At 35.2% G+C, this 70975-nt stretch overlaps 7 protein-coding genes and 1 long non-coding RNA gene across 10 annotated transcripts in view; 2 read left to right on the top strand and 6 right to left on the bottom strand.

The window, feature by feature from the left end:
- LOC132055817 (DEAD-box ATP-dependent RNA helicase 51-like) overlaps nucleotides 1-4932 on the bottom strand; it is a 7323-nt gene extending 2391 nt beyond the window's left edge. Inside the window, exons 1-8 of one of the 2 annotated variants that reach the window (XM_059447815.1) lie at nucleotides 4808-4932; nucleotides 4036-4388; nucleotides 2831-3016; nucleotides 1385-1570; nucleotides 1116-1202; nucleotides 558-599; nucleotides 164-232; nucleotides 1-76 (exon numbers count right to left, since the gene is read on the bottom strand). The exon at nucleotides 1-76 is cut by the window's left edge and continues 224 nt beyond it. In XM_059447815.1, the coding sequence (XP_059303798.1) occupies nucleotides 1-76; nucleotides 164-232; nucleotides 558-599; nucleotides 1116-1202; nucleotides 1385-1570; nucleotides 2831-3016; nucleotides 4036-4356 (967 nt within the window). In that variant the 5' untranslated portion in view covers nucleotides 4357-4388; nucleotides 4808-4932. Of the gene's footprint in view, nucleotides 77-163; nucleotides 233-557; nucleotides 600-1115; nucleotides 1203-1384; nucleotides 1571-2830; nucleotides 3017-4035; nucleotides 4389-4798 lie in introns of both variants that reach the window. The other variant, XM_059447816.1, reaches the window with a different exon arrangement.
- Nucleotides 4933-13723: 8791 nt separating this feature from the next.
- On the top strand, nucleotides 13724-18752 carry LOC132055816 (kinesin-like protein KIN-8A). 2 transcript variants are annotated; one of them, XM_059447813.1, is made up of 7 exons: nucleotides 13724-14793; nucleotides 15432-15705; nucleotides 15919-15969; nucleotides 16061-16153; nucleotides 16491-16856; nucleotides 17372-18052; nucleotides 18496-18752. In XM_059447813.1, the coding sequence occupies exons 1-7, from the start codon at nucleotides 13988-13990 to the stop codon at nucleotides 18592-18594; spliced, it is 2370 nt and encodes a 789-aa protein (XP_059303796.1). In that variant the 5' UTR covers nucleotides 13724-13987; the 3' UTR covers nucleotides 18595-18752. The 2 variants fall into 2 exon arrangements, with proteins under 2 accessions (XP_059303796.1, XP_059303797.1); XM_059447814.1 differs by having other exon boundaries at nucleotides 13728-14793; nucleotides 18562-18752.
- Nucleotides 18753-25873: 7121 nt separating this feature from the next.
- LOC132055814 (protein MIZU-KUSSEI 1) lies at nucleotides 25874-27192 on the bottom strand. The gene has a single exon (XM_059447811.1). It carries the CDS (start codon nucleotides 26941-26943, stop codon nucleotides 26068-26070), a length of 876 nt encoding a protein of 291 aa, XP_059303794.1. The 5' UTR covers nucleotides 26944-27192; the 3' UTR covers nucleotides 25874-26067.
- A 1038-nt stretch (nucleotides 27193-28230) lies between these two features.
- LOC132055815 (protein Dr1 homolog) lies at nucleotides 28231-32102 on the bottom strand. Its single transcript, XM_059447812.1, has 6 exons — nucleotides 31724-32102; nucleotides 31249-31310; nucleotides 30408-30497; nucleotides 29514-29608; nucleotides 29014-29082; nucleotides 28231-28734 (listed from the first exon to the last, which is right to left on the bottom strand). Exons 2-6 carry the CDS (start codon nucleotides 31301-31303, stop codon nucleotides 28411-28413), a joined length of 633 nt encoding a protein of 210 aa, XP_059303795.1. The 5' UTR covers nucleotides 31304-31310; nucleotides 31724-32102; the 3' UTR covers nucleotides 28231-28410.
- A 16446-nt stretch (nucleotides 32103-48548) lies between these two features.
- Nucleotides 48549-63322, top strand: LOC132055812 (G patch domain-containing protein TGH). The gene is made up of 16 exons (XM_059447810.1): nucleotides 48549-48853; nucleotides 49933-50023; nucleotides 50140-50234; nucleotides 50908-51008; nucleotides 51653-51714; nucleotides 51795-51869; nucleotides 52586-52737; nucleotides 53820-53895; nucleotides 54019-54102; nucleotides 54303-54380; nucleotides 55545-55689; nucleotides 57345-57834; nucleotides 58134-58418; nucleotides 58499-58627; nucleotides 61049-61264; nucleotides 62058-63322. The coding sequence occupies exons 1-16, from the start codon at nucleotides 48719-48721 to the stop codon at nucleotides 62856-62858; spliced, it is 3015 nt and encodes a 1004-aa protein (XP_059303793.1). The 5' UTR covers nucleotides 48549-48718; the 3' UTR covers nucleotides 62859-63322.
- Nucleotides 53071-53582, bottom strand: LOC132055813 (uncharacterized). Its single transcript, XR_009414654.1, has 2 exons — nucleotides 53446-53582; nucleotides 53071-53141 (listed from the first exon to the last, which is right to left on the bottom strand). It is a non-coding gene; the product is annotated as an uncharacterized LOC132055813 (long non-coding RNA).
- A 1096-nt stretch (nucleotides 63323-64418) lies between the features above and the next one.
- On the bottom strand, nucleotides 64419-65566 carry LOC132058161 (probable calcium-binding protein CML15). The gene has a single exon (XM_059450713.1). It carries the CDS (start codon nucleotides 65350-65352, stop codon nucleotides 64843-64845), a length of 510 nt encoding a protein of 169 aa, XP_059306696.1. The 5' UTR covers nucleotides 65353-65566; the 3' UTR covers nucleotides 64419-64842.
- A 1616-nt stretch (nucleotides 65567-67182) lies between these two features.
- On the bottom strand, nucleotides 67183-67842 carry LOC132058160 (uncharacterized). Its single transcript, XM_059450711.1, has one exon. It carries the CDS (start codon nucleotides 67801-67803, stop codon nucleotides 67459-67461), a length of 345 nt encoding a protein of 114 aa, XP_059306694.1. The 5' UTR covers nucleotides 67804-67842; the 3' UTR covers nucleotides 67183-67458.
- Nucleotides 67843-70975: the final 3133 nt, after the last annotated feature.

Here is a 70975-nt window from a genome sequence, read left to right as displayed (position 1 = left end):
AGAATGAATAAAGGAGAATAAATCTCCTGGCACTTGGGACAACACAGTATCCTTGTTGTAGCCCTTCGTTCGTGACCTGAATTGACCATATATTCAAACAGACTTACAACATGATCTTAAAATTAAACATATACTGGGAGGAAAGAAATGAGTGAGTACATACCCTCCTCCTTCCATCGTCCACATCAATGTAGATAGGAGCTGTCAAAGATAAGCGTGCAAGGTCCTCAACCTGAAAACAATGAACAGATTGAGACACTCAGTCAACCTCATTTATTCTGTCTATCTTTTTCACTTTCATCGTCATAAATTTGTATTTCACCAAAAAAGACACAAGAAGTCTCTTAATTTAATGTAGCTTCACTCAGGAAGAAAGTTTTTCACATATATGACATGACATGTATTATTACTTTCAGAAGTCTCTTAATGAAGATCCCTATCTCTTTTCTGTTTCCAAAATTATGTTTAAAGTTCAAGACAAATGCAATTGAAAGCAGGAAGTTACTACTTGCTTTTCAGCTAGGAGGACCATGAAAAACTAGAGGCTTTTAGAATACCTTTTTTGTCTGTGTGGCCGAAAAGAGAGCAGTCTGCCTCCCCTGTACAGCAACTAGCATATTAGTTTAACTCAGAATAACAAATACACAATTAGTTGAACATAAATAACAGAGAAACAAGACATGCAATGAACTACCAGATATAGTGACAGCAAACACAAGTTCCGGAGTAACAACATCTAGAAATTACATTAGCCAACAAGTGATACATGAGCTTTTCACGCGTTCATGCCTGGTTTTGCACACATTGGTAGTCATTAGTCAAAGAGTTGAAAAAAATATCCGTTTTAACTCCAAGCATCCACGCGCATTTAAGAACATTAACATCAGCCATGAGTTTATATTAATGCAGAAAAAAATCACCACCGAGAACTTGCAAGGGCAAAACAAAATGCATATTTGTACTCTACTTAGTTCTAATTAAAATCATTAAGAAGACCCAACACAGGAAATCGTACTTATTTTAATCTTAAAATTGACTATCATTGTGGATAACAATTTCACAAAGCTATAGTTCTCATAAGACTAAGTAGGTAACACTACTGCTTTGGTGACTACCTCCTTTGGTAGAAGTTTAAGAATTTGCTGCATGTCTTCTTCAAAGTTCGCTTCCAAAATCCTGTCAGCTTCATCAATCACGAGACACTGCAAGTTTAGGCACTAATTTCAGAAACCACATTGATCCTTGGACACAGGCTAAAGTAAAGTTATGAATAACTTGTAAGGTAAAATCTAATAAATATCATGGGTGGGCATAGAGAATAATTGATATCGTATTAAGAAATGACATAAATAGAAATAACTAGCTGCTTGAAAGACGCAAGTACCTTAAGGTTCTTATAAATGAAGCCCTTGGTATTTCTAAGGTGATCAAGAAGTCGACCAGGGGTGCCTACTAAGAGATTAGCCCCTTTTGCTATACGGTCTGCCTCTGCTCTTCTTGCTGAACCACCAATAACCAACCCGAGAGTCTGCGAGTGATACTTGAGAAGGTCCTTTGCCACAGCATGCGTCTGAGTCATTAAAATTGTAGGTGAGCCTTGAAACACAAACTCTAAATGGGCAACCACTGTCCAACAATGTAGTACTTTCATAGTTTGTTAACAAATTTAATATAGTTGAACCACAAAAACTTGTGATAGTAACATATATGATCTTCAAGAATTGGAATTTTTTTTGCAACAGCCCTGTAAACAGTAAATTTTCTTTGTACCTAGATTCTATGGCCTATGAACAAGCTAATAAGGTGAACTGACATCAAGTGATTTACTACTTACCACATTTTGCACTGTTTGTTTTAGTCCCACAGGAAGTCAGCAAGAGAGATTTAAAACTGTTATAGGATCAATAAAGCTGAAGAATAACTCATTTATGATAAGAATTTAAGGCTATTCCAGTTCCTTTATGCATCTAGATGTAGATGACTCAAACATGCATCTTTATTCCCAGAACCAGACCTAATTTGACCTCAGCCATATGAAGAGTAAAAGGATAGATTATTATCTCAACTTTTGGTTAAAAAATATTTAATTAAATGTTTTGCTCTGTGAAAATGCCAATTGCTAGTAATTCATATGTCAAAGTCAAGTTCACAAATTCTAAAGCAACACCAGGTTAAATTAGTTTGAATTGTGGAACAATAATTTACATTTTTGGAACATGTTCCTAGCTATTTTTGGCCTCAGCTGGTCCATGCCTCTCACTGTCGGAGAAGCCTACGTCAGTTGGACCTCTAGAAAGTTGAAAATCCCATCAGAACTTGGACCATGGTCCCAGCTTGTAGTTTTTGGTGTGAAAGGAATAGGAGATGTTTTGATGGGGTTTCAACTCAAATATGTTCTCTTAAGGCTAGTGCTTGATGTTTGGTTAGTCTATTTAATTAGGCTAACCATTCCCGGATTTTCTCAGTTCTTTAGTTCTATTTCTATAAGCTCATTGTATTCTGGATTGACAAATCCTCTGTTGTTGTAACCTTTGCATCCCTGGATGCTTTTAATGACATTCACTTACTTCATCAGGAAAAAAAATACATTTAAGAGAAGTCAAGTTTGTTTAAAGACAGATCAAACAGGGAAAGAAGGTCAGTTTTGTTAGGACAGAAGAAGTATGCAGGCAAGGAGATCAGCCATATCAACTAACCGCATATACTCATCCATCCCGCTACCCTACCCCACCCCCCACCCCCCAAACCACCTTTCTTCAAAACAGAAAAGCAAGAAGACAAAAAAGAGAAAACAAGCAAAAAGGAAGGGCAGCAAAGACTAGGTATTTACCTGTATAGCCAGTTCTCTTGTTGGGCAAATAACAACAACTCCAGTTCCATTACGAGGTGTAAAGTGGACATGATATAATAACTCCACAGCTGGTATCAAAAATGCAAGTGTTTTACCAGAACCAGTTCTTGCAGCTCCGAGGACATCCTTGCCTTCCAGAAGAGGAGGAATTGCCCTGGCTTGGATCTTCAACATCAAAGATAAACAATTAAGGTAGGGTTGTTTTACGAGAACAATGATTGTTAGCTATTCAGTAAGCCAAAATAGAGACATAAATCAAGCACTTAGGATCCTCATGGACATTATCAACTTACCTATTCAAGTTCTGGAGAAAGAAAAAAAAATCACTTCAAGCAACTTGAGACAAGAGTACCGACATAACATAACTTGTTGACATCGGACAATGTATAGACTGAATCAATATAGCTAAAACATCATTCAATTTATTAGTAATTTCTACTTTCCCCAAATTAATATCTCATTGTAGTGTCACGTATTTCACTTTGCTGATATCTGCTTATAATAAATACAGTACTACTACAACAACAACAGCAGCATACCCAGTATATTCCCACTAGGGATGGCAATGGGGCAGGGCGGGGTGCAGGTTTTGTCTCAACCCACAAAACTTCAAGTATTTAATAAATTTGTATAAATAAAAAATTCTGCATTGTGATATTATCATCGTGAATCAATGCAAATGATACTTTTTAGCTAATTTGATGAATTTATTTTAGTCATAGAGCCTGTATTAATCTTATAGTTTTCCAATGGAAAAGTGTATTAAAGACTGAATAACTTGACCCATTTGAATATGAAATGTCCAAATAAAACTATGATGTTTGGTCTATTTGCCAAACATGTTTTTCTCTTTCTCTTATTTTCTCATTTTTCAAAATGATAAAAATCAAAGAAAATGTACTTCCACTGTTAACATGGATCTTTTTGTTTGCAAAGAGCATGGCAGAAACCCGCCCCGCACTGTTGCCATCCCTAACTCCCACCAAGCGGGGTCTGGGGAGGATGGAGTGTGCGCAAACCTTACCTTTACCTTGTAATGATAGAGAGGCTTATAATAAATACTAGAAAATGCAATCTGAAAATTACGTAATAAACAACTGACATAGCCATCAAAGATCCCATTTTTCATATTTTGAGGTAGAGTTATAGCAAGGCGATTAAAAAGATTAAAACTTGTAGTTTACCTGAGTCATGTACTCAAATCCCATATCTTTTATTGCCTTCATAGTGGGCTCGGAAATTTCAACAGAAGAAAACAACTCCGCACTCATAATACCTGACCCACTCTTCATCTCTTTCTTAATCTCCGCTTTCAATTCATCATCCACTTCTTGTTGTTCTTCATCATCATCTTCCCCCTCCTCTTCTTTGTCTTCGTTCTCTTTCTCCTTCTTCGTCTCTTTTTCTATAACCATTTTCTTCTTCTTGTCTCTATTTCGCTTTCTCTTCTTCTTAATCGACTCTTCTTCTACAACTATATTAGGGTTTTCTTCCACTTCCGCCATGGTTGATAATTTATAAGGCGGTGGCGGGTGCACTGCATAATCCCAAATAGGTTTTTCTAATTAGTCAATTAAGATATTCAGAAAATAGGTTCTTACTTAGTAAACGCAAAATTAGCATGCCGCCACAACCTTGAGCTTTATCAAACACAACATTAAACCACTATTTTACCACTAGAAAACCGTTGCACGAAAAAAAAAAAAACTAGGATTCTAACTTATTAAACGCAATTAGTATAGCAGCACAACATTAAAACATTATTTTACCACTAGGAAAAAAAAAACCTAGGGTTTGCTTAAAACACAACTTTGAGCTATATAAGCAAACTAGTAAAAACAAATGCATCATTAAATATGTATTTTACTGCTAAAACCATTGAGCAAATAAAAGAGCTAGGGATTTAGTCTAATTAAATAGCGGTAAGGAAAAGAAATAGGAACATACAGTTGATACCGTGGGAGAAAGAGAAAATGGGAAGTTTGCTGCAGAAAGTGATGCAAAAGGAACAAGTTAGAGGAGAGAGCAGGGTTTTGGCGAGAACTCTAAGCACAAAGCTTGTTATTTTATGGGCCACTTTCTTCTGCATCCGGCCCATTACATTAAATTTAGGTTTGGGCTAAGGTCCTTAATTTATCTACTAGGTAAGCAAACTAGTAAAAAATAAAAAAAAAATGCATTAATCATTAAATAAAAAAAAATTGTAATTTTACAATTGCTATTAAACCATTGAGCAAATAAACAACTAGGGATTTAGTCTAAAAAGTGAATCCCATATTAAAAAATAAGGAAAAAAAATAGGAACATACAGTTGAAAAAACAAACTTGGGAGAAAGAAAAAATGGGAAGTATTAAATAACTGCAGAAAGTGATGCAACATCCAAACAACTTAGAAAAGAGAGTGGATCCCATATTAACAAAAATCAAGTAAGCACAAAAAAGCTTTCCTATTTAAAATACCATCAAAGAAAAAAAGTACATTACATTAAATTTAGGTTTGGGCTAAGGTCCAAACTAAATGTTATATTAATCCTTTTAACATATATCCCATATTGACAAAATCCTATAAAAAATAAAAAAAGTTAGTCCCATATTAAAAAAACAAACAATGTCAAAAAAAAAAAAAAAGTGCAAACTTACACATTATAATAAAGGTTAATACAAGCACAAACTACAATGTTATATTAATCGTCGAATATACTATATATATATATATATATATATATATATATATATATATATATATATATTAAAAAATATACATTAATATATATACACATTAACACCAACCAATATAAAAAAAAAAAAAAAAAAAAAAAAAACTATATAAAGCTACATATTATTTTTGTCCTTAAAAAAAAAAGGGCATACTAAATAACACCGTAATTAAAAAAAAAAAAAAAGTGGATCCCATATTAACAAAAATCAATTTAATTTAAAAAACAAACACTTCCTGGGGCCCCATATTAAACTTAAAAAATTATGGGCTATTAAACAATATCGATTAAAAAAAGTATGATCCAATCATGAAAAAAATTTATTAACAAAAATCAAGCAATATTGAAAAAAAAAAAAAAAGTAATCCCATAAAAAAACAAACATTATTAAACTTAAAAAAAAATTGTCCAAACTCGAAAAAAATTTGATCCCATATTAACAAAATTGTTTGAAAAAAAAAGTAATCCCATATTTAAAAAAACAAACAACCGTTAAAAAAATGTGGGCCCCATATTAAACACGACGCGTATTCGTAGCAAACACTAATATAATAAAGTTTTAAATACGGAGATAAACTACAATGTTATATTAATCGTGTTTTGAACATAGTATCCCATATTGACAAAATTACTTTACTACTATATAGAAAAGGTTTTAAAAAAAAAAATTGTGGGTCCCATATTAAACACCAACCACACACAGATAAAAAAAAAAAAAAGAGAAGAAAAACAAGTGGAACCCACCACATCCAAACTCACAAGAAAAAAAAGTGATCCTATATTAACAAAAAAAAGGTGGGGTATCAAAAAAAAAAAAAAAAAGTGAATCCCATATTAAAAAAACACGAACATAGTTAAAATACAAAAATGCTTAGAAAATCAAACAATTAAATCAATAATGAAATTTATTGTCACATGTGTATCAACCCAAGTGAGAGAAATGAAATTATTGTACAACAACATACTTAAAATAATATATATATATATAAAATAGTGGAACCCACCATCTCCAAATAATGAAAAAAAATGTATTAACAAAATCAAGAATATTAAAAAAAAAAAAAAAAAAGTGAATCTCATATTAAAAATACAAACAATGTCAAACAAAAAAGGTGCGGACTTTTGTTAAAGTAGCAAACACTAATATAATAAAGTTTTACATACGAACAAACTACAACGTTATATTAATCGTGTTTTGAACATAACATCACATATTGACAAAATCAAGCAATATAAAAAATAAAAAAAAAAAAAAAGTCCCATATTAAAAAAACAAACAATGTCAAAAAAAAAAAAAAAAAACTTTATATTCGTAAAAACACTAATATAATAAAGGTTTAGATACGAAGACACAAACTACAATGTTATATTAATCGTGTTTTGAACATAATATATATGCATAAAAATAGTGCAAAAATATAAATGGTCAAGCCCCATACTAAATAACACCAAGCAATATAAAAAAAAAAATATATATATATATATATATAAAGCATGGGTTTAGACTATGGTCCGTTGTCCTTAAAAAAAAGGGGTGGGCCCCATACTAAATAACACCGAGCAATTAAAAAAAAAAAGGAAGAAAAAAAATTGGAACTCACCATCTCCAAACTCATGGAAAAAAATAAAGTGTATTAATAAAATCAAGCAATATTAGAAAAAAAAATTGAACCCATATTAAAAAAATATAATATTAAAAAAAAGAAGTGCGACTTTGTATTCGTAGCAAACACTAATATAATAAAGTTTTAGAAGGTATATGTTATTAATCGTGTTTTGAACATAGTATATGTATATATATTATATGCATAAAAATAGTGCAAACTAATAATGTCCAAAAAAAAAAAAAGTGCACCCCATAAGTCAATATGATGGATTCATTGTCACGTGCGTATCAATCCATTTTGTGAAATTGCTTTTTCTTCAAAAGGTTAGGTAGTCAAACCATACAATTTTCTTTCTTTTTTTATATTAGCCAGATCTAATCTAGCTATTAAACTCGTTGTTTTGCTATTCCGCCATGTCATTTATTTGTTATGTTTACTAAAATAGATATACTTAAAATATTTATATTTTAAAATAAGATAGAATTTAATTACTTCTTTATTTTTATTACTCCAATAAATGTGAAAAGAGATTAATGTCATAGAAAAATATATATCAAATGGAAATCAAATAATGAATAAGGTAAATTAGTCAAATTATAATTCTAATCGACGTTTTCTTAAAAAACCATGCAAAAAAGACAACATGAAAAATGAGCTAAACCTGAAAAAATAGTATTTCTTCGTTTAAATAGAAAATCAATTTCTACTTTGTTTTGTTTTAAACATGTAAAATTAATTTAATAATTTAAATTAGAATTATCCAAATCAAAATTTGATAAAAAATAATGAGTATTTTACACTTTTAAATTAATCGAATTAAAATTAAAAGTATCAATTGATGCTTAAATATTGCTATTGTTTTATCTCAAAGAAAGGAAAATAGTTCCTTTTTAAACAAGTCTTCTCTTTAAAAAATATTAATAAATTCGCCGATTTTGTATTCGTAGCAACCATTAATATAATAAAATTTTAGATACGAGCACAAACTACAATGTTATATTAATCGTGCTTTGAAATAATATATATATATATATATATATATATATATATAAATCACTATTCAAAGACAACTATATACACAGATGCACTATAATCTAAAGTTTGGGCTAAATTCACGGCATAGACCGCTAGTTAACATATATGACTCATTGACCAATCCTATATAAAAGGGTAAGTTACACATTTGGCCGGTTAATCAAAAGTAATACATAGCTAGTCGAATATACAAGAGATATACACTATTATGTATCAAAATGTATATTTTATTATACATTAATATATATACATTTTCTAGCTACATATTATTTTTGTGGGCATCTATGTATGTCAGTTTCTCAACTTAAAAGGGTCGCAAATTCTTTCTATTGATAAAATATGATCACATCATGAAATATTTATTAAGAGAAAAACACATTATGTCTTAAAGGATACATAAATTTGAGAAACAAAATTGTTGTATGATAGGCATATTTCTACTATATTAGAAGAGTGGGTTGGATCGTCGTCCACCCACTCTTCTAATATAGTTAAAATAAAAAAATAAAATTAAGGTGGGGCCCACTCTTCTACAATAGTAGAAATTAAAAAAAAAAAAAAAAGGACATTTAAATAATGATAATAAGTTCAGAAAATGGTAAAGGTACGCTTAGAGAAAATTTAAAGAAGAGAAATTCATGAAAAAAGAAATAACGATTTAAATTGAACACAAAAATGTTAAAGAAGTCGTAAAACCAAAAGATTTAAAACTTATACCTTTGGGTATAAGTTTAGACACATACGTCTCACACAAATAATGAGGAATAAATCAAGAAGACGAAATATAAACGGTCAAGAAATGTATACACATATTTTCTTAAAATGATGAAGTTGGTCTATACTTAAAAATTTAAGCCTTTATCACATGAAAGCATTTTTCGGTGTTGTTGATTTAGCATGAAACTCGGTAGGAGAAGGTATATTTCAAATCTTTCAATTGGAGAACCAAACTAGGAAAGTCATATATGGGAGAAGCGGACTAAGTAAAATAATTTATTGATATTTTCAATTAATTGAATTATAATACTATCTATAATAAAATTTCATAATTATATTACTAAAAGGCACTCTCTTTGTCCTAATTTATGTGACATAGTTTGACTAGGCACGAAGTTTAAAAAATAAAGGAAAGATCTTTGAAACTTAATTAAAACATCCCAATATTTGTGGATTTAAATCATTTCATTAAAGGTAAAAGAGGAAGTTTCAAGTTAAATGATTTATAAACATAAAAATATATCATTCTTTTTAAGACAGACTAAAAAAGAAAAGCGTGGTACTATTTTTTTGTGTTGGCCCGTGCTTTCATCATCTAGTATTTTTAAGAAGAAGAACCACCGGCCCGTCACCCCTCCAACACTACCTTGAATTTATTTATTTTTTAATCTTTTCCTAAGGAATATTGTCGCTTGTGATTGGATATTGAGAGATTGTTATTGTTTCAAATGAATTTTGTAAATTTATAAACTTTGATTTAATATATAAAGCAGTCACATATTGCAAGTTATAAAATTTACGGAAAAGGTATATTTCGAACTATTTTCCATAAATAGTTTGGCTTATTTATGCCATCGAACTAATGGTATTTATACCACTCATCAATAGTTTGACTCGTTTATGTCGTTAGCCTCATTGCCATTTTCATTAAGGTGTTTATAGTCTCTAAAATTAGAGGTCTATGTGTTTAATTAATGAATTTTAAATCCCAAATTAATAAAAAAATCCGAGAGACCATAATGTGTTTCTGTCAAAGGGAATGAAAAATGGCATGGATCATTTTGGTAAAGATTCTAAAGTGTTTTCAAAATTCAAAACCTACCAAAGTTGAAGATTTGTGAACCTGTTTTCATAATTCATACAAAGTGGTATTCATCAAAGCCATCGTTACCTTTAATTTCATTAAGGTTATCTCTAAATTTGTGTAAAATATTGTTAAAATATTTTCTGGAAAGAAGTAACCCAAGTACTTATGTTTACTAGGCAAAAGTTTGATTGCTTGAAGACAAAAATTAAAGATCACCCCATTTAAAGGATAAAAGTTAAAAACCAGCCCATTTGAAGGATAACTGTTGCAACTTCTTTAGTTGAACTTTTTGAAATATGTTTTTCTGTACTAGTGATGTGCCCAACTCTAAAATGTGATGTCCTCAAAATAGGACCAAGGAAAATTGAGGCCCTGAGTTAGACCTAACTTTTCCTTTTATTTATTTTTCCTGAACTTCCTGTATTTTCTTTTTGGGAAGAGGAAATCGGAGAAGGGGAAAGAGAAGAGAGCAAAAGGAATCTTGTGTGGTAAACTTGTATCATTGAGCCAAATGCACGTTGGCACCTTTTTTTTGTGTTTCTATCCTTTTATGCTTTTATTTTTGGCTCAAACGGGAAGTAAATTGTATTAGTAGTATTCAGCACATGAGTTGATTTTTTTTTTTTTAATGCAGAAGGTCATGGGTTCGAGCCATGGAAATAGTATTTTGCAGAAATGCGGGGTAAGGCTGCGTAAGATAGACCGTTGTGATCCAGTTCTTCCCCTGACCTTTCGCATAGCAAGAGCTTAGCAGTGGCGGAGCCAGAAATTTGTGTAAGGTTATTCAAATGTTAACGAGTATATAATTTTTTTCTGATGAATGAGTGCAACAGAATTTTTTTAACATCATCACTGCACACCCGCCTAAAAATTTATGATCCATGTGATTTCGCAAGTTATTCTTGATAAATTTCATTGCTATAAATGATTACATTATCAAATGACAACAACAACATACCCAGTGTATGTAATCCCACGAGTGGGGAAGAACAAGGGGCATTTCGAGAATGTTACAAAGTGAGAGATAACGACTAATTAATTTTCTTTGGGGAAAAAAAAAAAGGAAAGAGAACAAAGTTGGATAATTAAAATATTCACAAAAGCAATTAAAAAGAAAAGATAACAAAATAAGTGGTAGCTAACTTGCTATTAGATCTCGTTGTCTTCTTTTTAACAATACGTATTCTTCTTTTCTAGGAATTAGGAAGGAAAAGAAAAAAAGTAAAGGAGCTTCAACAAATGAGTCAACGTAACTCCAAACCAACATAGGAATAAACCAAATTCAAATCATAACTCAAATACAAATAAGTTTAGTCGGAACATGGAAGAAAATAAGTGCAAATACAAATCAACCAAGTAGCTTCAGACATTGTTTGTATGTTTTCTTTTAAAGAAAGAAGATGACCAGCGTTTGACGCAAGCTTTAAACCGTGACTATTAGGTAAAATTGAACACCCTTTATCTCTAGGCTATCTATTTCAATTATTTTAAGGGTGTTCAAAATTTAATTTATATCCAGTTAACTATAATATCTAGTCTATATACTAGTACCATTTTCCGGCCAAAACGTTCCGTGACCACCCTCGGCCATGAGTGGGCCTCCGCCACCGGGCTGCAGACACCCACGACTACCCTAGAGTTGATAATTTTTAAATATACAGAATCATTTCCAGAACCTTTTAGTACAAAGGAGGTGGAGAATTAAAACAGACAATACTATATCTACATGATTAATTACAACATCCATATTTTGCTAGCATGAACGTTATCGTGGTTAGAGACTTAGAGTGCGATAAATGGGTTGGAGGACAGCTATAAAATTGCAAAATAAATAGAGAGATCAAAATCATGATTTCAATATATCATGATCGAATATTAATGATCTTTCTTAATTGAGTTTTATAGGTGTAAATTATTAGATCTCTGAAAGAAAAACGGGAAGAAGAGGTCATGACTTATGAGTAGAAAATGTTAAGCATCCCAAAAGCATGTGCTGGCGCTCATAGTTTAATTGGCCTTCCTAGTTTAATTAAAGTCAGCAAAAGCGTCATAATGAGTTTGGATTATCACCAACAACTCTCTTGGCTTTAGTGAATTGAAAGTCTCAGACACATTTGAACTTGAACCCTTTTACAATGCTTGGAAGAGAACAAGGATATAGTTGACGCACTAATTTCCCTCGCAACTCCCTCCGGTCCATTTTACTTGTCATGTTTTTCATTTGCACGTCCCTTAAGAAAACAGTAACTAAAAGGTAATTACGCTAAATTATTCTTATTTATTCTTTGATCTCAATTTAATTGTACTATCTTTTTACATTAATCTTTCTCCATATTTATTGAGGTATAGATGGAAAAGATACTTAATTATATCTTGATTTTCTAAAAATACGACTATTTTTGGACCATTTGTGGGATCACATTGGGTTGTTGTTGTTGTTGTTGAACCATCTATTTTTAAGAAGGACGACAAGAAAAATAAACCGGAGGGAATATAAGAAAATGAAGAATTTAGCGCAACTTCTACATTAAATTTGCTCAGTTTGTATTTTGGAAAAATGTGTTTACACTGAAGTGTAAACAAAATGAATCATTTAAGGCAGTAATTCCTATACGTCAAATTTGAGCTGATTATAATCCAGAAACCTCTTTGATATGTGCTCTTGCTATTCATTTTATGGTTTTGAAAATTAAGTTGATACGAAGTTAGGAACAAGTATTACGGAGTATAATGCGCTCTTGAAACTTTTTAACTATTCAATTTTTCATACAAATATGCTACGTTCTAGAAACTCTATTACGTATCTTTTAACAATTCAAACTTTTATATCTAATTCTATTATTCAGTTTGCTCAATCTAATCCAATTAAGTGCAGCATGTGATTTTAGTTATCATAAGTGAATTTGATAAATGAGTGTTTGATACAATGAATAAATTCAGTAAAACATGTTTGCTATAGGTTGAGAATATTTTCTAATGTTCAATGGGTGAGTGAAAAATATTGTATTGGAAAATATTATATAAGAAATCAATTATAATATTAGAAAATTAGAGTCTTTTGATGAATTTGAGCATCAAAGATTAATGATAATGTCAAAGTACTAGTTGGAGCAATTAATATGATATTAAATACTAAGATTTTTGTAAGAAAAATATTTATGTTCGTAAGAGAAATAATGTTTCCCCTTAAATGATATTTTTTTTTGGTAACTAAACACTAGACTATGAATCTCAGGATATTTTTTATTTTTATTGTTTTGAAAATAACTTCAGTCATGCATGTCACACGTAAGACTCCATCACACTTGTAGAATGAAGAAAAAACACACGAAATGCCTTTGACTTGTGGAGTACACACACAATCATTAGCTGGTAGCAAGCACTTTAGTTTAAGTTAACACGAAGAATACAAAGAAAAATGTTTTTTAACTTTAACACATTGGTTCTCCTTTTAAGGTCAAAAGGTGAAAAGGTAAAACTAGTTTGTACTTTCATGAAATTTAAGTTAAATTATTCAACCACATAATGTAGTTATCCTCTGTCATTAATAGGAGTATATTAGGTATCCTAATAAATAAAGGTGAAGATTACCCGTGATGGACCCCAATATTCGTTTATAACGGACCTTTCACAATCTGACACTTATATGACCGTTACAAGTTACATAATTTTAAAATATTCAAAATTTGGCCCACATTATTATTTTTGCTTTGAGCAGATGCTCACTCCCTCGCTTTACTGTCAACCGTCGATCTCCCTTAAATCAACGGTTCATGTTTATATCCCCAAAATCATACAGTGTCTTGCTCTTTCCCTCTTTCCCAACTTCTCTTTTCTCCTGTTCACCCAATTTAGCTAATTAGCTTCCATTTCATCAATTTCCCATCAAGAATCTTGATTTTTCTTTGAAAGTTCTCAACTTTATTGTGATCCAAACAGTCTTCAAGAATCAGCAAGGGCATGTTTGGATAGAATGCCAGTTTTCACAAGATCTCAGATAATTGACTCTCAGGGAAAGAATGATCACAAAACTAGACCAAGAACAGATCAAGAAGATACCCAAATGGCTAAAAATATGAGAAATCCACACCATGGTTTGAAAGAGAAGATGAAAGCACTTACCCTTTTGTATGAACAGCAAAAACAAGGCTCTGCAGCTCTCAAGAATCAATCTTTTAAACCTGAAGATTCAAGATTTTCATCTCACCCTAGTGTAGACCTTTTAAGTTCAGGTACTAGAAGAGTTGAGAAAGAACAAAAACAATCAAAGCCAATTAGTCATGTTATGAGGGAAAATGTGACAAGAACTTATGTGCCACCACCACCTTCATTGGTGGAGGATGGGAAGGAAAACGTCGCGGTGGCGGCTGCAGGAGGTGATAGAATAGTAGGATTTTCGTACCCTAAAAGGGCGAATGCGTCAAGTACTGTGGCAAGAAAGCTTTCAATGGGAAGCACAGCAATGCTGCATACGGAGCCTAGGGGAGCTAGAAGGACAGTGAAAGAGAATGTACAACAAGAGTTGGATACCATTTCGGAGAAAGCAAATGATGGTGGTAGTAGAATTCTTGTTTTTGTAAGGTTAAGGCCAATGTCAAGAAAGGAAAGAGAAGGTGGAGCTAGGTGTTGTGTGAAAATTGTGGATGGAAGAGATGTTTATCTGACTGAATTGGCCACTGAGAACGACTACCTTAGGCTAAAGAGGCTCAGGGGACGCCATTTCACTTTCGATGCTTCATTTCCTGATACCGCTAATCAGCATGATGTTTATTCCACAACGTGAGTTGGGACAATCTTAACAAGTTTTTGTTGATTTCACTAGTTCATCCATGACTCATTAATCAATAGCAGAACAATTGTCAAATTTGTCCATGTTATGAGCCTTTGATGTTAGTGTAGTAGTAACTTGATAGTTTATGGCTGCAGTGTCATTTGCAGTACCTTTTTAGGTCTAAAAGCTTCAAGATTTGCATTTTAAGAGATTGTATTTGTTCGTTTAAGGCTTGTAACTCTTCTTGAGCAAAAACCAGTTTTTTTGGGCGCTAGGAGCACATTTCTGTCTAGCAGATATTTACCTAGTTGTAACTTTTGGTAGAGTAAGTGCTCTCAGTATGGCTTTTTACACTGAACTATTGAATAAAATGGACCTAAATAGAACCGATGAATATAGAGTATTCGTATGTCAGACGCCAAGTGATTTGGTAACGAGTCATAGGAGATTGATTTAACACAGTGAAAAACTATTTTCTGTATGACATCAACAAAATAGTAAAAGCTTGACAGAATTGTGAGATCTAATAGCTTGTTTGATGAGAGGGGAATTTCTTTTCTTTTATTTTCTTGAGGTCAAGCTATTGTCTACTCCTCGTTGATAAAATGTAGATAGAACTGAACATTTGGAATCTTGTATTTTCCAGAACAGCAGAGCTTGTGGAAGCAGTTCTGCAGGGAAGAAATGGTTCTGTGTTTTGCTATGGTGCCACTGGTGCTGGAAAGACATACACAATGCTCGGTACCATTGAGAACCCAGGGGTAATGGTATTAGCAATCAAGGATCTCTTTACCAAGATAAGGCAAAGGAGCTTTGATGGGAATCATGTGGTTCATCTTTCTTATCTAGAGGTCTATAATGAAACAGTGAGAGATTTGCTGTCCCCGGGAAGGCCTCTAGTCCTAAGAGAAGATAAACAGGTATGCGCTTCTTTCTAAAGAATGATCATCCCCAAAAACATTAGTTGCTGATAATGTCCATCCCCTTTGTTTCAGTAATGGATATACTGCATACTGCTCGATAGAATTTTCTTTGTTGCCCCATCTTTTATACTTGTCGAGTAGTAGTTATAGTAGTTCTCTACCAGATTTTTCCAGAAGGATGATCATATTTTCACACTGCTTATTATGCAGGGGATAGTGGCAGCAGGGCTTACTCAGTATAGAGCATATTCCACAGATGAAGTACGTATCCTAGTTTTCTTTTTGATTAGTCATAGTAAAGTATTAGTTGCTAAATCAAAGTTGTTGACCCATATTTCTTTTATGAGAACAGGTAATGGCATTGCTCCAACAAGGAAACCTAAACCGAACCACAGAGCCCACCCGCTGCAATGAAACTTCCTCACGCTCTCACGCTATTCTTCAGGTCATTGCAATTTTGGCATTTCCTTTAAGGATAATTACATTTTTAGACTGGATAAAAAGATAATAGCAGCAAATTTATAGGTTGTGTATATTAAATATAAATATGCATGTTATATACATACTACATATACACAATATACATAGTATATATACAAAATACACATATAATATATGTAGAATATACATAACCAGTGTATAGGTTTTGTGTATTTTGGGTAGCGCCCTTCGGCCTACGGGCCAAAAATGAAAAAAAAAAAAAAAAAAAAAAAACTTTTGTTAATTCACGCACCATCTCCCCAATTTCTTGACTTTTGTTGAAATTTTTATTCAACACGCAGGTTATGGTGGAATACCGTGTCAAGGATAGTTCAAATAACATTGTAAATCGAGTTGGAAAGCTATCACTAATTGACCTTGCTGGTTCAGAAAGAGCTCTAGCTACTGATCAGAGAACCCTGAGATCACTTGAAGGTGCTAACATAAATAAGTCACTTCTGGCACTGAGCAGCTGCATCAATGCCCTTGTTGAGGGCAAAAAGCACATTCCTTATCGGAATTCTAAGCTCACTCAACTACTCAAGGATTCACTGGGTGGAGCTTGTAACACTGTGATGATTGCCAATATTAGCCCAAGTAATCTTTCATTTGGTGAAACCCAAAATACACTGCACTGGGCTGACCGAGCGAAAGAGATACGAACAAAGGTTAGAAAATTCAAAACTACTAATCCACAACTTTGTTTTTAGGCCTGGTTGTCATCAAAAGTAAAATATTTTTAATGGCCATCATGATTTTTTGCATTCACTATGCAGCGACTAGTTTGGAATTATGGTAGAGTTGATTGATTTCTTGTTCAATGTTTACTGCTTCAAATGAATTTATAAATTTAGAAGTTACTAGATAATACTAAATTGCTGGCCCTTTACAGTTCTATTTACTTTCTGCAGCTTACTATGTAAAAAGTTGACTTCAAAAGAGGTGTACATTCATTTGCAGTGTGTGTATTGCTACTTATCTTCATTGAAATATCATGAGTTTGAAAAAAGAATGAATAATGTGTTTCTGCAAAATTATTTCCTACTCCATTGTTTTCATCTAATGCCAGAGAAGTCCATATCGACATGCAGTTGACAAATACGTTAGTTGTGAAGCATCTATAATTTTCAGTATTTTAGGGATCCATTATCATCCTAATATTATCTCCTTTCACCAAGTGCAGGCTTATGATGCACATGAGGAAATGCAAATGCCTGATTCAGAAACAGATCAGGCCAAGTTATTGCTTGAGCTGCAAAAAGAGAATCGCGAATTGAGAATGCGTTTGGCTTATCAGCAGCAAAAAATAATTACAATCCAGAAGGAAAATTTGGCTGCAAACGCTTCCCCTGCCCCATCTACAGTTTCCTCTATCTTATCACCAGCACCGTCTTCTGCTCATCCAAATGAAAAACGGAAAGCAAGACCCTCTTTCTTGGCTGGAAATTGTTTTACCCCAGAATCCAAGAGAAAAGGTGCAGATGACACAGTTAGAGATCTAAAAAAGGCGGTTAAGGGATTGGAGGCAGAAATTGAGAGACTGAAGAAGGATCATGCATTGCAGATAAAGCAGAAAGATGATACAATCCGTGAATTGTCACGAAAGAGTGCAAAACCAGCAGGAGGGGCACAAACGGGTGTAAAAAGGATCATTACAAGGGCAAGCTTGAGGCCCAAGGAAGCACATGATGTTGATTTGAAGAGTCCAAGTCATCGTTTTCATTCTCCAGCTCCCACGGCTAAAAAACGCAGCTTCTGGGATATAACAACAGCTAACAGCCCATCGGTTGTCACTTTAAATGGAAGAAAGACAAGAAGCCATATTAATACTGAAACAGCAGCAGCTCCATCCATGCTTCTCCAGGTACATTTTGATATCTTCTACGTCCATTTCACATGACATTCATTTCTTCAGGCATAATTTCATTTCTTCAACATTCATTTCATATGGCCTAATAATTAGTTCATCAACTCTTTAGTTGCTATATGTTAAATATGGACTTTTGTAAGTGAACAGTTGAACAATGGTCCTATTAGACTTAAAACTTTTTGGCATATAGAAAAGGTTTGATGTTTCTAGAAATATATAACTACCCCTCAATCTCAAGCATGTAAAGTTGTCTATATGAATCCTCACTGTCCATGTCACTCCATTTAAGTCCATCTCAGCGCAATAGTATAAAAACATTAGTCTCTCTGACACTGGAAGCTATCTACATTTTCTACTGGCACAAGAACCAACTTGATAATCATGCTTTAAAGTTTAAAGTGTACCTTTGGGTTTCTTTCTTCTGAAAACTGATGCAGCTTGCATATCCATGTTTCTGGTTTGTCTTCATGTTTGGGCCACATGTTGTAAATTACACCACTCAGCCAGGATTTGCTCGCCAGAATGTAAAGCACTAAAGAAGAGGCAGATCACTTGGGATTTCCAATCTAGCTCTGGTGGCATCAAGCAACATTTGTCATGCGGAGCAAGGCAACAGAGGAGCATTCATTCACTTGTATTAGACAAAAGACTAACTGTCTAACAGTGATTAAATCTATACAGTAGTTGTTTATGACTTTTTTTCTCTCTCTCTCTTCCAGATTACTTAGGCTTATTGAAGTCATGTTATTAATATTATTTCATTGTTTGTTCTGTTATGAAAAATTTGAAGCACATTTGCTTCAAGTTTCTGTAGATTTTGTGCTTTTCCAAGTTTAAAAAAGTTTCAGGGTTGCCATGTCTTGACTTTGATAAATGTCTTCTAAACTCGACCAGTGGCAACATCTATTTTCGAGTTTGAGTTCTAATTCCCAACATATTATGGACATTAATGGACTGCTTTCGAGTTTCTGTAGATTGTGTGCTTTTCCAAGTTTAAAAAAGTTTCAGGGTTGCCATGTCTTGACCTTGATAAATGTCTTCTAAACTCGACCAGTGGCAACATCTATTTTCGAGTTTGAGTTCTAATTCCCAACATATTATGGACATTAATGGACTGCTTTCGAATGATATCAGGAGATTAGTTTTAATGATTGGAACAACGTCATTCTTGATTGTGTTGTCTATTTGTTAATTACTTGCATTCTAGGTGAAACCAGGAAAAAACTGGTGAGGAAGGTGAATGTCGATCATGTTGTTGAATGAATAATTTTCTTTGAGGGTCCTGAGTATCAAACTTAACTGAAGTGAGTTGTAATTTGGCCACAATAAAACGAGAACAGCACTAGCCAGAGAAAGTTGAAATAGTCAAAAATAATAAAAGGAGCTTCACATGTAAATTTTAGCTGAAAAAATCCCTGATACTCTTTCAATTCAACTACATGTCAGTTCCAAATACTTGCTCAGAGTTTAAGCAGCCATTAGAATCTATATCTATATATAATATAAAGCTAGGCATAGATAAGGTGATGTGGACCTCTGCAGGTGGCGTTGCACGTTTATCTTTTTTCTCCTTTTTTTTGTCATTTTCTCCTTAAATCTATTTAACACAATGAAATGATAATAAAGATAAAAAACTGATCCGTTTGCTGCCTATGCCTAATAAAAGCCCAAATAACCAATAAATGCTGCTAACGTAAATAGGGAATCCGTTTCTTTAAAACAGAGCCCACGTACTCATCACATAGTATAGCTCCCATTTGGTACTCGGTTTAGTGTGTCTGTTATATAACCCAATAAAGTTACACTTAATACCCATTCAATTATCATTACTCAAATATACATTAGTTTTCATTTCATGTTATGTTATAATTCTATTGGATACTATAAATACTAAACAAATATTATCCGATGAATGCATAACACTCTTCATTTTCATTCCATTACTTTCTTCTCAATTCTTCGTTATTATTGTTTTGTTCCTTTTCAATTGAAACTCTTTCCACAAAGAAGTTTCTTCTTTTTTCTTCTCTTTTGTCTTTTTTCTCATTATTGGTGTTTTTGCCAAAATTATTGATTTCCTATATAATTCCGATGCATATTTTTTGTCTGTTAGAAAGTGACGGAGAATGGCATATGACTTTATTTGTGAGCAGAGGCGGATCTAGGATTTAAATTACAAAAAGGTTCAACATATTAAATTTTTAGCACTAAATCATTATATTTCTAAAGTTATGGATTCATATCTACTATTTATTGTAATTTTAGTAAATTTTTACACATAAATTTATACTCCGCATCAAAAGTTTGGGGTTCAATTGAACCCCAAGTTATAGTGCTCCATCCGCCTCTTTTTGTGAGAAGTATTCGTCAAATTCAAGCTTGAAGAATATGCTATCATTATAGATACATCATTATCGAATTCAAATGTAATAATTCTATCTTTTCTCTCGTAAAGGTCTTATTTTAAATTTTAGAAATAACTGTACTAATTACATATTGGAGTTTGGTTGTTTTTTCATTATTTATAAATCTATATATAATATAAAGCTAGGCAATAAAAGAATGATGTGGCACCTCTCTTTGGCCAAGAATTATATTTATCTTTTTTTCTTCTTTTTTTGACTTTTCTCTAATTTTTTATTATTCTCTCCTAATTTTTAATGTATCTTATTGTTACAACATTAAATAGCTCAATAATTAATACTCCACTCTCCCAATACCTTTTAGTAACAGAAGAACTTAAAAGCCTCAATTTACTAATCCAACTTTTTGTATTCCCGTGTTACTATTTCATTAACTACCAAGATTAATTTAAAATCTAGACAACATGACACAAAAGGTGGACATTTGAAGTTGAATATTAGAAAACCCAAAAAACTCTACAATTCACGGGTTCACAATTCGATTGCTCTACGATTCACGGGGTTACAATTCCCTATATCAAAACCCAAATATAAACAAACTTTCATATAAATCGATTTGGAGGTTGCTCTTTGGATTGTGACAAATACTATCGCTGCAAGTTTGCGGAAGTCTGAGGGTGATGGTCATCACTTGCGTGGTATTCTGCTTTAAATAAAATATTTGAAACCTGTCAAGTTATTTTCCTGCTATTTTGTTGGTGTTATTTTTGACATGTTGAGAGTATTTTATTTTACCCTTCAGTATATTTGTCTAGGTATGTTTGGTTGACTAAGTAACATGGGGACGTACTACTAGATATTATTGTGATACACGTTGTCAAATACGCGTAGTCATGAGATAAATACTGAGTTGCATTCTTGATGATCCAGGTGGTTTGAAGGTTGTATGACAAAGACTTGAGAATTTATTCCACTAAATCAAGTTAATTTCATAAGTTCTTACTCCAGGAAAATGTACTAATTTCAATGTTTAAACAGTTTTCTTTTTTCTATAGCTTCCTAACATACAAAAAATCAACAAATTATGTTGACTAGATAAATTTTATTAATTGGTTACGGTTAATATATAAGTACCTAATTTCTTCAATTTTTCTATATATTCAAGCCAGATGAGTGCTCTTTATATTATTTTTAAACTATCAAAAGTCCCTAATACATTTTATAATAAATATTATTTACATTAATTAATATTATTTATGAATAATATTTAAATAATAATTAAAGATGAAAGGAGCTACATATATAAGACCAAAGGTCTTCAATAAATACTATTTCTTTTAGTTTTACAATAATTAATATTATTGATGAATAATATTTAAATTACAATGAAAGGTGCGAGGAGTCACACAAGTGATAAGACCAAAGGTCTTAAATAAAAATTAGTAATATTATGATAATTAATGAAGTTTTTTTTTTTTTTTTTTTTAAATGGTAATATATAGTACATCTACGTATTATGAAGAGGACTGCACCTCGAATACTCTACAAGCTACAAATTTTGTGATGTTTTAATTCAGATCTGTTTCTCTATTTTAATTTTTCATATGTATTTGGGTATACAATTGTGCTTTAGATTGTCGTGGTATGCATATCTTGCATTACATATTTGTTTATTTTTTGTACTATGGATTTTTTTACATTAACCGCGATAAGTTAACTAGTCTTAAATAATGTCATTTTTCCTCTCTCTTTCTTTTTGAGAGTTCTTTTAAAGCCCAGACAGACCTAGATAAATATGGGCCAAACACAAGTTTGTTATTCCACAATAGAATAACCATACGAAAAAAGAGACACAACATCTCTCTGGCTTTGAAGTGAACCACGTAAACTATTGAGAAAAAGTTTTGTCTGAAAAATCCAACCATAAATGAAGTTGATGACTGACTTTTTGATCATATCATAATGGACATAGCATCAGTTTAATTTACTACTATAAGCTTATAATCAATAAAAGAGAAACCATTTCTAAACTTTTTGGCTATAATCTGACCAAAAATGGTAGCTGCCTACTAATACCATTCAACGGTTCAAAATGTATGGCCTGAAGACCTTTTTACTTCCTAGTAGATAATGCTGACCTTTGTTAAACACTCAGTCGTGTTCAGTGGTCACCAACCAATAAACTCCTTTCTTTTTCCCTCTTTTCCTCTTCTTTCGCTTATTTTCCTTTTCTTTTGCTTTAAATGTTACTTAGCGTGAAAATATGGCCTTACTAGATAAGGTCATTTTAGTAGATCACAACCCATTTTCTCTATTAATGTGGGACTTGACACTTCCTCGTATTCCAGAACTGGACTAACATAACACAGGGGTCATCAACATTGAGAAACACAACAAAGCAATTGATAGGTTTAACTCTTATACCATGTGAGGATATGATTCTTGGGTCTAACTCAATCCCAGAAGCTAGATTATGAGAAAATGATTGCTCAAAACCATTGAAGGAGGTCCTACTATTTGTCGCAAACTCAGTCCATGACATGTATCGTCCGCTTTGGCCCAACTCACAGATTGGTCTCTTGGGCTACGGAATCATTAAGCCCAAAAGGATGTACCGTTTGAACTTGTGTTACGTCTTATAGTAAAGCTTATCTCTTTTTTCTCTCATTAGGATGTGAGATTCGCTTAAAGTGTCATGTAAACCACCTTTTCATAAATTTGCCATCCAAAAAGCCTGTCAGTCCTACTCTAATACCATAACGAGTTAGGCTCAATGGTCATATCTTAACACTAAAGCAAATCTTAACCAGTTAAAGAAAGGATAAAGGGTTATTGTCAAAGACAGAACAATAGATTCAAAGGAATTACAACTTAGAAAGTAATCCAGCTACTATACCAGGTGTAAGAGTTGTTTAACCCATTGACATCATTATGAATAATCTTCCTGTTTTATCATTTTTTTATGAAAAAAATGGTATTCAGATTAGCTTAATACATTTTGATTATTTCACCGGGTACTTATTACTCCCTCTGTCCCAATTTATGTGGCACTTTTCGCTTCTCGAGATTCAAACTGCATGAACTTTGATCAATATTTTAAGATGTATTTTTTCACGAGAAAAGTTGCAACTTATAGTACTTTCCATGTAGTTTTCAAATATATAAATTTTAATGTTCAACTATTGAGTTAATCTAATCGAATTTAGCTTCAAATTTTAGTTAAATTGGCTCTCAAAAAAGCAAAAAGTGCCACATAAATTGGGATGGAGGAAGTACTTATCATTAACGCGATAACTCTGCCACTAAAAATTTATTAAGATGAGAAGAAATTACCGAGCACTTTTTTGTATCTGATGAAATTTGAATCCTAATCTCCCATGGTCCAGCGTTATCTCATCTTCTTTTACCTAAATGTCTTGAATGCTCTTTTAACAACGGTTATAATTCCCTGTTGGTCCTACAAAACGAGGCCTGAAGATGTGTAACTAGGCACACCTTTCTTTTTTTTTTGGCGTGGTAAGTAAAAAACAAGGAAATGTTTTAACAAGACGGTGTATAAGTATCAATAAAAGCAATATTTAACAAGTAATAACCCAGATATATGAAGGAAATGCAGTGTACTTTCCTAATGATTGAAGCATTAGTAGCAGACTGAAATAATCATAACAATACCCAAAATGATGTTTATACCCTACTTTAAACTGTGTCATATCTTGCTAGGACCTGTGAAATCCTTGAGATATTCATTTTTGTTAGTATTTTCCTCCTTTATATGTATCAAATTGCAATATTGAGTATACATGATTAGATGGGACATACTGCCAAAAAAAAAAAATACTCAGCGATGTTTGAGCTTATCCTCCTTAAAAAATTGATTTGATTAAGTAGAACAGCAACAACTGTTGAAACTTTGAATAATGATAACAACATGATCAAAAGAAAACCTCGGTTACTGTGAAATGTAATCTTAATTTTGATATTTTCATTTGATTGTTGTACTCCATTATACATCCACTAAGATGGCCCCTCAAACATCAACCTTCTCTTTTTCACTTTGCATAAAGGATACTGAAAATAAAACAAATGAATATAAAGCCTTGAAAATAGGAGATGTATCATTGCATACTGTAAACAAACTTTTGTTTGAACGAATACCTCTTTTCTCCTGATCATAATTAAGTTCTAATAGCATCATGTGTTACCTACCGCCTAGTATTATTTTATTTAATTGGCATTTAACACCTCTATCCAGCACTTCAATTAGGGACCAAACATATTATGTGACAAGCAAATGGACATATTTACCTATTTAATAAAAGTTTGATATTTAGTTATATGTTATTGACTTTCCCTATCAAATGAATCTTGCCGCAGCAATAAGAGTTGTCGTCACATGACCAAGAAGTAATTGATTCAAGCAGCGGAAACAGTTTCTTGTAGAAACGCAAAGTAATGATCCGTACATATATCCAATGTAATCTGGCCCTTCCCTAGATTCAATGCATAGCGGGAGTTCAGTGTATCATGCTATTCTTTTTAACCTTATCAATTGAATGAATCTTGGCGCAACAGTAAGTTGTCGTGGTATGACCAAGAGGTCATGAATTCAAGCCGTGGAAACAGTTTTTTTGAAGAAACTCAAAGTAATTATGCATACGTACACTCGCTAAGTAATTCTAGCCCTTCCCTAGATTCCGTACACAACAGGAGCTCAGTGCATCGTGCTAGATTGTATGCTCTTTTTTTTTTTTTTTCAAGATTGTGATCTAATTCTTATTTATTGGATATGTCTGTCAAATATAAGATGCAAAATTTGGAAATTTTGAAACTTCTAATGGTGTAAAGGGAAAGCTAAGTTCTAAAGCTGAGTAACATGTCAGTCTGTGAAGCTAAGCTTGGGTTGATTTTGCTTTTGAGGACTTCTATGATTTAGCTTTAGTAGTAGTTTAACTTCTTGGGATTCTCATGTTACTTTGATCAAGTTCAGACCAAAGATATGCACCAAAACCAATGATTGGAACATGCAATTTTATACCTTCAGATGCCCAAAATTTATCTAGTATTGTATCTAGCTAGTTGCCAGAAAAGGGAACTAGTAAATCTTTAAAGATTTGAAGGGGAAAAGCAGTCAAGAAAAGAAGGCAGAAAAAATAAAAAAACAAAGCCCCCTACTGCAGAATCTCATCTGCTGGAAACAACTTTTGTCATCACATTAAAAAAATCATGAATTCTAATTAGTAAAGGGGTGTTTGTGCTAAGAGATTCAAGAATTTCATCATAATCCAAAAACTTTCCCATGTCATAGAGCAATAAAAGAAAAAATGTACCAACAAAATGCCAACTTTGATGGATACAGGAACATATTTGAGCCAAAATGTCATGGTATCAACAGAGAATTAGAAGACAAAAAGAATAAATATTTGTCTTATCTGATCATGCAGTAATTCAATCATTTAGGTAATATAAGTAACATATATTTTCCATTCCACCCAAGAAAGAACAAAAATACAGTAAATCCAGTGTCCAAAATAAAAGACAAAAAGAAAATAAAAACATAGAACATTGCTAGATCTCCATTTCCATGGATCAAGAAAAGATTATATATTGAGTTAAACTTCATCTAAGATTCTAATAAGTGATTTGACCTTAAACTCTGAGCAAGTAAATGTTAAGTTCAGGAGCAGCATTGTTATCAGGATTCATCATGTAAAATGCCTCTGAATCTCTAGACCCAATAACTCTTTCAAACTTAACCCTCATATACATAATCTCCCCAGAATCAGCACTTTCTTCTTCTCCATTCCCAGGCAAAACACCAGCACCCATTGATATTGGCTCAACAGCTTTTAAAATCTGCATTTCTTTTGGCCCAATTTCCCTTCTTGTTGCAAAGCCACATTTTTTACCATTACAGTAAGTCCTCCATATAGGCTCATCTATAAGTCTAGCAACCTTTTTTTCTTCCTCCTTATCGCATTCCAATGCGATTCGGACTAACCCAGAGGCCATTTCTCGGACTAATCCACTTATAGGTGTGGCTAGCTCAACTAAGAAAGCTGGTTGTGTGCTGGAATCTTTTTGAAATGCAAAATGTACATGTCCACGCCTGTGACCAAAAAGAGTGCCAACAACTCTGGTTCCAAGGCCTTGTTGGTAATTTCCCCGGTTTCGCCCGAACGCCGTTAGCACAGATTTTAGCCTTGTCACTGCTATAGTTTGCAGCTTCCTCCTTGTTGCTGAAGCAGACTGATTGTCATCTGTCTTGTTTTCATGGATGGTGTTTAAAGTGGATGACTTGGTGGTTGAAACTTCAGGGTTCTTGAAAGATTGTGCCTTTATATTCTCTGTTGGTGTTTTCACTTCTTCATTTCTGTTTGAGGGGTGCTTTGGAGATGGATTCTCTGATGTTGCTTCTTCTTGTTCTTGTTCTTGTTGTTCTTCTTCATTGCTGACTTTAGCTGTCCAGTGGAACTGCCTCTTAGAGGACAAGTCTTGGAAACTCTTTGCCATCATTGTCTTCATCTAAGAAAAGAAAATAATCAGAGTAGGCTGCACCCTTTTAAAGTGTTGGTGGGTAGGAGAGTAAGGTTCAGAGAGATTCTAGTTGCTTCTTTATTGAAGGGAATTTCTTTATTCCTCTTTTTCTTTTTTTATTTGTTTAGCTGCAAGTACTTTGTTCAAGCAAATAAGAATCTGACAAAGAAAAACACAAGTGTCCCCACCAACTGTCATGGGAATTGGGAGTAAAACACAGGGAAAGGTGAAGGCTTGAGAGGTGGTGAGGGAGAGAGGTAAATGTTTTGAAATAAAGAAAGGAATCTCAGGGAGACATAAGATGTGTTATTTCACTTTCTTGTGGGGTATGGTGAGAAAGAAATAGCTTGACTGGCTCTTTTTGACCTGAACACAAACAGTGTGGTCACAAAAATCACAGTGAAAGAGAGAACCAAAGAACCATCACTATTTACAGTAGACATCCTCCCAACACAACGTTCTGCTTCATGTCTTGTTCGTATGATAAAACCTGCATACGCACTGCACCCCATATCCAAAAGGAACACAACAGTGATGATGTTTGCCTCAGCTCAGCAATCACTCAGATTCTCAAACCTTTCAAAAGACATGAAATATTATGTTACTACTCAAGACACAATAACCTGCGATACACACTGCATCAAAGCTGACACTCTGATCAGGGATTTACAGTTCTATCTTCCACTTCATTTTAAAAAAAATATCGCCAAGCCAACCCTCAAAGTGATGTGGTGGGCCTCAATTAAATGGAAAAACAGAAGCATTTTCTTTTCGACATTTCATTTTTTAGTTTCCCTCTCTTCAGAAAGGGAAAAGACTTGCACCAATACCGAGTAAGGTGGAGCACCAAAGGCACAACCTAGCAGTCAAATAAGTGAGTGAAAACTATAGAAAATCACGAGTCAAATGCTAGTGGAAACAAAGACAGTTAGGGGTAATGGTGGATCCAAATTAAACAGGGAACACCAAGTTGGGCAGCTTACACGGACCCTAGGTTGTTGCCATGAGCACTAAGTTGAGTTGTAAAGCCACTACAAAAATGACCAAATAAGTGTATAGCGACCATCATATTCATCATTCATCCCCTACTGGTTTTCAGTGCTGTGACAATTTTTTATAAGGTAAAAGTAATAAAGATGAAAGCAATCAATCACATTGGTCCTGGGTGGGGGCTGAGTAGGCCAATTAGTGTGAAGAGCCAACCGATGACAAAGAGCCCCAGCAATTCCCACTCTGACAAATAAAAATATACTGAAAGCACTTGTAGGCTGTAGAGACCATTCTGAAGAAAATTCACTAATAAAAGAACATACGGACATAATTAAAAGAGTACAAATTGAACTCAAGTCCACAAGAAGGCAAAGGTGCCTGGAGCTTTTTGTACATGATAGAAGAGAAACCACCTCTAAAACGACTAAAGAGAGTGCTTGCCTACATAAAAAACAAGGTCCTAAGTTAGCTATCCAATTTTTGCTCCGCTTCTGAGTCTTGCCGTTTGGGCGGAACTGGAACAACTCCATTCATCCTCGCTTCTGAATCTTGCTGTTTGGGTGGAACTGTAACAACTCCATTCATCCTCGCTTCTGAATCTTGCTGTTTGGGTGGAACTGTAACAACTCCATTCATACTCGCTTCTGAGTCTTGCTGTTTGGGTGGAACTGTAACAACTCCATTCATCCTCGCACGTGCTTCAGCAAACATCCTCTGTTGTGCAGCTAACGCTTCTTCTTCCGTCATTTCAGCTACATTATTGCTCCACTTCCCAGCTCTCACAGTGTCCTATGGGAGAAACGCAAAGCAAACGGGCAATCGTTAATGAAGATCTTTTCACCCATTAAATCATTTCACATGGTCGCAAAGATTATCAAATTCAAAATAATCTCAACTAGCACGTCGATTGGTTAAAACACTAGCCACCACATGCAGAGAGATACTTGGATCAGGAATGAGAAAAGAAGAGGAATAATTATAACACTTAATGTCTTCAAAACATCCTAATTTCTAGGCCATTCATAGATTCCAACTCATGTAACAAGACAGAAGCGAGCTCATGCGTACCACAGTCTCCAGCTTGTGTTGTTCATATGCGGCATAAACTTCTTCAATATATTCCCCAAAGCCAAGAACCTGAAAGACAAAAGCTGTTTATCATTCCCAAGGAAATGGAAGGATATAGAACAAATTTTCACAGGCTAAAAGTAACTATTTAATTAAAATTAAGGTTTCTTGTTATTCAACACTAATAATTATATAAGTATTCAGGTATCATTTAAAACTGGTTCCATGGGTTTCACGGGGAAAGGTTGTTTCTAGAGACCTAAAGAAACAAAAAAGTAGTGTCTGCAATTGATGTGGCCTAACATCACCTCGGGGGAAAAAACAAACTAACAACAAACCAAACATGAAAGTAATTAACAAGGTTTGCATTTCATCATCCTGATCGGTGTGGTGCAATTTTGTGAGATCTCGGATGGGAAGTAAACATCAGATACTTGCCAAAAAAAAAAAAAAAAAAAAGATGATTAACATAATAAGGAAACTACAGAATCAAGAAGTACCTCTAAAGCCTTGAGTACATGTTCTGGTGCTATTGTTCGTTTATCTTCTCTATTACAAACTTCATTTGATTCTGATGAGATAAGATTGATGAACTCTGCACGAGAACAATGAAAGGTGGAATACCATGCAGATTAGAAAAAGAACCGCAGTAAGAAGATTCTACAGATATGAAGAGTAAGAAGATTCTACAGATATGAAGTCAAGCTATAATTTAACTTTAAAGAATGTAAAGAGATGATATTATTTAATCTAGTAGAAGGAAAGAACATAGGAAATAGTTCAATCCTGTTGAAATAGCAAGCACAAGTCACCAGTCAAAACATTATCGGGAATGTAGTTATAAGAAAACATCAATGGAAATAAGTAAATAAAAGCAGTGTCACAAAACAAATTGTTATGCTTTGTTTCTATCAACCACATCGCAATAGACGGTTATGGAACAGGTTACCTTATCAAAAGAAAAATGATACAACGAATATGTTAGTATAACAGAGTAATGATCAAGTTCCATTATATCTCTCGCTTTTTGAGTTTAGTCCACTATAGAATACATCTCAAGATGAGTTAAACAGATCTTGAATGCCTTTAAGGTTACCTGTATTATCCAACTATGTCCAAAAAATTTCAATGCTTATCACTCGCATTCCCTGTCTTGTGTCTCACAACATTAAATCGGCAGAGTGATAACCAAGAGCTAACAAACAACTAAAGCAAAAGTTTCCTAGTCAACCATTGTCTTCCAATGTATATACATATTCTTACTTATTCCCTCTATTATACTAGAGAGGTCACAGTTGCTATTACATGCAAACGCTACTGACAACAACACAACACATCAAAAGAACTTTAAAGTAAACTCAAAATTTAAATCACACATACTAAAATCAACTCACCTACACAACATTCAATCAAAAGATCCTGAGTATCTCGGGCAACACGAACATCAGGGGGCAACATTTCTTTAATAATCTTTGTCATAGTTGCTGAGAAGAGAAAATAGTACTATCAGCACGGTCAGCAAATTAAGCAACAAAGAAAACCATCAGGCAAACTCAATCATCTATCCCAATTCCTAAATAACAAACTTGTGAGGAAAATAAAATGATTCAGTGCATAAGATGAAACTAGAAGCAACCAAAAAAACTTCAATATAGCCACTGTTCCGCTTGCTACTGGAATCATATCTCATCACTCTAATTAAATTATCAAATATCTTTGCAGAAGCAATTAGTATTACATAAGTCACTCACAAGTCAAGTTTTACCCTCTTCAGAAATATTTCACAAGTTAAAGGGAGGCAAAGGGGTTCAATTGAATCCCCTATGCCAGAAAATTGTACTCGGAAAAAGGGGCAAAAACTAAATTTGAGGGTTATATATAAATTATTGTATCCCTTTGACATAAGAGAAAATTCCAGTTCAGTGGGGTAAAGGGGATTCAAAAATTATTTAGGTCACAACTCACACTTTAAAATCCTAGGTATCGCACTAGTATTAACTTGAATCCTTATAAAATTCACTGGCTATCTCCCAGCCTTGTTAATATCCCTCTCTGCTCTGCTCAGAATCTCGTTAATTAGGTTTTAACGATAACCAAAGAGAAACAGGAGGATAATTCACCAAAAAATAATCATCAAAAAGCAGAATCACGAGAGCAACTGAGAAATATAAATTATTCTCTAATATACACCAGACATGTGCAGCTATAAAATAGAACATGGAGGAAAAGAAAAACCTTTAGGAAGCGAAGCATCCTCCTTCGTCTTGCCAACGATATCCATCGGTTCCATTTTAACCCTTCAAAACCAAATCAAATCCACAATTCAAAATTAAATTCACAAATTCTAAGAAGAACATTACCAATTTTCTGCATATCAAACAAAAATGAAAAAAGTAAGGGTCGTTTGGTAGCTGGTTATAGTTATGCAGGGTTTACTTGAATAAATTAGTTATTCCATCTTCTATCCTGCATAAAATAATACATAAATTTCCTCATAACACATGGAGTATTACTTATGTGGATTCCTTAATTGCAAATCAAACGCCGTATTAATTTTATCTATGTATAACTTACCTCCTAACCATCTGCCAAACGTGGTACGTAATACTTATGAAGGATTTAATTTAATTAATGAATAACTTACCTCCTAACTAGCTGCCAAACGACCTCTAACTGAATATGATAAAATAGATACAACAATTATTCTTACCTTAGAAAGAGCAGTTGCTAAACTGGCAGATCGGACGATTGGAAGAATTCGAAAGGAGGCGATCGGACGGTGGTGGTTCATGGTGGATATAGTAGAGAGAGAGGAGTACGTGTTTGCAGACGACTAGGGCAAAGAAAAGCGCATCCAACGACGGATTCTCCACGCGCGAATGGATACGTGTCGTGCATAAGCAGTGGGTCCCATCATCTTTGTGAATGCTAAATGGGGCGTGGTAACCACGCATGAGCGTAAGTACGTGGGATAACATGTGACGTGTGTTGCTTATATAGTTTTCAGTAAAATGATAAAAAGGGTTGGGTGGACGGAGTTAGTGGCGTCAATGAAAAGGAGAAGATACGAGAAAGTTTCCGACTTTGCTGGATCTGCCAATTATGCATGTCAACTCCATTTTGCTTAATTTGGGCCTTTGTAATTGGGATAAAAATTAGATTAGATTTGTCTATTATGTGATCATAAGCCCATTTCGTTCAATTTGAGCCTTCTGTAGTTGGGCTCGGGATCCATTTTCGAATCTTACTTTTGGGCTATCATATATTCCTTTCTATGGGAAAACTACGTATATATAACGTATTGGAGAAATATTTACGAAACGTAACGATAGTTTTAAACTTATTTACAAAACATAACGATATATTACAAAACATGTGACGGATTTTCATATATTTTTCGTTTTTTTATTTTTTTTCCAGAAAATATATATATTTTTTATAAAAAAAATATTTTTTTTTTTAAAAAATATTTTTATTTTTAAAAAAAATAATTTTTATATATATTTTTTAAATATTAATTTATTTTTTTTTTGCTCAATGGATTAAAAAATTACCTCATATTTCTATGTATGAAAGTTGTATGAAATGTGTATGTGTGAGCAAAATTTTTAATATAATTTTCATATACAAAATTTTGAGCGAAAACTTTAAGCCTTGAATATTGTATGAAAATTGTTCAATGTTGTTGTAGTTGTATTAATTTTAAAATCTAACATGAACTTTATACATGAAAATGTGGCGAAATTTTAAGACATGAGCAAGATACAAATTTCATATTGTTTTCATACACACAATTTTGAGCGGATTTTTTAAGCCTTGAACGAGATATACACATTTCATACATTTTTCATACACTAAATTTTGAGCAAACTTTTTAAGTCTTGAAAGCGAGATATACACATTTCATACAACTTTCATACATAAGTTTTTGAGCAAAAAAAAATATATTAATTTTTAAAAAAAATAAAAATAAATTTAAAAAAAAATATTTTTTTTAAAAAAATAAAAAATATTTTTAAAAAAAATGATTTTTAAAAAATAAAAAATAATTTAATTTTTTTTTTTTAAATATAAAGCATGTTTTGTATAGGATTTGTAATGTTATGTTTTGTAAATATAAAACTATCGTCACGTTTCGTAAATATTTCTCCTTAAGATGTATATATATGTCAAAGACCCTATTTCTATCTACTATTAAGAAGCATGGGTTGGGGCTCCCTTTTCGTCGTCCGTTGTGGGGCCCCTCCATGAAAAAAAAATATATATTTTGGCTCCATATTAAACAACCCATAATTAAAAAAAAAAAAATCAAAACAAAATTGTACCAAAAAAAAATTGCGGGCCTCATATATATTAAACAACAACTAATATTAAAAAAAATTGTGGGCCCCATATTAAACACCAACCAGTATTAAAAAAAAAAAAATTGGAACACACCACATCCAAACTCACGGAAAAAAAGTGAACCCCATATTAACAAAATTAAGCAATATTAAAAAAAAAGTGAATCTCATAATAAAAAAACAAACAATATTAAAAAAAATGTGGGCCCCATATTAAACACCATGCGTATTCATAGCAAACAACGATATAATAAAGTTTTAAATATGGAGCACAAACTACAATGTTATATTAATCGTGTTTTGAACATAGTTTCCCATATTGACAAAATCAAGCAATATATAAACAAAAAAAAAAAAAAAAAGTGAATCCCATATTAAAAAATTAAACAGTGTCAAAAAAAAAAAGTGCAAACTTTGTATTCTTAGCAAACACTAATATAATAAAGTTTTAGATACGGAACACAAATTACAATGTTATATCAATCATGTTTTGAATATAGTATATATATATATATGTTATATGCATAAAAATAGTGCAAATTAATAATGTCCAAAAGGGCGGGCTCCATACTAAACAACACTAGGGAATATAAAATAAAAAAATAAAAAAAAACTATATAAAGCATGGGTTTAGACCCATGCTTCATCGTCCGTTGTCCCTTAAAAAAAAGGGGGGGTGGGCCCCATACTAAATAACACCGAGCAATAAAAAAAAGGAAGAAAAAAAGTGAAACTCACCACATCCAAACTCACGGGAACAAAAAAGTGGACCCTATATTAACATAACCAAGCAATATTAGAACAAAAAAAGTGAATCCCATATTAATAAAACAAACAATGTTAATAAACAAATGCTTAGAAAATCAAACAATTAAATCAATAATGATAGACTCATTGCCACATGCGTATCGACCCATTAGTAGGAGCAAATGAAATTATTGTACAGCAACATACTTAAAATACTCATATATTAAAATAAGATAGAATTTAATTACTTTTTCATTTTTTCCTTACTCTAACAAATGTGAAAAAATTGTGGGCCCCATATTAAACACTATGCGTATTCGTAGCAAACACTAATATAATAAAATTTTAAATATGAAGCAGAAACTACAATGTTATATTAATCGTGTTTTGAACATAGTATCCCATATTGACAAAATCAAGCAATATATTAAAAAAAAAAAAAGTTAATCCCATATTTAAAAAAAATCAATGTAAAAAAAAAAAGTGCAGACTTTGTATTCTTAGCAAACACTAATATAATAAAGTTTTAGATACGGAGCACAAATTATAATGTTATATCAATCGTGTTTTGAACATAGTGTGTGTATATATATATATATTATATGCATAAAAATAGTGCAAACTAATAATGTCCAAAAGGTTCGGCCCCATACTAAACAACACCGAGCAATAAAAAAAAGAAAGAAAAAAAGTGGAACTCACCACATCCAAACTCACGGGAAAAAAAAAGTGGACCCCATATTAACAGAATCAAGCAATATTTTAAAAAAAAGTGAATCCCATATTAATGAAACAAATAATGTTAAAAAACAAATGCTTAGAAAATCAAACAATTAAATCAATAATGATGCCACATGCGTATCAACCCATTAGTGGGAGTAAATAAAATTATTGTACAGCAACATACTTAAAATACTCATGGAAAAAAAAATGGACCCATATTAAAAAAAAAAAGGCAACGTCAAAAAAAAAAAAAAACTGTGCACCCATATACTAAAAAAACAAACAATATTCATGTAATTCCCAAAGTATCCCATCAAGTCAATAATAGTAGATTCATTGCCACATGCATATTAACCCATTAGTGAGAGCAAATGAAATTATTGCACAACAAAAAATATGGACCTTATATTATTACTTTTCTTCAAAATATTTAATTGCTGTATTTGCTATTCCGCCATGTCATTTATTTATTATGTTTACTAAAATAAATATACTTAAAATATATATATTTAAAAAATAAGATACAATTTAATTACTTTTTTATTTTTATTCTTACTCTACTAAATGTGAAAAGAGATTAATATCAAATGAAGATCAAATAATGAATAAGATAAATTAGTCAAATTATAATTCTAATTCACGTTTCCTTAAAAAATCATGCAAAAGACAACATGACAAGTAAAATGAGCTAAACCGAAAATATTTACTAAAATGTAAAATTAATTTAATAATGTGAATTAAAATTATCCAAATAAAAATTTGATAAAAAATAATAAGTATTTTACACTTTTAAATTAATCGAATTAAAATTAAAAATATCAACGATGCTCAAATATTGCTATTATTTTATCTCAAAGAGAGGAAAATAATTTTCTTTTAAACAAGTCTTCTCTTTTAAAAAGTATTAATAAATTTTCGTAGCAAACACGAATAAAATAAAGTTTTAGATACGGAAGCACAAACTACGCCGTTATATTAATTGTATTTTGGACATAGTATATATATATATATATATATATATATATATATATATATATATTATTTAAACACAACTATATATACATAGATACACTATAATCCGAAGTGCGCACTGGCATAGGCCATCTAGTTTTTATTTAAAAGTTAGTAACTTCTCAATTGATGCTATAAATGTATAATTTGGAATAAAATACGTTATTTGAACTATAGATAAAGTAATTAAGGTGAACGACTTAAAATAGTTTTATTGCCATAAAATATCACAATCTATTTTTCGAATTGGCATATCATGATACAAAAAAGTTACATAACTAATGAAAAAACCAAATTATGCGTTGTTTGAGATAAGTGGGGAAAATGTATTTCTAAATTTGGAGTAAATCTTTCCTAAAGACAAAGTAAGAGGGGAAAATTAAACTTTACCCAATTAAAATATACCAAACGTATAAATTGTGGATTAACAATTTGGGTAGCCACTATAATTCCTATTTCTAAGATTAATTAGTAATTTACTAAGAGGTTGTTTGGTAGAGTGTATAAGAACAACACTGAATAAGTGTATTGATGTTCAACTAAAAGTCTATATTTCTAGTACATTATTGCCTTATATCTTGATCATATTTGTATGATTTACATTGTTTCTTGGTTGTTTCGAGCTCATTACATGTTTTATGTGCGTAGGAAGTGTGTTGGTGGAAAATGGATTGAAAAGGAATGATTTGGTGCAAGTCGAGACAAGAAAATAAAGAGTCGAAGAAGTAGAGCTCGTCCATGCTCGCCTAGCGAGCATCCTAGACGAGTCAGGAGAACCAACCATGTGCAAAACAGCGAAACGAAGGAATGACAAGGAAGTTGACGAGCCATGCCAAAAACATGCCTAAAGGCTCGTCAACCTCCTCGCCACGCGAGCCCATAGATGAGCCCGATCAGTTTTTCTATTTCAAATTTGGCTTGGCAAGGGAGCTCCTACACGCACTGGGTTATATTTAAACCCCTAAAAGACATTTTTTTAGGAGGAGGCGGTATTTTTGGAGACACGACCTAAAAAAGAGAGTAAGGAGCCGCCAATGAGCAATACGAAAGATTCGGCACCATTCCTTTCGTGGGAATACAATTCAACAACAACAACAACAACAACAACATACCCAGTGAAATCCCACAATGTGGGGTCTGGGGAGGGTAAAGTGTACGCAGACCTTACCCCCACCTTGAGAGGTAGGGAGGTTGTTTCCGAAAGACCCTCAGCTCAAGAGAAAACAAGACAAAAGAGTCAGATAGGGACAAGCATATCAGAATAATGAGAAAAATAAGAAATAACAAGAGCAAAGAGCCAACAAATAAGCAGAAATCAAAGGGCAATAAACGATAGAGCAAAACTATGACCACTAGTGCGAGAGAATAAATGAGACTACCTACTAGCCATACTAGCCTTCTATCTTAATTTGAGTCCTCCACAACCTTCTATCTAAGGTCATGTTCTCGGTAAGCTGAAACTGCGCCATGTCCTGTCTAATCACCTTTCCCCAATACTTCTTTGGCCTACCTCTACTTCTCTTGAGACCCTCCATAGCCAACCTCTCACACCTCCGCACTGGGGCATCTGTGTCTCTCCTCTTCACATGCCCAAACCATCTCAGTCTCGCTTCCCGCATCTTGTCCTCCACCGATGCCACTCCCACCTTGTCCCGGATGTCTTCATTCCTAATCCTATCTCTCCTAGTGTGCCCACACATCCACCGCAACATTTTCATTTCCGCGACTTTCATCTTCTGTACATGAGAGTTCTTGACTGGCCAACATTCTGCCCCATACAACAAAGTCTGTCTAACCACCACTTTGTAGAACTTGCCCTTAAGTTTTGGTGGTACTTTCTTATCACACAGCACTGCAGAAGCGAGCCTCCATTTCATCCGCCCTGCACCAATACGATGAGTGACATTATCGTTAATATCCCTATTTTCTTGTATAATAGACCCGAGATACTTGAAACTTTCTTTCTTTTGGATGACCTAGATACCAAGCCTCACTTTCACGTCAGCCTCATTTGGTACGCCACTGAACCTGCACTTCATGTACTCCGTCTTGGTCCTACTCAGCTTGAATCCTTTAGACTCCAACGTCAATCAAGACTATGTCATCCGCGAACAACATACACCATGGCACTTCACCTTGAATTTGTCGCGTCAATCCATCGATTACCAAGGCAAATAGAAACGGGCTAAGAGCTGATCCCCGATGCAAATAGAAACAGGCTAAGAGCTGATCCCCGATGCAAACCCATCAAAACTGGGAAGTGCTCCGATTCTCCTCATACTGTCCTTACCCTGGTCTTAGCTCCCTGATACATGCCCTTGATCGCTCTAATGTATGCCACAGGTCACCTTTAGCCTCCAAGCATCTCCATAAAACCTCTGTTGGCACTCTGTCGTAAGCCTTGTCTAGGTCGATGAATACCATGTGCAAGTCCCTCTTTCGCTCCCTATACTGCTGTCACGACCCGACTACGGGCCATGACGGGTACCCGGGGCTAACCACCGAGCACCGCTCATACCATTACCCATCGTACACATCAAGCATTCATTCATTAGTCTTATACTCAAATCATAGGAAAACCATTTTTCACTTGAAACATATTTACTTTAAATACATAAGCCCTACGGCTATCAAAATAATATATATGTATATATATATATATATACATATATATATATATATATATACACACACACATACGATGAAACGTGCAGACCATACTATCCACATATACGTATCTACGAGCCTCTGCTAGAGTGCTAGACATAGGGACGGGACGGACCCCCGTCATGCCCAAAACATATATATACACAAAAGAATAATCAATGGCACCTCGGAAAATGGAGTGCTCTCAAGTCGCCTAATAGCTCCTACGAGTCCGGATCACCTCCCCGTCTACTGCCGGGCATGAACACGGCGTCCAAAGAAAACGGACGTCGGTACGAACATCGTACTGAGTAAGTAAGGCATGAATGAAATGAACATAATATAGAAATCATAAGACATAGGATGAACATATAACCTGCGTGACCTTTAAGTGCGGATACATTTCATACATATATCATACATAAGTATATTACATGTATTACCATAGGCATGCATCATCGTACCATATATATATATATATATCATCATCCTTAACCCGTGTCCGGGTAACCATCGTAAGCTGCCCACTAGTGGTGATCATGTCCGGCCTTCTAGGCGCGATGGAATCATAAGCAGCCCGCCTTAGCGGTGACATATCCGGCCATTTGGGCACGGTGGAATCCTGACGCCCGCCTTCGCGGTGACATGTCCGGCCATTTAGGCGCGGTGGAATTATATCATCGTGCATATCATAGACTTATCATAACTTAGCATCATTATACATTTATCACCAAAACATACATTAGAACTTGAAGGCAACTATAGCTATGTCGGGGTAACATAAGGTCGTAAACCCCCGATTATATTATGGAGTGATCATACTCGTTATATCTCACCTTGGAGGGACTAACGTTTTAAGGTGAGTGCACATAAGGAAAACATCAATGGATCATAGTTAACATCATTATCTTTGTAGGAACATCATATCATAAACTCTAGAATCTTTAGACTTAAGCTCATCATCATCATTATCGTATTCGTAATGTATCTCTTATCTCATATGGCTATTCATGAACATAGACTCTTAGTTTTTCCGAATGTAGGAAATTCTTGAAGAAGGAGGAAAATCATGCCATAAGATTCATGCCTTAGAAAGAAAGGACTAGCCTCACATACCTTTTTCGTTTAACTATTCTATCGCTTGCTCGTTCTCCTTCAATGCCCACGTTTCTACCTTTAAGAGAATTCGCATTAACATTAGCTCATCGATTACATGAACGTGCTTACTAATGCTAGAGAAAATTGGGCAGCATATCCTTTGTTTATACGACTTTCCTCATATTACATATCAACTCCCAAACATCCATAGCAACATTCACAATATTATAAGCAACAATCATCATTCATCTACATTATCCATATCGCTTAATTTCACTTCAACTTCTCCATAATCATGGTCATAGTTCACTATTGCGTTTTCTCACCTATAATGCTTATCCCATGTTCTAAATGTCATTCATAACATACTTACAATCATAACATATCAATAATCATGATTCAATCCAAGCTATTTTCCAACAATGACACTATTCTTACATTCATGACCCATTTCATATTTCCTTCTACAATCCAAGTGTTTCAACTTTGCAACACCTCAGACAACATGGAAATACTATAAAACTCACCTTAGATAATGGAAGAATAAGCCTTGAGTGGAAATACTCTTCTTGCACCAAAGCCCTAGTTCACTTCCAATGGGATTTCTTGACTTGGATGAACTTTGACGTGTTTCATACACTTGGTTTTGTTGGTTTGATGAAGTTGATCATCAATTTCCCTTGGGTTCTTGTGGATGAAGAGTGGAGAGAGTTCTAGAGGGTTCTTGAGTTGTGGAGAAAAGAAATGAAATGAAATAAATGAGAGAGAGGGTCCTTATATCATTTTAGAATCTGACCCGACACGAACATACGGACCAACACGCGGTCCGTATATTTTATATCGACCGTATGTACGGACCGTATGTTTGGTCCGGTGAAGACCCTCACGTTACGGCGAACATACCGTTGGACATACGGTCCGTATGTTTTATACGGCCAGTATGTTTGGCCGTATAATGCCCAACTTTCCGAAGTTCGTTCTCGTCGACTTGTTTGACCTCCAATCCTTATGGAACCTTCTTAACACTTGTTTAACACCTCAATACCAATTTAAGGGTCGTTATAGCTCTTCTTGAAAACATCATTAAACTCTCATTAATTCGATGCTCATAAATCTTGCCCGACACACAACATATACCTCGTTTTCCTTAACAACTTTCTTCTCCTACCTCGAATGTCTTTGAAATCTCGATTAGGATCATCAAATGCTATTTCTTACTTATCAAAACATCGTATACGTCGTGCCCTTCGTCAGTCTATTCACTGTACATTAACGAAAAATTACCAAGGTGTAATAACTGCTCCACCAACCTCCTAACAATATGAATGGCCTCCGTAGTAGAGCGCCCTGGCATGAATCCGAACTGATTCTCTGAAATAGACACGCCTCGCCTCACCCTCATCTCTACCACCCTTTCCCACACTTTCATAGTGTGGCTTAGCAGCTTGATCCCTCTATAGTTGTTGCAGTTTTGAATGTCGCCCTTGTTCTTGTACAAAGGAATCATTGTACTCTACCTCCATTCTTCGAGCATATTCGCTGTCTTGAAAATGACATTAAATAACCGAGTCAGCTACTCCAAACCTGCCTTGCCTGCACACTTCCAAAATTCCTCAGAAATCTCGTCAGGTCCGGTCGCTCTTCCCCTGCTCATCCTACGAACAACACCCTTAACCTCATCCATCCTTATACTCCTACAATACCCAAAATAGCGATGCCTCTCAGAGTACTCCAGCTCTCCCAACACAATGTCGCTGTCCCCTTCTTCGTTCAATAGTTTATAGAAGTATGATTGCCATCTCCGTCTAATAAGAGCCTCCACCAGCACTTTGCCATCCTCGTCCTTGATGCACTTCACTTGATTCAGATCGCGTGCCTTCCTTTCTCTCGCCTTGGCCAGCCTGAACAACTTCTTATCCCCACCTCTGTTCTCTAGTTCTGCATAAAGGTGTTCAAAAGCTGCCGTTTTTACTGCCGAAACTGCCAACTTCGCTTTTTTTCTCGCCATCTTATACTTTTCCCTATTCGTCCGCTTCTCTTCATCATCCTTGCGTCCGCCAACCGCACTTCGCGTATACGCTCGCTTTGCTTCCACCTTCCCGGGATCGCTCCCACCACCAATCCTTCGGTGCCCGCGCGGCGACCTCTCGAGACCCCCAGAACCTCTCTAGCTACTTCTCTAATGCAACTGGTCGTCCTATCCCACATACTGGTCGCGTCTCCTCTACTTTCCCACGCCCCCAAAGCCATCAACTTCTCCCCTATCTCTTGGGTGCTAGACGGAGTCAAACTCTCCCACTTGATCCTCGATCAGTCATCCACGACCCTCTTCTTCTTCCTCTTTATTTCCAAGTTATGTTGGGTCATAAGATTCTCACTCTCTTGCAGTCTTTACAGAGGCTTTTATCATCTTTTCTAAGGAGCAAATAGTCTATCTGCATTGCAGCCAGCGAGCTACGGAAGGTGTCACGACCCAACCCTGTAGGCCGTGACTAGTGCCTTATCTGGGCACCCAAACACACTTATCCAACGCTATCTCAATTTATGTCAAACACACGTCCAAGTATATAACGAGCGACAAGGCTATGTTTCAAATTTATGTAATTTGCGAAAAAAAAATTTCGGCGAGAGTTTCCTTTGTTTTACGGGGCCTATCCAAAATAACCTGCGCACGAATACCAACAAAGGCCACACGGGGCCAACAAAACATCATATATACGTAAGCGGACCGGCCGCGCGCGCGAACGGGATCGCCCAAACACAATGATACAAACACAACCGTCGGAAGTAGGCACGACCCACAAACATGTCCCACGGACACTCTAAACGGACGGACGGGAACCATATGACGGTGTGGGCCCCGCGCCGTGCCCCCGAGCAAACAAATATATACACCGTGGACGAATATGTACCAAAGGTAGGCTCGAATAAGAAGCACTCCAAGACCGGCGATGAAAATCCTAGGCCGGCGGATCGCCAAAATGCTGTACTGCGGGCATGAAACGCGGCCCGACGAAAGGGGGTCGATGCGGAATATGTGCGAGTATGCAAAGTAGAAATATACAATATGTCAAATCGAGCCATAATCGAAAGCGGAAATACGGAAAGTAAGTACATATCCAAAATACCAAAGCGTTTACTTATTAATAATATTTTTCTCAAGAAAACGAACTATGCGTAGAGCTCGGTGTCACACCACATACCGCGGTCGAAATCCGGTATCACATCACATAACATACCGCGACCAAATACCCGGCACATATCGCGTAACATACGCGGCCAAATACCCGGCAATATCACGAGACATCTGCGGCCAAATACCCAAATAAGAATATCACGGACATAACATACATAACATAACATAACATACCGCGGCCGAATACCCGGCGAAATATCATATAACGACATACAAATCATTATTACAAACCCGATAGAATAACCAAAGCGTACTACTATTTCCAACCCGGAAATAGTCAATTCAAATTTTCTCCGAATGTCCTCGAAAGCATATCAATCCAAACTTCGAAATCATAATCCCGTATCAAAATCACATGCGTATGAGCAAATAAATAATTAAGCTACCTTTCAAAAATCCGGTGACCAAATATATTTACTAACATCGGAAAGTGCAGAAACAAGTTTCAGATTTATCGGAATTAGTACATCAAAGCTACAACCTTCTGAAATCGTCCTTATGTGTCAAACTGTATTATCAAACTCAATAAAGTAGTTAAAATAGTCATATTTGAAATCGGAATAATCATCACAACATTTTCTTCAAGAATTGTCTAAATTACATAAAAGGTATCGCGGGACCCACGGACGGTGTAGACCCGAGCGGGCCCGCCCATGAAAAAAACATACTCAATATATATCATACAAACTCCTACGAAAGTTTCAAAGCATTCGAGCTTTTCTGAAAAAGTTATGAGCGTTTGTAGTTTTTGAATCGCTAATGAATAAGTTCTTAAAAAAAAATCAGCTTTTAAGTAGCCTTTGCAAATTATTAATTCCAAGGGTATAAGGATCAACGTTATGGCATATTAGCACAAGGATACCAAGGAAACAAGTGCAAATCATATACAAGCTCGGATTGCGAGAATAGAGTTTCCTCGAGGCTTGAATCATAGCCTAATTTAACTAAGACATGCCAAAAAGGAAGGTTACTTTACATACCTCAAACGCTCTCCAAAATGATCCGAACTCAAGCTAATCCAAACTATGATTCGGGCTGCCCACGATCTAAAAATAAGCCATAAAATGCCAAACATTAGCTAATGACTTTTAGGCCTTAAATTCCAATTTAAGCCCTTAATTCTACAAAAATTTGGGCAGCATTTCCCCTGTAAATAGGCTACCCCGAGAATTTAACTCGCTCAAAATCAACAACAACAACCACAATAACCAACCTAGCAACATCGATAATCAATTCGAAAGGCAAAGTAATAATAGTAGCTCTCTTTTACATCATTCAACAATCTTTCATAAATTCAATTCGATGGCTTAACTTCAAGCTAACATCGACGCTTATACATTCGCATACTAACCCGAACCCATACCAACAACATTTAAGGACATTCTAAGCAATTCATACAACATTTCCAATAATCCCAATTTTTCTCCAAGCGGCAAAACAAATTGTCAACCGAGACAGCCCTTAATTTTTTTTTCTTCATTTCCAAATCATGATTTGTATCCACAATTTACATTCTAACAATGCTATCTCATCAATATACCAATTACATTAAATATACAATAACCTCCAAAAACAGCCCGCAACATTAACAACATCATTTTGAGTCAACAAACATTCATTTCCAACATAAGATTCATAGCGACGACGATTAAAACAATAAGCGATATTAATTCATCCTTTACCAAACATTTGAGGGCTATACACGGCCACATTGTACATGAACATATAGTGATGGTTTTTATTCTCCTCTCCACTCCACAACAAGCAAACACGATACAAGAATTAATTCATCAATTCCATTTTTCAACACCCATTTACACGGGTAGCTCCTCAAGCACACAACCCACTTCCAACACACTATATTTCAAGATATTCATCCATATTAACACACTACAATAGGCATAAAACATTTATAACCCATAAAACAAGAGAAATTCTTACCTTTCTTCTTTATTCCTCAATAGGCTAGGGTTTCCAAAAGATGAGAAATAGTGGATTGATCGCTCCAACGATGGTTCCACGCTACTTAGAGACCTCAAGATAATAGGTTTACATCAATGGAATAATTTTAGAAGGACAAGAAATGGGGGTGGATTTTCTTGAGCCTTGGCCAAGAGCCTCCTTCAATGGAGAGGTCTTCAATTTTTTTTTGTGCAAGTGTTGAAATGAGCTTAAGATGACTAGTAGTCATCTTTTAATCCCTTTATGAAGAAAGTACAAAAACTTGGCCCACTTTAATGTGTTGTTCCGCTCAAAAGTTGACACAAAAAAATTGTGTGGGGGCCTCAATCCACTCACATGGCCAACTATGGAAAATGGATGATTTTTGAACTTCCAATTTTATCACTTTTGGTCCCAAATTTTCCTAATTGTTCCATACCAATCAATTCATGCACAACTTATGTCTTAAAAAAAAAATCAAAGGTCAAAAATCCCGACTTTGTATCCCGAAATAGTTTTGTCCTTAACTTATCATAATTAATCCGGATTATTTCAATGCACAAAAATACGGGTTCTAACAGAAGGTTACCAAGTACTCCTCCTTCTTTGGGAACCTCGAGTTGGCTACCACCAAACCAAAAGCCTTTGCGAAATCTAAAAGTGAGACTCCTCCTCTGTTTCTGTCTCTGAAGCTAAAACCCCCATGCACATCATCATAACCCCTCGACACTGACCCAATGTGTCCATTGAAATCTCCTCCTATGAATACCTTCTCAGTAGGCGGTAAACCTCCCACCACTTCATCCAAATCCTCCCAAAAACGCCTTTTTTCCTCCTCGGCCAAGCCCGCTTGCGACGCGTAAGCACTAATAATGTTCAAGGTGAACCCTCCAATGACCAACTTAATTGCCATCATCCTGTCATTGACCTTCCTGACCTCTACCACCTGATCTCTCAACTCACTATCAACTAAGAGACCTACCCCATTCCTATACCCCGACTTACCCGAGAACCAAAGCTTATACCCGTCCACATCCTTAGCTTTAGGCCCTACCCATTTAGTCTCTTGGACGCAAGCAATATTAATCCTCCTCTTCTTAAGAATCTTAACTAGCTCTATGGACTTTTACTCTCAACCTAAAAGCTCCCTTAACCCACCTAGCCGCCGTCCCCGATCATGTTCTAGTCTACCGTCCCTAACTAAAGCCACTAAAGCAAATATACACTAGTCAAAGGTTTATCTAAGGCAAATAAAGATCAATACTAAAGCAACAGTTAGAGCTAAAGGCAAGAAATTGAAATAAATATTCAGTACAGTAGGGTAGGCAAAAATTATAAGTCTAAAAGACGGAATGGGTAAGGGCTGCCGGAGGTACCAACTCCAGGTAAATAGAACCTGTTCACTGCCGAAAATACTGTTCACCTGCTTGAAAATACTATTCACATACCGAAAAATACTGTTCACCGCTGTACTCTGCCGAGGACTTGGGTACCTGTGCAGGCCTGAACAAAAACCTACTGGAGAAAGGTTTCCAGTTGTAGGAAAAAAAAGGGAAGAAAAGAAAAGAAGAGAGAGAAGAGAGAAATAAATCTGGCCGGCGTCGTCGGCGGAGACAAGGGCCCCGGTCGTCGTCGTCTGTGACAGAGGAGTCGGTCGGAGTGGCTAGGTGTCCGGGGGGGGGGGGGAGTCACTAATCTTACCATTGGGGGGTGAGGGAGGAGAGAGGAGAGGATTCCAGTAAAATTTCAAGAAACTTATTTTCTTCTAAGAAATAGATTCAGAATTAAGGTAAGGAGTGAGAAATATGAAAATAAGAGCTTCCGTTCGTAAAATTTGTGAAAAATGTCGACTAATCCATAGGCGGGGACGAATTATATTAATTTGTTCCAACCTGAGACATAAACAAAGACAAGGATAATCAGACTTGCCAGAAGAGCCGATGTACAAATAAAGAATCTGTTTTGACATGAAATGGATATATCCGTATATCTCTGACTCATATTTACGAGATGATAAAATATGGCAAAAGCTATACCGAAAATTAGTTCCCGTAGGAGTGGACGTATTAGTTCACGTCAACGAGTTTTTCCTTTCTTCTTCTTATTTTCCATTGTTGGTTGTGAATCTCAGTATTGCGTTTTCACATACTTTTATGAGTAACTAATTTTCTATCTGAGGTTTTGATGGAACCTTTTGTAAGATGAATTCTAGTTACATTTTTATATAATTTAGCAGTTGGATTTTCTACTTGTTTAACTACGTGCTTTGTTTTAGTTGATTGAATGGCCATCGATTAGCTGTTCCTATTTATCACGTGTTGCTCTAGTGTGAATGCATATTTAGGTAGTTGTTGAACAACGCCACTCCCTAGGTATATGAGAGATCAATACAGTGGGTTTAAAAGCAGCATTAGAGATAACGAAGCTTTGACGTGGTCATAGTGAGCGGTGAGAGATTGCTAGCTAGAGTAGTTCGAGCGAATACGTCTAGTAAATTATTGTGATTGCTCGAGAGAGAATTACGGTAAGTTGAGTTCTCGTGATCCGTAGAGACTAAATCGGCAAGATTGTAGCTAACATAGCAAGAGGGATTCCGGCAATTGGGGAAGTTATAACCCTAGACCTCCTTAATCTTGTCTTCAATTCCATCCTCTTTAGTTGATAATTTTTACTGCTTTATTATTTATCAGATAAATAGTTTAAAATAGAAATCTTAATCTTTATAACTCAGAATATTGTTTGAACTTGTCTTCTTAGTAATATTGAAGAGTTATAGCTAAAGTTAGTTCTCTGTGGGATTTGACTCCGAACTTAAAAATCAATTATATTTGCAGCCCGCTTATCCTCTTTAGGACTAGAGTTGGGTGTGATCATGTATTAATAATGCCAGAATTAGTTATGCATTTTTTAATCTACCTTTTGGTTTGGTGTATTAAGGACAATTCTCTCTATAACCATGGTTATTCATGTATTAATAACCCTTGTATTGCTCATATCATAATTTACTATGTATAAAAATAGTATCGAATATATTATTTATACATAGATTGAAAAACACCACCAAATACAACAACAACAACTTCAGTGTAATTCTAGGGAAAGGATATAGTGTATTGAGTCTACACACGTTACTTCCATGCAGAGAGAAGCAAGCAAATAGAAGCTGAAAAACTACACCAAATAAGAGATTTAAGAGCCGTTTGGACATGATTTGAAGTTGAAGTTTTGTTTGGACATGCAGTTTGGATTTCTTAAATCGTATTTTTTCTCATAGACATAAGAACCTCACAAGTTGTGAAAATCATCAAAACGTTCTCAATTCTTATACAATCTTACCAAATGAGTAAATCATAGTTCATAACAAAATTAATACGCTACTGGAAGGCCTCTCCAAAAGATAAAACATCAATTGATGAACTTTAGTCCAATAAAAAGAGAAATTGAACATGAGTTATAGTGTAAATATTCTTTAATATAATTCTCCTACACGGATGGATAATCTCTTAATATACTACCAACTTGCAGATTTTTTAATATTTGACATAAATAGTTGGTAAACATGATTGTAAATATGTCTACCAACTTATAAATTTTTATTACAAAATATAAATTTATGGATCAAATTTTACATTTAAAAATTTAAAATCATGATTTAAAATTCCAAATTACATTATTCTAGAAAATTTGGGATATGATATAAAGTTAAAATTGATATTTTTGTACAAATTATTATATAAATAAATGCTGATTTAAAATCAAAATATGAAAAGTTACTAATAGTTTGCAAAACGAATAGGTATTATTTTCCAACCGACCCGTAACTAAGGCGAACCGTCATGAGCCCCGCGGAGTGTAGAAGTGACGCCGTTAGCTAATATCCGCTCTCCGGGAGTCGAATCAACGATCACAACATTGTACTATTATCAAATCAATCAAGGGAGCTAGGTTTTATAAGTAGCAATTGGCTGAACCTATTTTTACCCGTATGATATAGAAAAAAATGGATAGCGATGAGGAAGATTTCGTGTTCTATGGAACACCTATTGAACGAGAGGAAGATGTCACCACCCGCAAGAAGAAAGCCGTTGCTGAGGCATCTGGCCAGTTGCGAACCCTTCCCGCTTGGAAACAAGAGGTACTCTATTTCACGCTGTTTCAAAATTGAAATATTTCCTGTTTATCGAATCCTTTATTACAAGTTTGAACTCTATGTTTTAGAGAACAAGGCATAAAGATAATGGTCAATAACATACTCAACTATCACTTTTTTTCCGCGAGTTTCACACCATAAACCCGAACTATCACAATCTATGTATTAAAACACAGCTCAAAATTCAGGTAGGAAAAGGGAATAGCTGAGAGTTAATGTGTGTTTTTTTATCAGTTGTTTCCTTTTCTTTGATGGCGATAATTCAGGTAGGAAAAGGGAATAGATGAGAGTTAAGGTGTGTTTTCTTATTAGCTGTTCCCTTTTCCTACCTGAACGGGAATAGCCGAGAGTTAAGGTGTGTTCTTTTATCAGCTGTTTGCTTTTTCTACCTGATTGATGGTGATAATTTAGGTATGAAAAGGGAATAGCTGAGAGTTAAGGTGTGTTTTTTATCAGCTGTTCCCTACCTGATTGAGGGTGATAATTTAGGTAGGAAAAGGGAATAGCTGAGAGTCAAGGTGTGTTTTTTTATCAGCTGTTCCCTTTCCTACCTGAACGATGGTGATAATTTAGGTAGGAAAATGGAATAACTGATTGTGAAGGTGTGTTTTATTACTACACAGATGGTGACAGTTCAGGTAGGAAAAGGAAACAACTGAGAGTTGAGGTGTGAAACTTGCGAAAAAGGGATAGTTCAGGGTGTGTTTTTGACCATTCACTCTATGATGGATTAACGTTTTTTTTTTTTTTTTTTTTTGGCTTGTTTCTTGTGTGAAATTAGTAGAAATGTAAGCCTTGTTTACTCGACATTGCGAGGCACCCCCTTTTTTTTTTTTTGGTTGTGAATATAATGTCGTCCTTGTTGAGATTGAGGTGGTTTACACTGATACTATGAGAAAGTTGATAATTTGTTTTAATGTTTTGAAGAACCTTTAGAACTCTATTAATACCGATAGCTATGCTAATTAAAATAGGTGCTTAATCAAAGCTTTTCATCATCAGAAGCTTTATTGTTTATATTCTTCCATCTGAATTTCTTACTTATTAACAAAATTGATTTTCAGGTCACGGACGAAGAGGGACGGAGGAGATTTCATGGGGCATTTACTGGTGGTTTTTCTGCTGGATACTACAATACAGTTGGCTCAAAAGAGGGTAGAATGTTTTCCATTTTATTGTTTTGCTTCATTTGAGTGACGTTTTTCTTGATAATTTTATTTTGGACCTATTTACGTGAGATTCTTTATGAACCATCTATAACAATGTTGTAGGATGGACTCCACAGACATTTACGTCGTCTAGGAAAAACAGAGCTGAAGTCAAGCAACAGAGTCTCTTTAACTTCTTGGATGATGATGAGAAAGCTGTAAGTTCTCTTCCTTCATAGATATAAGAACATATATATGGTATACTATTTTGCATACGAGTTGCGCCCAAAGAAGTCAATCAAATCTTTGATTAAACATCAGCTTTTGGCTGGAGAATATGAAAGAGTGCGGGATGCTCTTCTTAGGATGCTTACTCAAAAGCTTTGTTGTTATCAATTAACTTCCTCTTGCAAAAATAAGGTTGGAGTTTTTTACTTTAAGAGATATTTCCTGAAAGACACACAATCTCCAGTATATGTTTCTTTTCCGAAAGTCACAATCCCAGGTTCATGCTGTTTCATTAGCCTGTGGAAAGAAAAAACTATGAGTTAACCTATGAGAGACATTCCCCTAAAAAATAGCTGGTTTACTGTTGGCGGTTGAACACATGAAGTGGCATAATTTTGTATGTACCGAATAACAAATCCTTGTAGTTGTATTAACGTTGGGATTGTTTTGTAGTTGTTGTTGAAGAAAGCCATCTGAAGGTTAATGGTTATTTCTCGTAGTCATTGTTGTCAAGCTGATTCTAGTTCTATGACTTCATCATAGTGTCCTTTTGTAAATTATGTGGGAAGTTTAGAATGTCATATATTCGAGTTGAGCTGGTATTGATCATTTGTTCATTTAATTTCTGTTCCCCTAGAAGCTTACTCTGGTTTTACATCACAGGAAATGGAGGGTCGTGTAGGGACATCGATGCAGTATGATACATTTGGATTTACTGCTGCGGAACTTGCTCGTAAACAAGCTGAAAAGGAGCAAAAGCAGAGGTGTTCTGTTGTTCTTAGCTGTTTGTTATGTATAAAATTGTTAGTTTGTAGCTTAGACTTTAGCTGTTTACTACTTTTTGTCTAATGGCATTCTGTGATTGCTATAATCTAAATATCATTACCTCATGGAGCTGCAAGCCTGTTGCTTGCATCTTTTCTTTTACTGTTGAAAGGATCTTATGTTCATTTTTCTTTAAGGCATATTCTTTAAATACTATGATATATGCTTTTGTATCTTCCTGAACGATCTTGTGACTATAACGTGAGTACTCAATGGTGAGATAGTAAATGCATGACCTGAGACAACCCTAGACTCCTATGATGTACAGATATTATTCTGATTGATATGCGTAGTTGACATTGAGAATAGTTTTCTCGATATACCAGGAGTATAGCTGCGCTTATTTGCTGTGCTCCGCTACGCTATCCATGCCAGGCCTACCCTATTCAACATGATTGAGCTAATTGTTGTGTTAATCTTTTAACTTTCTTTCATTTGTGTTGGTTGCATCTTCGTTTGAGTAGAACTGGATTGAAGGAACCTCGATGCTTGAATTCCTTTTTTGAGCTATGAGTTAATTATTCTTTTTTTTTTTTTTCTTATCTTCACTTTTCATACTTTTAACATCTTGCTTGAACTGCAGGCCCTCTGCTATACCTGGACCAGTTCCGGACGAAGTGGTACTTCCAGTGACAGAGTCCATTGGTCTGGTTCTATGTACATTGATAAGTACATTTTTTGTGAAGAGAATAATATCTCACTATGTTATTCTTATTTTTGGGCAGGACTCATGTTACTGCAGAAGATGGGATGGAGACGCGGTCGCTCAATTAAGAGCTCACATACTGATTCACTATATAGTATGCGTGTCCATTAAGCTCCCCTTTTTCTTATGTCATGCTTAGTCTGTTGGATATATTAATGACTTAATGTACTGTGCATTACCTGGCAAGCAAAGAAATTTGGCAATGGACTTAGTTCGGACACAGGTTTTAAACTGGTTGAAGAAAAGCTGTTAAGGGTGGGACGAATTATTCTTGTACTAGTTTCACAGAGTGCTTTACCTTTTTCCTAGAGAGTGTAGTTTTTTTGACTCTGGTAGAACTGTTAGGTATGGTTGGACATTGAAAATTTTAGATAGTCCAATCAGTTCTTGACAGATGCCAGAAGCAAACATGTTGGAGTTAACAAATGGACCTTACTAGACAGGTTTTGCATTGGTTTAAGAAAGCTATTTAGACTGGAAGTCTGAACTTATTTGACAAATTTCAGCAGAATTTTTTCTGTTGATCCTTGAGAGTTAATCTGATGATGCCCAAACATTTCCCATGCACATTTATGGGATATATTCAGCATCTGTGAATACCCTCAAAGAGAATTGGGCTACCTTTTAGAAGCTATCAGTTTAGGACTTTGTTCTTGGTGTAGTTGTTTTTGGTCTTAGTGTTTGATAATCGTTCAAGAAAAGAATTCAATCATTTTGAAATTAAACATATAATTCTCTTGCTTTATAATTATGAGTGAATTTGTTGCTATCAATCTATTCTTTAAACATGTTTCTCCTTTTGATTTGCAGATGCTAAGAGAGAGGCAAGAAAAGCTTTTCTTGCATTTTCTTTTGCTGATGCGGACGCACAACCTTTGAGCTCTGGGCTAGTTGAAGATGCTACTGATAATATTATGGATCTACCAACTGATGATGGGAGCCAGTTTTCTAAAAGCACCCCGGTGTGAACTGATGCTTTATTTCTTCAAGGCTGTTCTTTGTCATCTAGGCTTTATATTTGTCTTCTATATTTCTGTTTCGAAAGTAAACAGTTTCACTGTCTTATTACTTGCATTTCATCTTCATGGCAGTGCTTCATTTAGTCTATGTTGTGAAACCAGGAAACTGGGATGGCGATTGTGAGTGTAAAAGTTTTGGGTTTTCAGCTGTACTTTTTCTTCTTTGGGTGATGCAATGGGTTGCTACCGATTTTCTCAAAGCACTCCGTTTGTTACTTCAAAATGCCCCTAATCTTTAGGAGAAGGGTTGTTGTGCTGATTTAGTTATTTTTTTAATAACTGGAACAACGGCAGGTTGTCTATAGTGAACCTTTGATTGTATGATTGCTGGAGTTCATTCAGTTCACCTTTTTATTTGGTGAGAGAAGGAATGTCAACGCTAGTGGTTACCCCTATAGAACTAAGTTTGTAATTTTGTACGGCCTCTTTTTTTTTTTTTTTTTTTTTTTTTTTTTTTTGGGGGGGGGGGGGGACTTTTATATATATGAATAGTATCGAACGTGTGGAGGGATTTTGGTTTACAACATACTAACTAATTGGATGTATTTTCTGAGCTAATAACATAGCTATTCTGCCTGACATCTTGTTCGTAGAAAAATAATTTGTTACTAACGGAAAATGAAGAGTAAAAAGGAGAATAAAAAGATGTACTCGATAGACAACATTGTAAGATGTACTCAATTGGTGCTCTTAACAAAAACTGCACACATGCTTTTGGAGATTAGTTAATCCAAGAGCAGTCTCTGTTACACCATTCAATGCCAAGAAACTCTCTTCCCAATATTTTCCTGTCACAACCGATAAAGACAAAACGAGATTCTCCATTTGGGTTTGATTGATGCATTCATTCCAATTACATGGTTATACACAGCTCGCGAGATTAGAAGTTTGTCATTTGTTTGCACTTTCTCTTCCTTTTCGAAACAAAATTGTGATTTTGTATCCTTGCAGAAACTTCTATGCTCTCTCTCCTTTTAGTTTTTTGCTTTAATGCACTGGTTCCCTAATATTTTCCTGCTCTTTAGGTTTATATGCTTAACCCAAAGCAAGATTTGCATGGTTTAGGCTATGATCCCTACAAAAATGCTCCTGAGTTTAGAGGTACTCAATGTCTCAACAATAGAGAAAATGTTAACTAATTGGTCCTTATCAAAACATGTGTAATTGATTTGTAGCATATTGTCAGTGAATAAGTGCTTTACCTTTTTTTTTTTTTTCCTTAAGAAAAAAAGAGGTCTCGGCTATCTAAGGGTAAAGAAACTGGGCATCAAGATAGAGTCTTGAAGGACAGCCTATTTGGTTTCAAATGTAAGATTTACCCTCAAGTTTTCAGATTTAAGCTTGCTTTCCATTTAGTACCTCTTATCTGTGCTTATAGACTGCAAGATTTATCCCTCATATTTTCAGATTTGAGCTTGCTTTCCATGTAGTACCTCTTAATTCTTATCTTCTTTCAAAGACTGGATTACCAATGTAGGCTCTTTAGCTATTTGGGTTGATTTTATCAGCAGGAAGGGTTGCTCCTGGATTTGGTGTCGGGGCTCTTGAAGACCTTGATGTTGAAGATGAAGATGTGTATGCATCAGGTTATGTCTTTTTCCTTTTGGCTGTAAATCCAGTTATTATAAATAAACAAATACCAGTCATTTTCTTTTTTTGATATGTACAAGTATCACTCAATTAGTTAGCAATATGGATTACAGAAATTCCTGTTCTTCTCTTATCAAGACAACACCATAGTTTTCCCTTGTGTCTACTTTTTTGTTTCACTGCAGAAACTTTGGTGCTGCTTTATGCTTATACCAGTCACCACCACTAAGTTTATGTTTCTCCTTGGAAGGTAGGGGGGCGAGGTCTGCGTACACTTTACCCTCCCCAGGCCCCACATTGTGGGATTTCATTGGGTATGTTGTTGTTGTTGACTGGCCCGGGGAAGGGGGAGGCAGTAGTGGTTGGTGGGCCAAAAGTATGGAATAGGATTATTGAGGCATAAAAAGAATTTGAAATTCATATGTTGTCAATATGGGATTCGATTTGTGCAAAATGCACAAGTAAACTCTATGAAATTCCCTCTATAGGAGCAATTTATTCCCTTCTTGTACTCAAGTTTGGTTTATGTTTGCAAAATATTTATACTATCTTTTATTTTCTTTCCTTATTTGCACTTTTCAAGAAAGCAGTAGTGTCTTTAAATTAGAGATTACAGCTTCATTTTGTCGTCACATGAAGAGAAAGAAATGCCATTGTCTTTGAACACAAGAAGGACAATGTAGTTTATCTTAAACTCAAATGTATATTCTTGCTTAGTTTTTGGTGCGATGAAGCTACGTGCATTTGTTTAAGAGTTGGATGCTATGGTTGACTTTCTCAGCTCTTTACCTACACTGTAAAGTTCTTTTTCTTGATGTACTTCGCCTTGACATTTTCTTAATGATGGGGATCCGTATGTCTTCTTATTATTTATCATAAAAATCCTTTTGCCATCCCGGATCTGCAGTACTTTTGTTCCTTCTCTCAAGTATACTTTCATGAATAAAGTCCAGTGTTGTCTTGTTAATGCTCCTTTGATCCAGTTTGCAGGTTAGAAAATTGCAGAATATGAAAGCTTTTTTTCTTCTAATTTTGGTTGCTCTTGTAACCTTGCATTCTAGGTCCTTATTTGCCCCCCTCGAGCTGGTATTGGTGCGGAGTAGGGGGGAAAATAGCAGCTCTCTTGAAAGTTTCTTATCTTGACTAGTATTTCTCACCAGGTTATGACTTTGAAGAGACTTATGTTGAAGAAGTTGAAGAGCCTTCAAGACCAAAGGTGGAGAATCTGAAAATGTTGGACAGGAAGGCACATGATGTTTTACCTGGTTTTAGTGCTGCTTCAAAGTCCGACTATCAGCTGGAAAGGTATTTTCATGAGACGTATTCTTTTACTGAAAGATACTCAATCTGTTGGTTTCTTTCCATCTTTAATTATTTGCTTTTGTCACTGCACATGCTTTAGAGCAATTAAATCTAGAAGATAAAAAAAACCATATGGGGGCTGGGGCATAGACCATTGAAGTATGTCATTTTATTTTCTTGGTTGGATAAAGGAAACACATTTGAGCAGCACCAGTGGGTGCACACAGATAGGACTAACAAGAAAACAGCCTATATGTCACTGTTGAAGTAACTAAAATCTCTTGTAATGGACACATAACTAGAATATCTTTTGGACATCTTCTATTCACCTAATATATATTGTGCATGGACCAACATGTTCAAATTGCTGTCTATACCTACAACCCCTGTTTTCTGTCTGGATTTGTATATTCTAGCACTAGGCTATGCAGATAAACAAGTCCTGATGGAGGAATGTATTAACAAAGGATACAACAACATACCCAGTGTAATCCCATTGAGTGCGGTCTGGGGAGGGTGGGTGTGTACGCAGCCTTACCCTGAAGGTAGAGAGGCTGTTTCCGATAGACCCCCGGCTCAAGTAAAGCATATCAAAATCAGAAAGAAAAGGATGTTGAGCAGAAAACTGAAAATGTGCTACAAGTCTTGGTCCCTCTTATCCAAAAAATAATAGCGTCTGGGTCTTCCCACTTTAGATGAAGATGCCTTTTATATTACAACTTCCCCTTTTTTCTTGAAAATGAGACTTCTCAAGAATGCTTTGTACTTGTACCCTAGGGTGTGGTCTATTGATCAATGACATTGTGAAACCTTGGAGATCATGGTTCATATTTCAACAGAGCCAGAAAACACTAGGTGATTTCTTCCCATATGTCTTAAGGCTTTGTGGATAGAGTTACATGGTATGTACTGGTAGGGTAGTAGTTACCTGGTGGAATAGTCGAGGTGCGCAGGCTGGTCCGGACACCGTTCTTATAGAAAAAAGGGTGAATGTTGTGGATTTTTAAGATGAGAAACCTGGTTGGCATGATAAAAGCGAGAGATGTTCATCTGTCAGAAATGTAGGAATCTTGCTGTTTCAGCACTGACAGACAGTATTGCCTAGACGAATAGTTCCATTCATAAGCCTTTAACAACCCCCCCCCCCCCTCTCCCCTCTCCCCCCCCCCAAAAAAAAAAAATTATTGATAAGAATTAATAGAAAAATATAATCATTGATTCATGATGTACTCATTTATGATTTGAATAGCAATTGAGCTTATTGCTTCTTTTCCAAAAAAAATAAAATAAAAAAAATCTGACACCCTTTTTAGTTCTTCCACAAATATTTTTGGCTCTCTCCGATGAGGGTCATCATATTGCTTTTCTTGTGATAATGAAGGATTTAATGATTGTCTTTTTCTTTGCCGCATCTACTTTATAGCTGCCATTTTTCTAGATGTGATCAATGAATTATGGGGTTACTGGAATTATGAGGTTGCACTGGTCAAAAAGGAATTATGAGGTTACTAGTACATGCATCTACTGCATGTAGAATTAAGTCTGTTTCTTGTGTTCTAGAAATTGGTGCCTTTAAGGTGTCTGGTTGCATATGATGAAAACACTGACAACCTTTTTTTTTTTTTCTCTAACTCAAATTTATTGAACTATGTCAACAGATTTGATCCTCCAGTGATACCGCAGAATTTTGTTTCCCATCATAAGTTTGCAGCTCCCCTCGAATCTGATAATAAGGCTCCTAATCTCCCTCCCCCTGTTGCCCCTCCCCCAGAGGATAATAATCTTAAAATATTGATTGAAGGGTTGGCTACATTAGTAGCTCGTTCCGGTAAATTACTTGAGGACCTTTCCAGAGAAAAAAATCAGTTCAACCCTCTATTTGGTTTCCTGAATGGAGGAAAAGGTCATGAATATTATGCAAGGAAACTTTGGGAGGAGAGACAGAAACGTAATGATCAAGGCAAACAACAGTTGGATGCAAAAATGTCTCGGAAAGTGCAGAAGATGACAGCAGAAAGCCGTGGCCAGATATTAGGAGAGAAGCCTATTGAAAGAAGCTTGAGAGCTGCAAATTCCTCTGGTATATCTGTTGATGCAATCAATCTCTCGTCCAATCTTTCAGATACATTCACCAAACCTGCGTCAATGGTTAGTGGTTTAGTACTATGTAGCTTTTTTTTTTTTTGCTTAATTATTTGGCTCAAGTTTTAGTTGAAAAATGATATTTTTTAAATAAGAAGCATCAAACTGGCCACTCTCCCTTCTAGTTGAAAGTTTTCTTGTTCATATACTGAGCTGTATTCAGCTTTGGTGTTGAGTAACTAGTAAATTAGTATTAAAGGCTTAAAAAAAGCTTGAGTTTAGAAAGGTATACTTTAATTAGTTTTTGCCATCATGTGCACTGGATCTTGTTTTGGTGTTTGTTGATTCTGAACTTCTGTCTGCAGAATGAACTTCTTGAATCTGCAAAACCTTTTCAAGATGATCCTGCTAAGCAGGAAAGGTTCGAGCAGTTTCTGAAGGATAAATACCATGGAGGTCTTCGCCCTAAAGACGGTAGTGGAGCCAGTAATATGTCAGAAGCTGCGCGTGCTCGTGAAAGATTAGAATTTGAGTCTGTAGCCCATACAATAAATAAAGGAAAACAGGGAAAAGAAAGCGTTCCACCTAATGAGTTGTTCTCAAGTACGTTAGCTACTGCAGGATTGCAATTTACTCCTGGAGCAGCAGAGGTACGTACATTATCCAACTTCTGAGTGGACGTTCTTAAGTTCGCAGTTTTGTCCTGTTTTCTAACTGCTGTGTCGTGCAGCTATCTAAATTTGGCCAAGATGATGGTATAGCGGCAACAAGTATGTACCCAAAACGGGAGGAATTTCAGTGGAGACCTTCATCTATTCTGTGCAAGCGCTTTGATCTTATTGACCCTTATATGGGCAAGGTACCAACAAGTACTGTATAGTTCATGATTGTTATGTGTCAATCTCCCAAATGATTCTTCTAAACCTCTATCAAACTCCACCCTTCTACCTTAGCTGTGCTGTGGTATCTCCTGGAGAAGTTGCAGCTGTTGAAGTCATAGACTTTTTCTTTTTATGAGAATTCAGTTGGGCTTCCTGTGTTTTCTCAGGAAAGCTCTTCTTTGTTCATTGACAGTTATACGCATGCTTCTAGGCTCTAGCTAGCAGTGAGGTTGGTTACCTGTCTATTCAAGCCTTGCATCAGTTTGAAATCTATTGGTAATTGATATTTAGGAAGAAGCCCCGTTAAAGCCTAAGTCTAATTCAAAGTAAAGGCTGAATCCGGGCCAATGGCAGTTCAACTGTTCTTTCTAGCAGGTGCAATAGCGCACTAGGATTTCTAAATCTTAAGAACTGGAACTCCTCTCCTTATAATCAAGTGGCTTTCAGGTTAAGATGGAAGGGCAGTTGACAGATAGATGATGATGATTGTCATATGGGTTTTTCTCTTTCTTTCCTCTAATCTGAATGTCACTGTAATAAAACATTCTAGAACATAGGGACTTTCTGAATTTCTTTTCTAATAGCCTGTTTGGCTAAAGCTTCTAGGAGGCCAGAAGTTCTTTTTTTCTCCCCAAAAGTGCTTATTAAGAGAGTTGAGGTGTTTGACCTACCTTTTATTTAAGAGAAAAATAAGTGCTTTTGAGTAGTAAAAGATGATGTTTTAGAGGCTGAAAATTGTAGCTTCTCTAAAAGCAGAAGTGAAGCTGTTTTTAATTTTCCTCTTGGTAAAAATACCCTTACCAAAATAATTTATAGACCAAAATAACCCTACTTAATTTAGCCTAATATTTACACTATTCCAATCGCAATTCTCCTCCCCAATGTATTTTTATAGTTGTTGAATGACATTTTGATATATTTAAAGCATCTTGAAAGAATAAAGTACTTTTTCATTTTTATTTTCATATTTTACTTGAATAAAATGAAAAACTTAATTATAATTTTTCATAATAAATATTTAAAATTATTTATCTCGTTAAATAATATTAACTATTAAGTAAATCTTTTCATGTCGTTATTCGTATTTTGACATGCAAAAAGTACTCTTTTAAAAAGTTAGGCCAAACACAAGTTGCTGCGCGAAAGTGCTTTTCAGATTGATTAGCCAAACACAAATTGCTTCTCCAAAAACACTTTCTCGAAAAGTACTTGTGAAAGCCGCACTTTTCAATAGAGTTTTTGAAGACAAATGCAATTCTGTGCAGAAAATCAAGATGAATTGTATTAGTTTGTTTCACTTTTGGTGTAAAGAAAACTATGTAGAGGAGGTTGAATCACTAGTTGATATGATAGGTTCCTTGTGAAGTAGTAGTCCTGAGCATGGGATTTAATGGACTGAATGAATTTAGGCTTTATATTGTGATGTACTCTGTACTTATAATCTGGGAAAATAAAGGTATCTCCTTGTTATCCCTAGAAATATAGTCGCTTCTGAGTAAAATTACTTGTAAATGGCCTTTTTCCTAAAAAAATTCTTCAACTCTCAAAATGTCTCATTTCTACATTTGCTTTCAGTGCCTCTTAATTTTTCTGCTCTGGAAAATTGTCCTTGTTACACGTACTTTCTGACATCTATAAATAGGTGAAACATACAATAACAAAATACCCAGTGTGGTCCCATAAGTGGGGTCTGGGGAGGGTGGGGTGTATGCGGGTAGAGAGGCTGTTTCTGATAGACCCCCGGCTCAAGAAAAACGGTTTTCAGAACAGGTTTGAAAAATATGCAAAGAGTAAAAAAAGCTATGATGAAAATGTTGAAAGAGTACTGACAACAAAATGATAAAGATGACCAAAGTAAAAGAAACAACAGTAGTAATAAAGTTGAAGAATAAGATAATGCTAGCATAATAGTAATACTACTAGTGAGGGAGCAGATAGGTGCTCCAGGCAATAACCATGCTCTTACCACTGGGAAGAGAGAGATTGCTCGACTACCTACTAACCTTCTACCTTGATCCTCGCCTTCCGTGCTCTCCTATTTAGGGTTATGTCCTCGGTGAGCTGAAGATGTGCCATGTCTTGTCTAATCACCTGTCCCAATTCTTCCTCGGTCTACCTTTACCTCTCCTCAGAACTATCATTGTCAACCTCTTGCACCTCCTCATTGGGGCATCTGTGTTCCATTGCTCCTCCTCTTTACATGCTCGAACCATCTCAGTGTCGCTTCCCGCATCTTGTCCACCTCAAAGGCCACTTCCACCTTGCCCCGTAGAGATGAAACATATTTATCTAATTTATGAAGTCATTTTAATGCATCTTTCTTCTGTCATTTTCTTACTGCTTCTTCTGTTATATTTCATTTCATCAAAGTTGACTGAGCTCCATTTTGTATTATGCAGCCACCCCCAGCTCCACGCGCGAGGGGCAAATTGGACTCACTTATATATTTGCCTGATTCTGTTAAACCTCCAAAGCTTGAAGATGACGTTTCTGGGAATAGGAGCCAATTCTCTCTCCAGGAAGGCCATATAGACGGAGGAAAAGAAATGGCTGACCAGGAAATTGAGGTTGATGCAGAACCGGAAAATGTTGAAAGGCCTGTTGATTTGTACAAGGTATTTAGTCTTATTCAAATTTGTTGTTAAAATATATAGCTCCTTATTAAAGGAGAGTGTTCTGGCTAAGTTCTCTTTTGTTTGGAATATGATGTTCAGAATACAGATTTTGCTACTCCGTCTTTGTTACTGTAATTGATCATTTTTAGTATTAAGGGACAGCAATAGTATCTCTATTATGCTTTGCTTCTAGTTGTTTCTTCGTTACCTCGAGGTTTCAAACTAGTGCTTTAGATTACTTGGTATTTTTAGGGAGGTCAAAAGGGTTAGAGGCGTGGAATGTTTCTTCTCTTATTTTCTTTGGTTGATGAGGGGTTGGGGTGGGTTATTTCCTTCCTAATTTGTAGCTCCAAGGATGGGTGCAACGGCAGTCGTTTGTTACTTTCTGATTGTCCATTTTTCCATGGAATTCCTCCCTGCTTTGTGTATCAAGAAAATCTCATGAACTGAGCTAATGCTAGGATTAGTTGGTTCAGTTTCCTAGTGCATCACCTGAAATGCCACTTCTGGTGAAGGATAGATTTTGACATTTTGTTTTTAATTATTTTAAAAAGTAGTCGAATATGAAACTGCGTTAGTGGTGTTTCAAGGTCAAGGAGATATGATTTTTTCTTCACCTCTTTTTCTTTTCTTTGTTCCCTGTTATGGGAGTGGGATGGGGTTCTGGTGTTTGATAGGAGATTTTAAGATCAATCTGCTGATGAAAGAGTAGTATGAATTCATTTACCTAGTGTGCTTTGTTTCCTTTGCTCAAGTTTACAGCTTTTAATATTGGTTAAATATTCATTTGTAGGCTATATTCTCTGATGATTCGGATGATGAAGCGGAAACTACTAATCAGAATGCTGTGGAGGATCCTCAAACGAAGGTTGAAGCTGTTAATACAACTTTAAATCGATTAATAGCTGGTGACTTTTTAGAATCATTGGGTAAAGAACTGGGTTTGGAGGTTCCCACTGATATGCCTAACCCAGAAAATAAAACCAGTAACCCAGCTAAAAAGGACACTGTTCCGGTAGATCTGAGAGCAAAAAACATTAACCAATCTGGTAATGGTACATCATCTACTTTCGATGCTGTTTGTGCGGATTTGTCAGATCCGGTATTGGCAGTGGGAGATAATAATCAGAACATCCCTCGAGAGGGTAGATCTCCTATGGAAGGAACTACAGATATCAACACTCGGAAAAATGGTGGCAGGGGAACGGGAACTGAAAGCTACAGGGAAGATGTTCGAAAGAATAGGTTTGAAACAGAAGCTCAAATAAATATACATGCAAAAGCAAAAGGAGATCAGCACCGAAATAAGAACAGCAGTTCATCCGAGGATGAAATTGGTAGAAAGCGCAGGCGACGGAACAGAAGCAGCAGTCCAGTGGGGGATGTATCTTCTGATTCAGCCGAGGATTATAAAGACCACCGTTCAAGGTCGAGGAGGAAAAGATCATCTCATGAAAAGAGTAGTAGTAAGAGGCACTCAAAGCACCATAAGCATAGAAGGAGAGACTCTCGGAGTCCTAGTAGACATTCCCGTCATGGTTCAGAAAAAGAACACCGAGAAGCCAAGAGAGAGAAGCGTAAATACAAGGACTGAAATGGTTTGACTATATGACCTATTTGAAATGATCCGAGTTACTTGAACTTATGCTGATTGTATATCTAAGATGTCCCAGATACATGGTTTGTTACTGCTGGAATAGTTCATGCGCCTTGGTTTTACTATTTTGTTCCCTTTTCAGTGCTATGAGCTCTTTCTCTTTGGTCAGGCTATTGGTGCAAGAAACCGGATGCTGAAGATTCACCAGCAACATCCATTGACTTGCAAGATTTGATATTGGTTAGGTCTGTTTTCCGGCTTATTCCCAGTGATCAAGCTTTTGATTGTACACAGTTGTATAATGGTATGGTGGGTCTGAATTCTCCTTCGTGCTTGTGTTACAAAATGGTTACTTAATGTTAAAAATACCAGCTATAATTCTTTCTGAAGTCTTCGGGATTCGTTATGTATGTTGTATGTGATTCCCTATTTAATCCATGAGCAAGACGGTTTATTTGTTCTGTTTCTATGTTCTCAATACTTCTTTTCCTTTTCCTTCTCTTTTTCCTTTAAGGAGGCTGCAATGGATACGACAACCCGGGAGGAATTAGCAGACGGTGTATGCGATTTGAAGTTTAGATTGTTAAGGTGCTGCTTTGCTAGAAAGAGCTTTGCATTCTCCATCTTTTAAATGAAAAGAACCTCTGGAATGATGATTATGGAGCAATGCATCTGATTTCGAGCTGATGCGTTGCTAGAAAGCATACTGCCTTTGGTGCAATTATTTTATTTTTGACTAAGTGGGCAATAAGCTTGTATAATGATGCATCCCCTACAGGCAAACTAATTGACCTTAGGCTGGAGTCGACTATTCCCCGAAAATCCCTTGTATTATTTGCTGGTTGCTGCTAATAGTCTTTCAATAACATGACAACCTGTCACCATTTTCTAATAATTTATCTCACCTGCTATATCCATTCATATTGGTGGGTGATGCTTTCTGTCAAGGGAGAGTACTTTAGCCAACTGGCTGATTATCTTACTAGAAAACTCACCGATTGCTGGTTTCACAAGAGAAGCTCTCCTTGCGCTTCAGAAATTCTGCCTACTTTCTGCTACTGCGGATGTCATAATTTCTCCGTCTAATCGCCTCTTTTAAGTGTTGAGCTTTCGAGACATTGGACTGAAGAATTTCGGATTAAAGATTTAGGGCGTGTTAGGCAGAAAATGTTTTCCAATTTTCCATGTTCGGTTGATCAAAATTTTTGAGAATATTTTCTCTAGGAAACAAGTTCCTTAAAAAATGAGGTAAATGAGTGGAAGTAGGAAAAACAGGTTTCAAAAGTGACATTCCACATTGACTGTGTCCTCCCCTCCTCTAACACACCTCATCTTCACCCCAATCCTCGTAGTCCCCACTTCATCTTATTTATGCAGATTATATCTGAATCTTTGGGATAATATTCTTGGCTTAAATACCAAACACAAAAAAATGAGTAAGAAACTCTCTTATTTTCCTGAAAAACATTTCCCATCATACCGAACACACCCTTACAGTCTATGTGATGGAATACAATGTAAGAATATTTAGTAAAGTTAATCAAGAGTCGCATACAATGTAAGAATATTTAGTAAGGTTAATCAAGAGTCGCCCCAAGAAATCCATCCAGCTTTACCTTAATGGGAACTAGGAAGTTATAGAGGAAGAAGTCCAGCAGCTAGCCAGCTAATTCAATAATAGATGTATTTGAATAGCCAAGAGTTGAACCAAGGAAAATACAGGTAGACATATTTTTTCCTTTCTCTCAAGGGGAGAAAAGAGTCAGAAACCGGGCCGAGGAGCAGGGAATGGGGGAGTTAGCTTCAATCTACGTATGAATGCTTACCAACAAGTAAAATTCAAAATAAAACATTGATAGACTCAAAACAGCCCAAAACTATTCACAATAACTTAAGATGCTCAGCGCATTGATACCAATTCAATTATGAGATTTGTACAGCTGATTGATACAAATATCAAACCATCAAAGCTTCACTATGGTTATGAAATTGGGATGCCAAGAAATTCCGCAGCAGACCTAGCCATAACAGTTGCAAATTCATTAAAACTAATAACACCATCTCCATCAACATCAGCCTCTTTGATCATCTCAGTAAGTTCGCGATATGACAATGGCTGTCCCATTTTAGCCATTGATCCTGCCAACTCAGCCAACGTAATGTAACCATTTCCATCGCGATCAAACGAACGAAAAACTTCCAAAAGCTGCCCCTGATTTACCAACATTTCTTCATTAATTAAGTCAGGCATAATGGCATTGACAAGTTCATCAAATTCCACAGCACCATTTCCATTAGAATCCATGTTGGCTAATAGAACATGAATTTGGTCCCCATTTGGCTTTAGCCCCAATGAACGCAATAGTGCAGCTAGCTCTAAATGAGTTAGGCTACCATCATCGTCCATGTCAAATCTTGAAAATATGTCCTTTAATTGGTCAAGTTGATCAACTTTAAGCCTTGACATAATTTGTTTTCCTCTTTTCTTCATCGTTTGTATATATGTTTTTGGTATTATTTAGCTAGGACTATTACAAGAAACGAAACAACAGGACAAAAAAAAGGAAAAGAGAAAAAAATAGCAAGAGAAAAATTGGTGGTGCTGGGAGGAAATTTAGGCACTGTGGAAGAGGGGGTTCTCACTCTATAATTGGGAGGCTATATATGGATTCCAAGTAATGATTATTGTTGTTGTTTAAAAAATGGGAGTCGGTGGATTTTAATTATTTTTTGACTATGGAAGGATGACATACAGTGTATCTCATTCAAGAATCAAGTGAACCTTCATAGGTCAGTTCGTTGAATTTTCTTAAAGTCAATTGTGTCCATAAGTGGTGGCCCATTTCATTATTGGACTTGATCTTGTGTGCTCCTACTTCACCATGCAAGCTACCCAGAGATTATCTAACCTAATCTAATTTTGATATTCTTATGTGAACTTCAATACATATTTACAAATCCAAAAATGGGTATCCTATCTTTTTATTAGGAAATCGGCAAATATAGCAGCGGAACTATGATTTTAAGTTTATGAATTACGATTTTAAAAAACGCAGTTTACTGGGTTTTTGATAAATTGTTTATATACATATTCAATAAATTTTTAAACGCTATACAAGATTTAAGCCAATATTATCGGGTTCTGGGCAAAACTCTAGCTCCACCCTTAGGCACATACCATGGAAATGCAACTGATTATTACAAATACAGGACTCTTAATAATAGTGGCAGCACGAAGGATAAATTATGAATATGACAATGGAATTACTAAAAGATGCTCTAATATGATGTGAAAAGAGTATGAACATAGAATCTGAAGCCATGAAGCACTAGATGTTGTGAAATCAAACTTTTGGTTATAATATGAGACACTCTTTTTCTCCATATCATACAAGAAGTTTCTTATTCTTTGGAAAAGTTGGAGAATGGCACACCATAAAAGAAATCGCGTCACAAAGATTATGTAGTCCATATTTGTCGGTCTCTCTAATGGGCATAGATACTTGGGCCATGATAAGCCCATGTAAGTTCCAGCGTAGAAACACAAAAACTTCTCGCCTAATAATTTGATTTTCAAGGAGGAAATGCACATTTGTACTTCCACTAAAGTTTGATTTTTTGTTTTGTTGTTTTATCGTTTTCACTTTATTCCTCTGTTAAATATGTGTAAGATATTGGTTTCCCAACTTCAAATTTCATCATAATTACACTTTAAAATGTTTCACCACTTTGTATAAGGAACCACATATTTAAAATTTTAAGTTTATGGGTTTTCTAAGACGCCAGCAAAACTTAAGTTAGTGCCTACTTTGTAGTACTAGATTTCCAACAAACATTTCTTATATATTTTCCAGATTTCTCAATATAAATTGGAACCCGCACTCAATTACCTTAGGAAACCATATTTTTTTGTTTTTAACATTTTTGAGGAGCAATTGAGTGCCATTTGACATAGTTCCACGCGAATCAAAAGAAAAAGAGTAAATCTCACTGATTTTTTGCGGTTGAATCAAAATTACTTTCTTGGTTTGATCTGCAATATTAATATCTTTGGTATCATGATATCCTCGTAGATCTTAATTATACAAAAGAATACAAGATTTTAATGACAATTCATGACTCGTGAACAAAGATGGATCTGACTAATTGTAACCTATATGGATTCATACGAATCCAGTAGTTTTTGCACAGATCTTGAATATGTATAGTATATCAATGAATATTTGATGGTGAACCCGATTATTATTGTATATTAACTTGTGTTTGCTATAGCCTATATATATAGAAACTCATACACTTTAAATTAAAATCCCTATCTTGCTCGTGGAAAGTTACTCATTCTTATTAGTTGAGTTCTTGCTTGTGAAGCGTCCTAAACTTCAATTATATTGTTATAACAAATCGCATTCGCAAGGGAAAATAGCATAATTTAAAGATCACCTGAATATCAAGTAAATAACTTACAAATGACTCTGTTTCTAAACTAGCACATATATGTAGCAATGATCGAGCTTTACACAAATAACCATATTAATATAGTGATCCATTTTACAGCAAACCAGTGCCGGGCATCCAGCCTCAAAAGCCTGTTAATTCATCAAACAACATCTTGCACCTTACCCTCATTGCTACTATCACAACAACTCGTACACCTCCAGCATAATTTTCTCCTCAGCCACCCAAATCCGCAATCTCTCTTTTTAATGCTATCCAACGGCGTTGCAGGCTTCCGTTTACTACAATACCTTCCCACGATACAGGAAAGAATAGCGAGAACGATTAACACAGAGATGACAGCAAAAAATGGCCCTATGGACCCTGAAGAATGCCAAGCGTTGTTTGGCACTGCTTCAGGGTCTGGCAATGATTGTTGAGGTTGTTGCTGCTGCTGCTGCACTGGTACCTGTTCAGTCGGCCAAACTGTTGAAGCTGTGTTTGCCATTTCTTGTTAACTTAAGATACATTGTTTCACAAACAACACATACTATAGATATACACAACGAAAAAGAAATAGAGGACTTTGATGTTCATTAAAAATTTGTAAAAAAGTTATACTTTATGTCGGACGATTAAATGGAACCGCAGAAACATATTTAAAAGGAACAACTGATGATATGTATTGTGCTTTAACTGCTGCTTTCCAAGAAAAGAGTGGGATTACAACTTGGAAAGGAAAAAAGGATTCAGGAGTCTTACGTAGATTATCTCAACTTTAATTTATGCATGTAATTTTAGGTTTCTGCATGTGCTTGTCTGAAATGGATTTGACTATTTACACATAAAGATAAAAAGTCAGTCCCCCATGTGGCTATACTTTGATCTTTTCCCTCCTTCTTGAATAAGTATATATCTTCCTCGCTAAGACATAGGCCATGTGGATATTAGTCAAAGCAGCTGAGTAATCTTTAATGGATTTGATCACTCACATACAGAGGAGGAGCCAGGATTTGGAACTTGTGGGTTTGGGTTTATAATTCTTTAGAGTTACTGGTTCTAAATTAATAATTTGTACATATTTGACAAAAAATTTAATATAAATATATGGTTCGGATGGGTTCGGACCAAAACTACTGGATTCGGCTAGACCCACATCCGAAGGGCTAGCTCCGCCCCCGCTCACATACACTAACCTCCTCAAATAATTTTTACACTATTGATATATTTCAACGTGTTATAGGAGTAATAGGTTATTCAAATTACTCATTTTAATTATTATGGATAATTGTTAATGTTTTCCCTTCTAGAAGAGGTAAAAAAACACTACTACGTGATTCATGCTTGGTAAATTGAATTATTAAATAGCCGTGTTGGTGGGATAGTATATACCAATGAAATAATCGAGTTGCGCACAAATTGGTTCGAACATCAGCTGCCATAAATATATAGTATACTCTATATAGTTACGTTATCTTTTAGATAACCCGAAATAGAAGTTAAAATTCATATTTGATTATTTCTGCATCTTTATTCCTTTAATTCTTCGTACCCAAGTTAGTTAACTATATTCACAGCTTTTAATTTAAAATATGGACCAACATCCTTTTAACTCCCTTTATCTTATTTCTTTTTTAATTCGCTCTCTTTTTTTTTCGCTTCGGATCTAAATGTCGGGGCAATCAGATCTACTAGAGAATTGAAAATAATTGAATGACATTGGTGATTTCAAAAAGTCTGAATTTAATTTCTCCTCTTTGATGGTGGAAAATCAATTAAGAATGATGAAGAGAGGAAAAATGTGCTGTCAATCCAAAAATGAAACTTTGGCGAGCTTAGTAAATGCTATGTTCCACTTCTACCTATTCTTTTGATGTTATCCTCTTATTCACCTCTCTCACCAAATTTTCTGGTAGTGCTCCTTGTTCTATAGTTTTAGTTCATCTTCAAATATATAAAGAGGCTACGTACAGCGTACTTCTTCTATTTGAAAAGACTCTAATTGTTCTGCTTCTGCCTATTCTATTGCAATACAAGAGGCCACCTGCAAAGTAAATTTGACTAGACTCTGAGTTTGTGTGTGCGTCACTGTGTGTGTGTTTTTAATTGTACGTACTTTCACATCGATATTTTTATTGTGCTTCGAGATAGAGGTAAAATAAGATTTAGAGTATGTGGGTGTGAAGGACATTTGGAGCATTTTAATATTATTTTATTAATATATTAAAGTGCCTTATTTAGTCCTAATTACTCCTACACTTTGTGGCCATAAAGTTGGCAGAAGTGGTCTACTTTTCCTCACGGTTTTTTGTGCCTTTAATTGGCCATTACTTTTGTTTTTATTATCTCATTATTCATATGAGTTATGGATGAATGTGGTCTTATTTTCTTTTGTAACCTCCTACTCATAATTCTCCCATATTCTCCATATTTACACCATCTTAATACCCCATTATTCCACTCTTTCATCCAATTCAATTCAAGGATGAATTTTTCAACTATAAATAGTTTGTCATCTTTATTTTGTGGAAGTAGAGAAAAATATATACTTTGGAGAGTTCTTAAAAAGTGAGGAAAATAAAAGAGAGTTTATTAGTTGAAGGAAGGTGTTCTTCTTTTTGGTGAAGCTTTGGACTCAACATCTTGTCCAGAGTTTGTTGAGTTATACGACGTGAACGGGCCGTTGTATCCTGGAGGAGACAAGTCAGAAAGATTACTGCTGGACCGGTAGATTTGCTGCAGTGGACTTGAATCTCCTTAAAGAGAGCGAGATATCCGCGCCTCAGCTATTTGGAAACTAGATTAACTGCCCCTGCAGACTCTTCTTTTGAAGAATCTGATTCGCTAACATTGGTATACTGAATTTGCGGCATGGCATAGAATAGAACATGAATGGCTCTTCTTTGCCAACCTTCGCTTCTAGAAGGAAGTAAGTAGAAGCTGACCCTCCAACATACATTGCAGGGAAGGCCTGTTTGAACAACCTCGGTTAATCGTGTCTTTCTTTGATAAGAATCAATACGATCTTTATAAGGCTCCTCCTCCGAATGAAATTCAATGGGATCCGAGAGACCATGTCTTCATCCATAGGATCCCAAGTACCGGATCAATCAAAAGTTCAATTCTATCCGAACTGCTCATTTTCAAATGATATCCACATTGTTCACAAATATTCATTTTTGATTTCAAAAATTTCTTATAATTTAATCCATAACAAGCGCAAATCCCCATGCCAGACAGGCCGCCCAGTGGGCATGATGTTTTCCTTCATTACAAAAGGATAAAGCGAGTTTACATCATAGTAGTGTAGCTTCTCACCTATTGGTATATACGTATCCACATGACCACCGTAGTAACCTTCTCTCAGAAACCTGTCCTCATTGGGGTTTGGGATGTAGATGGGCCATTTATCTGGTTCGTAGAACTTCTGACGAAAGAGGTATAGCGCCGCCGAAGATATTTTTCTTCATTTTATTTTTCAATTGTAATTGTAATTTCATTGTATTATCAGCAACAGGGTGTTCTACATAAATATGCATAATTTGAGCCGAAACAAATAATATGATTTTCCAGAACGGCATGCCTAGATCTGTCAAGACCTTGAGGATGAGACGTTTTTAGTTGAGTTTTATGTTGAGCACCTTTGAGCACGCATGGAGCCTTTAATTATACCTAGTTGG

Source organism: Lycium ferocissimum, chromosome 5 (genome assembly GCF_029784015.1).
Source record: "Lycium ferocissimum isolate CSIRO_LF1 chromosome 5, AGI_CSIRO_Lferr_CH_V1, whole genome shotgun sequence".
NCBI lineage: Eukaryota > Viridiplantae > Streptophyta > Magnoliopsida > Solanales > Solanaceae > Lycium > Lycium ferocissimum.
This window is presented reverse-complemented; position numbering and strand designations above follow the sequence as displayed.

Bases quoted from the DNA above. Each gene is read 5' to 3' on its own strand.
- LOC132055814 (XM_059447811.1), bottom strand. From the start codon at position 26,943: ATGAAGACAATGATGGCAAAGAGTTTCCAAGACTTGTCCTCTAAGAGG.
- LOC132058161 (XM_059450713.1), bottom strand. From the start codon at position 65,352: ATGAAGAAAAGAGGAAAACAAATTATGTCAAGGCTTAAAGTTGATCAA.
- LOC132055815 (XM_059447812.1), bottom strand. From the start codon at position 31,303: ATGGAACCGATGGATATCGTTGGCAAGACGAAGGAGGATGCTTCGCTT. The intron at 29,609-30,407 runs GTGAGTTGATTT...GTTCTCGTGCAG, and splicing joins TTTGATTGAATGTTGTGTAG to AGTTCATCAATCTTATCTCA. The intron at 29,083-29,513 runs GTACTTCTTGAT...TTTGTCTTTCAG, and splicing joins ATGTACTCAAGGCTTTAGAG to GTTCTTGGCTTTGGGGAATA.
- LOC132058160 (XM_059450711.1), bottom strand. From the start codon at position 67,803: ATGGCAAACACAGCTTCAACAGTTTGGCCGACTGAACAGGTACCAGTG.
- LOC132055816 (XM_059447813.1), top strand. From the start codon at position 13,988: ATGCCAGTTTTCACAAGATCTCAGATAATTGACTCTCAGGGAAAGAAT. The intron at 15,706-15,918 runs GTATGCGCTTCT...CTTATTATGCAG, and splicing joins TCCTAAGAGAAGATAAACAG to GGGATAGTGGCAGCAGGGCT. The intron at 16,154-16,490 runs GTCATTGCAATT...TTCAACACGCAG, and splicing joins GCTCTCACGCTATTCTTCAG to GTTATGGTGGAATACCGTGT.
- LOC132055812 (XM_059447810.1), top strand. From the start codon at position 48,719: ATGGATAGCGATGAGGAAGATTTCGTGTTCTATGGAACACCTATTGAA. The intron at 50,024-50,139 runs GTAGAATGTTTT...ACAATGTTGTAG, and splicing joins TACAGTTGGCTCAAAAGAGG to GATGGACTCCACAGACATTT. The intron at 52,738-53,819 runs GTGTGAACTGAT...CCTGCTCTTTAG, and splicing joins AGTTTTCTAAAAGCACCCCG to GTTTATATGCTTAACCCAAA.